Source organism: Cinclus cinclus, chromosome 10 (assembly GCF_963662255.1).
Source record: "Cinclus cinclus chromosome 10, bCinCin1.1, whole genome shotgun sequence".
In the NCBI taxonomy this organism is placed as follows: Eukaryota; Metazoa; Chordata; class Aves; order Passeriformes; family Cinclidae; genus Cinclus; species Cinclus cinclus.
In genome coordinates this window covers 25345882-25416366 of record NC_085055.1, presented here as the reverse complement: position 1 = coordinate 25416366, position 70485 = coordinate 25345882, and the positions used below count along the sequence as shown (strand labels likewise).

The window sequence follows — 70485 nt, the reverse complement described above, 5'->3', positions numbered from 1 at the left end:
CACAGATATCCTGTTGATAAATAAATTTATTACCATTGGTAGATTCTCAAGCTGAAGCTGTACTTGTAAACACAAGATGATTTTTATTTGAAATTACCTTTTTCTCTAAAAAATATTGCAGGTAAAAGCACCATTTGTGGAACTATGTTTCACTTATTTTATTTATTTTTTTAAATGTGTAAATAAATGCTGTGGGGCTTTCATTTTGTTAGCAAATACTGGAATTTTCACTCTCTTTTCTGGTTTTTGAACAGGTATTGATTTTGCAACTCGTAAGATTGCAAAACACTTGAAACAAACAAAGGAGATTGTACAAAATGGAGACAATTTTAAAACCAAAACACTCAGTACTTTGAGAAACTATGATCTGGATTACACTGTGGGAGTGGAGTTTGAAGAGCATACCAAAGGACTGGATAATCGAGTGGTGAAGGTAAAAACCTGGTACCTGATATTTGTTTATACTGCAGCCAGCTCCAGGAGCCAGCAGGTCCTGGAAAAAAATCAGCTGAACACATTAAGTGAAACCTCAATATTTTAGAGACAACAGAAGATTTTTATAAAGCACAAATAATTTGCATCCTGAGACAGTTTTCTTTCCTGCTACAAGAGTTTATTAGAAATGCAAATCAGAATGCTTGCTGAGATACATGAGGACAATCCTTAATTAGGTTTTTCCAGTGGGGGATTTTTCCAGCTTTTCCAGTACACCTTATGTATCTAGAAAGTAGCAAAATTGTATTTTTACCTGTGCATCCTCCTTAATGAAACTGTGGGTTCATCCCCTTGAATTTAGGACTGTGTCAATGTAGCTTTTCATTTTGGGATGGCTGGGTTGGCACGGATCAGTCTCAGCTGGGCAGTTTAACAGTTGGACCTGGTTAAAAATAAACCTGCACTTAGCTTTTAATGTTAGGGGAGCTTTGGGAAGGGGCAAGAATAAAGTGTGAGCCAAAGCTTGGAGCAGTTCAGGTGGCAGAGAACTGGCAGGGAAGAGGGGCAAGGAGCCCCAGCAGTGAGTTCTTGACTACCCTGGGCATAACTGCAGCAACCTGAGCTCAGACTGGCCCAGGACCTGTGGCTGTTTGTTCAGGGACACTGGTGGACAGGACCTGGATTAAGGGCTGTGTTGTAGCCCCTGCCCTACCTCCTGTGGCAGAGTCAGCTCCTGAGGGATTCAAACAAGGCTCTCTCAGAGAAGCCAGGGAGGAAAAGAACACACACAAGCACTGATTCACTTCCTGAATTCAGTTTCATGTTTCTGTATCAATACTGTCTCTGTTTTACTTTCTTCTCACCCTAAAACGCTTAAGCAACACTTTCAAATGCAGAAAGGCCAGTAGATCTTAAATTTCCATTGGCTGTCCTTGTTGGAGACTTGTAATCCAGCATCCCTGTCTTCCCTTTCATCGTGCATTAACATTCCCTTATCAGCTCTGCTCATTTCCACACCTGCATTCTGCTGCTCAGCTCGCAGTTGCCAAACTCTAAGAAGCTGAGACCAAAAATCTGTGTCCACAAGACCTGTTTGTTTTGGCAATTTCCACAGGAAAAGTGGCAGTATAAAGGATATTTTCACATTTTAACTCACGTCATCCTTCACTGGAGGGGCACAAATTTAACAGAAGACGTTTGTTCACCATGGATCACTTTTAATTCCCAAACTAACTTTGTGCAGTATAGTTCCTTCCAAATTATTTCTTTCACAGCACTGCAAACCATCAAAGAATAAGACCCCCGTTGTTTTTTTTATTTTTGGTTTTGTTTTGGTTTGGTTTTTTTACTATCCTGAACAACCCAATATCTAAATTTTCTTTCTGTCTCTTTCTCTAGTGAGCACTGAGTGGAACAAATTCCTGTGACAAAGTCTATGCTTAAAAATACTGCTCACATATCTCTTCAGATCAGCTGAAGACACTGCTGGGGATCTTTAGTTTCCTCACTCCTTAAATCAATCAATTAGCACTCACCACCACTACTAAAGCCTTGCTCTGCAAAATCTTTTTGTGGAAGGGAGGAAGGAAGGAAGGGAGGAAGGGAGGGAGGGAGGAAGGAAGGAAGGAAGGAAGGAAGGAAGGAAGGAAGGAAGGAAGGAAGGAAGGAAGGAAGGAAGGAAGGAAGGAAGGAAGAAAGGAATTGTGCATTTATAACTCTATCTGATTTAATTACTTTTCCCTAATATTCATTTCTAAAAAAATCTTGTTATTTGTTTCCAGAGAGGAGAAGGAAAAATGATCCATGTCATGCCATTATTCTCCAAATTGCTCTAAAAGTATTTTCTGGTCACTTTATTAACAAAACAATGCGTCAAACACATTAAAGTTAGATGAAGGTAATAAAATTGGTAGGCAACATTTAAATGTAAAGAGGCCATGGATAATTTAAAGAGTATGTAGCTTGAAAATTCCATAAATAAGAAAGAAATTAACTGAAATGGAATGAGTTTTGTCTCACTATTAAAGGAAAGCTCCCTCATAAGAGAAATAAATCATGCCGTGCTGAACTAGAAAATGAATTAAGCTTCCAATACGCTTGGAGCTTTATAATAACTAAGCTTTCATGGACTGTTACTGGTGTCTAATAAGGAGTTGTCTGATACATGGTTAAATACGTCCCTAAAGGACAATGGTTGAAATGCAGAACAATTCCATCAAAGTTGCTTTGAATGTACCCTGGCACATCTGTAGACAGATAATTCAGCCTGTAAAGAGAATTTTCCTTTCTGAGGATTATCCTGCTCCTGGACAAGAATCAGCATAGCCAGTACCTTGTCTGCTGCTGCTAGACTGAATCACATCAGACCAGGAGAGGGTTGAGGATGGAAGGGATCTCCTGAGAACACCAAGTCCTACCTGTCTGCTCAAGCAGGGTCAGCTACAGCACATTTTCCAACTTATGATCACATCTCTTTAAATTTCTTTGTCAAAGTACATGAAAATGTACAAACCAGTTAACTGTGTGAGATATTAACATGCTCTTCCTCTTGTTACTTTATGCAGAGCTAGAAAAAGTGTTAGCACTGCACTTTTCAGTATAAGCCCTCAAGTCTTCACTCATGAAACCCTGTAATATTTTCATTAAAGGCTTTAAACAGCAAGGAAAAAAATGCACTTTGCACATATTGCACAAGTAGTTGTAAACACTCAACAATTCACCAGTTAGTGTGAACACTTGATACTCATGTATGCGAAGAAACGCAGGGAGCAGACAACAAAGCACTGCCAAAGCTTCCCTTCACACAGTCATCCTGAATGCATTTGGGTTTTGTTTAAATGCTTTGGGGACTTTTTTATGAGGAAGACAAAGAATGATAGGAAGCAACTGCAGTTGTGTATTCACATTATTTGAACTTATTTTTATATGTTCATGAACTTCTGGTTAATGTAACTGAGTTAATTATCTGATTCATGCAGACCCTGGTGACCTGGGATGGTGACAAACTGGTCTGTGTTCAGAAAGGTGAAAAGAACAACAGGGGCTGGAAACACTGGATTGAAGGAGACATCCTGCATCTGGTAAGGACTGCTCCACAGACCCACAGCACATCACTGAGGCTGCAACATAAGCTCAGGTTTTCAATTTCAAAGGATTTGGGGTTTTTTTCTAGTTAGAAAGGTCTTTAGACAGTTCTGATCTCTGAACTCTAAGGAAATTCCCTCTCTGCTTCAACTCAGGAATGTTCAGTTTCTTCCCACCTGCTCCCAATTAAGTCACAACCCTGCAGGGTTTTTTTTGTTGTTGTTGTTGTTTTTTGGGGTTTTTTTGATCCAGTCCACTTCCCTCCAGCTCTTAACCCTTCCTGTTACATTGCACCTCTAGCATATTCTCATTCTTATATAATTACTGGTAGGGAGTAAAAGGAGAGAAAAAAACCCAACCAGACTGCTAGAAAAATGTTATTCTTTGTTCTGAGTGAAGCAATATGAAATTTTAGCACACTGTGCTGTAATATAGATCAGAAACCCCTGGATATTCAAGAGGATCCCACAAACAACCTAAACTGCAATTGTTTTTTCCTAGTTCAAGAATAAATTCAAACATCTAAAGTATCAAGCTGTAGCCCAAAGATAGATGTGGAGAGTCCAAGGGAGGCCAGAAAAGCCTGTGGAGGAAATCAGCGATCAGTGATGTGCAGAAAGATTTCAAAGCAACAGGATTGTAGAGTCACAGAATAATTAAGGCTGGAAAAGGCCTCCAAGATCACAAAGTCCCAGCTTTGACTGAACACCACCATGCCCATTAAACCATATCCCAAAGTGCCACATCTACTCATTTTTTGAACATTTCTCATAATGATAATGACTGCAGAGTTCCCTGGGAAAGCAGTCAAGAAATGGGCATGATGTAGGGTGGCACGGTAGATGGGCAGGGAGAGATTCTTGAGAAGAGCCCATTGTTCTGTCCTATGCTTTGCTCCAAGCCATCTGCTCCTTCACAAGTTTGCTTTACACGTACTTGGTGCAGGCAGTCAGAGTAGCTCTCATTGCTGTGCCTGAAAGGTCAAAGACAGGCATTCAAACCCACAATGTGGCACCCAACAAAAGTCACCTGTCCAGTGCACTTCTCCAGCTCTGAACACACCTTCAAAAGCTGACCTAAAAGGTTCTGCATGCTGGCATCAAGATTTAGGCTGAGGCTGGTGGAAACAAAGCCAAGCAGATCCCCACAGCAGTCTTCAAAACATTTCCTGCAGGTTTGGCCCATTGCTGGCCACCAAGGTAGCTTCAGTCCCTGCAAAGCCCTGTTTGGCACAGGAATGCTGCCTGAAGGCACCACCCAAACTGGCTGCACTGCCCTGTGCCAGCCTTTAAGAGATCCCTGCAGCCCTGGGCAGCAATGGTGCATTGTTCTGGCCCCTGAGAAATGGCTGGGCACACCTCTGAAGCACAACAGCTTTTCAAAGCATTCCTCTTTTTTTATCTATTTCCTTGTTTCAGTGCATCTCGTGCATTTTGAGGTAACATGAATTATGAAATATTACAGTATGTTGTTTTAATAACAGTGCATGAAAAAAGCCTTGAAGAAAAATTTTAATGCATTTTTCATGTTTATTCTTCTTAGAGTTCAATTCATGTATCAAAAGCTAATTACTGCAACATGAGGTTCATACCTGCTGTTTGGTTACATACAGTGCACTTTTCTTACCATTCTCTGTTTCATAAGCATAAGTTTTTAATGCAGTGGCTCAGCTGTAGTAATTCTGGTGGGATCTGATATATATGCAAAATAAAACTTCTACCACTGTACACTTACTAATTGTTTTAATACCGTAGGAACTGACATGTGAAGACCAGGTGTGCCATCAGACATTTAAGAAGAAGAATTAAAATGGAGCAGAACACCTCCCAGATCTTCATCACAGTTTTGTGCTGTTATCTTTTGTCTAAAAAGAAGAATGAAGCCAGATTTTTATTTCTTTGACACTTCTATGTGATTATATTATGTGCCTGTTTATGGAAAGAAACACATTTTATAGAAATAATATCAAACAGTTACAAAGCTCATGAATTCCTTTGCCTTTCAGTCTGGAGTTAAATAAAAGTACTTGTCTTTCAAATAATGTTTCCTTACATCTTTGCAAAGACTTCCAGAGGAATGTCAATTAGCAACAAGGCTGAAAATTAACAGTCACAATTATTTCAACTACACTCTATGTCTCCATAGCGCTGTATTATCCTCATGTCTTTGGATGACTGAGTAACACTGAATATTCACTTGACTGCTTCTGTTTAATTTCGTCCTGGGTCACTAAACCCACAGTTTCAGGCAACAGAGCACCTCCCTGAGCACAACACACATCCTTTCACATCAAGACTGTTCCCTTGAATTTGGTCCAGGTCTAAAGCTGCTGCTGGTTATCACCTGACAAATATTGCACAGCCTTTGGGAGGTGCTGCATCTCCTCAGTATGATCCTAACATGGATCAATGACAGCGGTGTAACTTCCAGTCAGAACTGGCAGCCTGATAACCACCCCAGTGGAGAAATCTGCTGTTTGAAGCAAACTCTGCATGAAGAGTTACTCCATGGTGTGAAAACTAAGGCACACTTAGGACTGTGAGAGGACACTGCAGAGTGTGCACAGCCTGTGTGTACCCTGTGCAGAAAGAGTACTCAGCATGATGCAATCTTCACCTTGTACCACCTTTCAGAGACTGTAAGGAGGAAAGTCTTTTCCATGCAATTCTTCTCAGTTTTTTTCAGGGCTTTTTCAAAAGAATTCATGTTCTTCGCTAAAGGCAAGTTTAAGCAAACCATGGATAATGAACACTACTTCAGTAGTTAGAAACTTCTATCATTCAATAAAACATGTGCACACCTTTCCCAGAAGAGCTTGTATGCCCAAAAGCTCATATGCTTTTTCCCAAGGACATGAATTATTCTAATAAAATACACTGTCTTTCCTACAACCTTGCCTTTCAGATATCAAAACTTGCTTACCAGCTTTAGCACTGTTAAGTTCTCTCTTGTCCATAGGCCTCCATCCTCTCTTTAGTATGGGAGGGGAGGATTGAAAATCTGCTAAACAGAACAGTGGTAGGGAAGTACAGAAAATATGTGAAAAGGCTTTGGCAGAAATGGAGGAGCATATGCTTTCTCCTCATCTCCACCTGCTCCTCAGCCCACTCACTGTCGATAGCTCAGGGTAGGAAAGGAGTGAGAGTCTCCCAGCTGACAACTAGGTTACATCTGCAAAAATCTGATTAATGTAGCACGAGTACTTCTATGGCCATGGCCATTATCCTGGTTCCAGCTGGGACTGAGCTAATTTTCATTTTAGTAGCTAGCACAGAGCTGTGTTTTGGATTTAGTATGAGAATAATGTTGATGTCACACTGATGATTTAGTTGTTGATGAGTAGTTCTCCCTCTAAGTCAAGGATTTCCTGTTCTGCCTGTGAGGAGGAGCACAAAAAGCTGGGAGGGAGCAGAACCAGGACAGCTGACCCAAACTGGCCAAAGGGATATTTCACACCATAGAACATCATGCTGAGCATGTAAATCTGCAAGAGGGAGGAGGGAAAACTTGGGTTTGGGGTGGCATTCCCCAGTAATTCCTTGGTCGTCTCAAGGAGATGTTAGACTTGATGGACCCCACTGTCCTGGACATGGCTGAACACCCACCTGGGAAGGGTGAATAAGCTCCTTGTTCTGCTTTGCTTGTGCAAAAGTAAAAAAGCTTTTTCTTCACCCATTAGACTGCCTTTGGCTCAGCCCAGGAGCTTTCACAGGGAATGGCTCTGTGGTGCATAGTTGCCAGCTGGAGTTAAATCATGATGGGCACAGAAGTGCATACGTCAGGATAATTTTTATGAATTGGACTTTGCTTCTCCTGATAAAAGTTGACTTGGTATCAAATTTCCTGTGTCCTTTGCCTGAGCAATGCTTTCACATTAGTTTGTACAGAAGAAACTGCACTTAGAGTTAGCATACTCCTTGACCTGGACTTTCCAGTAGAAATATGTTTAATTAATATTTCTAAGTCTCTGTTAGTTACAAGGATTTAAAAAGTACCACTGCTCATTAAGCTTTCAAAATATTAACAGAATGTAACCACTAGGAAACAGAACATGTATGTTTTAATCAGTGACATATCTCCTGGATGGTTCTTGCCAGGAATAACCCTGTTTGTAAATTCACATCAAATCATAAATCCAAAGAAAACCTTTCACATATATCACAAGGAGCTCTCATCAATTCACTAATGGTGAGTTTGAAGAGGGAAAGCAAACATTCTTCAACCAGTTTCTTATTATGCTCACCGGTTCTATCTAATGGTTATGGTTCAAGCACAAGTGAACTTTGATTAGGAGAAAACTGGATCTATTTTTTGCCTCTATTGGAAATTAACGTTTTAGACTTTTTAACAGGAAGTGATGAAATATGCAAGCTTTTTTACTCTCCAAAACAACATTTTGGTTTTGCACTTACTGATACACAAGAACTTGCAGCCTCCTTTAGAGCTGCACACACAGCGCTGGAGAAAGAGGAGATATTAATTCTGTTGCATTATAATTACTTCCAAAGGTATCCTTGTTTGTATCATATTTGTGGTGTTAGGCTGGTCTCTGAGCTGTTCAAAGTCCCTTATCTCCTTGTCAGCAGATTAAATACTTGTGCTGGAGGAACAGGCCTTGCTGGTAAATCTAAGAATGTTCATTCACTTTTTTTCAGCCCTCTGGCACACAGTGCTGTCTCAGCTGCTTTGAAGGATTACCATTTGCATGGATTCTTTTCCTCACAGAGAATATTGCTCAAATGCAGCCCGAGGAAAGGAATTTATCAGCAGCCTTCTGATGCAGTGTAGTGTGTTACCCTGGATGGATTCTAGGCACCCACCAAAGCCTCTCTCTCACTCCCCTCTGCAAATGCACAGGGGAGAGAAAAAACAACAAAAGGTTCATGGGCTGAGATAAGGACTGGGAGAGAGATCCCTCACCAGATACCATCACGGGCAAAACGGGCTCTAATTAGAGATGTTAATTGAGTTTATTGCTAACAAAGCACCTTCCTCCCACTCCTCCCTCCTTCTCAGCTCTACCTCCTGTCCCCAGAGGTACAAGGGGACAGGGCATGGGGTTATGGCCAGTTCCTCAACCGTGGCTTCTCCTGCTGCTCAGGGAGAGGAATCCTTCCCCTGCTGAACGAGGGGTCTCTCCCACAGGAGACAGCTCTCCATGAACTTCTCCAACAAGAGTCCATGCCATGGACTGCAGTGCTCCCAAAACTGCTCCAACACAAGTCCATGCCATGGACTGCAGTGCTCCCAAAACTGCTCCAACACGAGTCCATGCCATGGACTGCAGTGCTCCCAAAACTGCACCAACACAAGTCCATGCCATGGACTGCAGTGCTCCCAAAACTGCACCAACACGAGTCCATGCCATGGACTGCAGTGCTCCCAAAACTGCTCCAACACGAGTCCATGCCATGGACTGCAGTGCTCCCAAAACTGCTCCAACACGAGTCCATGCCATGGACTGCAGTGCTCCCAAAACTGCTCCAACACGAGTCCATGCCATGGACTGCAGTGCTCCCAAAACTGCACCAACACGAGTCCATGCCATGGACTGCAGTGCTCCCAAAACTGCTCCAACACGAGTCCATGCCATGGACTGCAGTGCTCCCAAAACTGCTCCAACACGAGTCCATGCCATGGACTGCAGTGCTCCCAAAACTGCTCCAACACGAGTCCATGCCATGGACTGCAGTGCTCCCAAAACTGCACCAACACGAGTCCATGCCATGGACTGCAGTGCTCCCAAAACTGCTCCAACACGAGTCCATGCCATGGACTGCAGTGCTCCCAAAACTGCAGTGGTGTGGGTCACTCCTTCCATGGGGTGCAGTCCTCCAAGGACAGGCTGCTCCAGCCTGGGAGCAGGGCCCCTCTCACCACAGGCCTCCCATGGGCTCACAGCTCCTCCAGGATTCCCCTGCTCTGGTGTGGGCACCTCCAGCATGGGCTGGGGGTGGATCTCTGCATCCCCCATGGATCCCCATGGGCTGGGGGTGGATCTCTGCATCCCTGTGGATCTCCATGGGCTGGGGGTGGATCTCTGCATCCCTGTGGATCTCCATGGGCTGGGGGTGGATCTCTGCATCCCTGTGGATCCCCATGGGCTGGGGGTGGATCTCTGCATCCCTGTGGATCTCCATGGGCTGGGGGTGGATCTCTGCATCCCTGTGGATCCCCATGGGCTGGGGGTGGATCTCTGCATCCCCCGTGGATCCCCATGGGCTGGGGGTGGATCTCTGCATCCCTGTGGATCTCCATGGGCTGGGGGTGGATCTCTGCATCCCTGTGGATCTCCATGGGCTGGGGGTGGATCTCTGCATCCCTGTGGATCTCCATGGGCTGGGGGTGGATCTCTGCATCCCTGTGGATCCCCATGGGCTGGGGGTGGATCTCTGCATCCCCCGTGGATCCCCATGGGCTGGGGGTGGATCTCTGCATCCCTGTGGATCCCCATGGGCTGTGAGTGGATCTCTGCATCCCTGTGGATCCCCATGGGCTGGGGGTGGATCTCTGCATCCCTGTGGATCCCCATGGGCTGGGGGTGGATCTCTGCATCCCCGTGGATCCCCATGGGCTGGGGGTGGATCTCTGCATCCCTATGGATCCCCATGGGCTGGGGGTGGATCTCTGCATCCCTGTGGATCTCCATGGGCTGGGGGTGGATCTCTGCATCCCCGTGGATCCCCATGGGCTGGGGGTGGATCTCTGCATCCCTGTGGATCTCCAAGGGCTGCAGGGGCACACTTGCCCCACCATGGGCTGCACCTTGGGCTGCAGAGGAATCCCAGCTCTGGTGCCTGGAGCATTCCTGCCCCTCTTCCTCCCTCCCTTGCGGGCTGCAGAGCTGCTCCTCTCACATGTTCTCACCCCACTCTTCTCTGGCCACAGCTGTGCAATAACTTTTTTCTCTCTCCTCAGATCTGCTCTCCCAGAGGTGCTCCCACCATTTCTGACTGACCAGCCCTGGCCAGCAGCACGTCTGTCTTTGGAGCTGCCAGGACTGGCTCTGCTGGACATGGAGGAAGCTTCCAGCAGCCTCCAGAACTCCCACCCTGCCAAAGCCTGGCCATGCAAACCCAATAAATCCAGAATAGAAAAGCCTGAACAATACAAAACCACTTCCTCATGAGTGCAGCACTGGGGAAAGAAGCAGTACCATTACCTGTCACTGGGCTCTTCAAATGACAATGACAAAGCTGTGTGGAACAAATGTTTATGGTGGAATTTCTAAAAATCTCTGCATTGAGCCAGCTGGCTCTGCATTGAGCCAATTTTTCTTCCAAAATTTATGCATTTTATTGCCAACTGCTAAAAGAAGAGAGCAAACGTGCAGGCAGAGGCTGTAGAATAATGATGTTATTGCTCCTACCAGTTGTGTTCTGTGGCAAGGCCCTACAGCGCCTTTCTCTGGAGCTCTGGAGGATCACAGGTATGCACAGAATGCCTTCCCAATTTGCCATGGATGTTATGGATGCTCTGCTGCTTGTGAAAGATACTTCACTGCCATCAGGCAAGAAGTCTGAGGTTTTTAAATCAGCATTTACTTCAAGGTCTGATGAAGACAAAATTTAACAAAAAAATTTGCTTAATAAGATTTATTTGCATTCTTTTAAGCAAGGGTATATATTTTGCTTTAGGGGGGAGAGATTGACAGTAGGAGTTTCCTTAGAAAGTTTTCTTCCACCTAGAAGACATTATTTTCTTTAATTTGTGGCTGATTTAAAGGGCAGAGGTTGCAGATACTTTAATTTCAGCTTACTGATTACACTTCTTACGCAGATTGTGAGGATTAGAAGAAATAATTTTGTGAAAATGAGATTTAAAATAATACTAATGAGACAAGCTTTTCAATAGCTGCAAAAATTTTGTCAGTTACTCTCTAAATATCACATTTTCTTTAATTATATCTCACACTGCAGTGCTTCAGCCACCATTAAATAGAAATGAGAGTGCAATAGATGACAGCAGATATTCCAGAGTTCTTCAAGGGGGAGGAATCCATGGAAAGATGAGGAGCTTTGTCTTACGTGAGAGCAAACATGACTTTGCTTGGAGAAAGGATATAAACATGGAAGGAATAGGGGCACACTCTCCTCCTTGCTCCAGGATGGGAAAAACAAGAGTGGATGGACAGGACAAGAAGGAGTAGCCTGGAACTGCAGCATGGGAACTGCAGGTGGACATCAGGCAGCGCCTCTGCTCTCCAGGGAGATGAAGGGCTGGAAGAGGCCAAGGTGGGCATGGAGAGTCTCTGTGGTCCCACCACAGAATCCACTTTCTTCCATCAGCAAACCCATCAGTGTGCCTGCAGTAACAGCTGGCAAGAAGATCCCACAGATATCATAATTCTTACAGGTTTTATGGGGGAAAAGGGTCAAATAGAGTCCCTTCGTGAGAGAAAAGCTACTAAAGTATATATACTTTAGCTTATACTAAAGTATATGTATAAAGTATAGCAAGACCCAGAAACAGGAACAATTGGAAGTTCTCTTTACTTTTCTCAGTTTTCATTGGTTTACTGCTGGGTTTGGTTCAGGGTACAGCCTTTCAAAGAAAGGCTTCCTGAAAATCTGATAAACCCTCCACAAAGGCTTTTTCTGTAAACTTATGACTTCAGAATAAAGCATGGCATGAAAGTTAAATGGGATGGCTCCCTGTGAAAGCTGCAACAGGCATCCTTTGAACAGCTTTTTAATGTGCAGTGTGCCCTTGCTGCCTTTGTCATTGCACCTGAAGTTAATAGTTTTCCTGTAACTGTAATTCCTTAACTGTCTTCCCCAGTCACCTCTATTTCATTCACTTTTGGTACACACGTGTACCATATCTATGAATATATATATTCACATCCAAGGGTAGAAGGGTTCATAGGTGCCCACAATACTTGTTTGCCCGCAACCCCAGAGCTTTTGAACCAGTTGCCCAGGGCAGATTGGCCAAGTAAAACTGACTTTAAAATATAAAGTCTCTAAATGTAATATTTCTACAATATTATGTGAAAATTAATACCCTGATAGAATGCCTCCAGTGAAAGAAAGGCTACAGGGTGAACTCATGTTTATCAAGTCCCAGAAAATCATTTAGGATAAATGCCTGTAACCACGGAAAAGCTTCAGCCGGATGCCAATGAACTCAACCGTGAGATAAAATCCCCTGGAAACCAATCTTTGGTGGTTCTGCTGCTCACAGCAGTACTTGTTTCATTGTCTGCTTTACAGTATTTAATATTTTTTCTACTTACTAAATGATCTGATTTGTCTTTTTCTGGCTGTATCTCTAGTAACCGACTTGTTTTTTTTTCCAGATTTGCTTACCTTTTCTTACACATGTGTAGGGAAAAGGAACTTAAATGATGGAAGCATATGCTTTCTCTTGGAGGTGCCGTAAAGCCAAGGATTGTTTAAATTTCCTGATGATCAGACTAAAGCAGTGCTCTCCAACAGGGCAGCAGTCCTAAAGACCAAATGAAGAGTGAGGTGTGCCTTTGCTACACAGTACCTGAAAATCCCTCCACTCCATGGTCATGCCTTCCAGCTTGAGCAGAGAAAGGTTTTGAGTTTTGGCACAAAAGTGAGTATAGTCATAATAAAAGTCAGTTGATGTAACAACATCATGATGAGACAACAGTAGCTTTTCAAAATATGTAATTTAATGTTTTCTTGATATGGTTTTTAATTAATTTTCAGCTTTTGAAATAATTATAAGTGTCAAACTAGATATTGGAGCTTGTTTTGCAAGTAGTTTTACTTAAGTCAGAGCACTTCCAGGGGGTCAGATCCTGAACAGGCCTCTACAGAAAATAAACTGTAGACTCTGAAGCTGCAGAATTTAATGCATTCAAAGTATCGGGGCCAGAAAAATGTGTATTGCTATTCACTATTGTTAATATAATAAATGAATGGAATTAAGTTCCTGAATGTTTAGAGACAGGGTTTTTAAGTTAAATATTTTTCTTTTACTTAGGTATTGAAAACAAGCAACTAAAAATAAAGGCATGTGACATATGGCACTTTTTTCAGTTATTAAAAAAATGAAAATTTACATTTATTTATATAGGCACGTATTTTTAATAATCACGTACAACTTAATTTAAATTAGAATTTCATTTTCTAAACACTTTTAAGAACCAAAAGCAGCCAAATAGTCAGGAAAAACACCTGGAAGATGAGCTTTACTGGTTAGGCGATTAAGACAGAGTTGAATTACTCCCTTTGTGAAATAACAGCCTTGGTTCTCTAAAAACACAGACTGCTGTTTGCTACTAATGGGTGCCTTGTGTAGCATTACAGCAAATTGCTTTCCTTGATGGCATAAGCTGAATCCACAGCAAACATGAGCACTTAGTTAAAATGTTAGCACATCCAGAGTCACTAAAGGAAAATAACTGTTTTCCAGAGCAAGGTTTTGGGTGATCAGAATTGAAGGATTTCTGATTTAGGGGACTAAAACAAGAAGCAGCCCCAGATTTTCTCTGGCCATGTTGATTGCACAGTGATTCTGCAGCAGGGCAAAGGGACAGAGGCTGGGACTAAGTGACAGTGGCAGGAGGAGCTGAACCCTTGGCAGGATCAGTGTGATCCCAGTGGAAGTCCAGGCAGCTCCAGCCTTTGCCTGAGCTTGGCTTTCCAGGTTTTCATAACTTTCTTCTTCACAGGATAAATCTCTAGATGCTGTTAATACAGTTTTTGTCCTCTGTTTCAATTAAGAAGGGCAATCCTTCATGAAGTCACAAAAAAAGTATTTTGTTTTCCTTACTGTATATCTCAATATAAACAAATAAAAGCAAGGACGAGCATGAAAAGGCTGTGCCTTGCATAAGCAAGGCTGGAACACCTTAACAGCTTTTCAGATCCCAGGTTTTATCATAAAGTATGTGACAGAACTCTGTAATTGTCCTGTTGCAACTAATTTAAGTAAGAAGAGACCCAAAACATATTTGGAATCTTCCACAGAAATATAGAATGTATGTTGGCACCTCAGAACAGGTTAAATGAACCCCAAATTGTTCACCTCGCCCAGCAAATTTGTTTCCTTATTGAAGTGAAGCAGATTTTTTTATTCTATTTTTTTTTCTATTTTATTTCTATTATTTATTCTTCCATAGAATAAATCAGTATCACTCTGGTAGATATAACAATAGTGCAACAATCTATCTAATAATCTGGGCCTTCAATTCATTCCAAATATATGCAGTCCTCTGCCTTGATGTCCAGCAATAAAACAACCAAGACTTCTCAGTCCATCCATTCTGGACAGAATTCTGCAGCCAAGTATGTTCACATGCCATTATCCCACAAATATTTGCGTTGAAAAGCTGCTTAACCAAAATTGAGGGAATTCACAATTTTTCATTGAAAGACTGGAGTTAAAAGGCATCAGTGAGAACTGAAATAATTTTATTTATTTCAGCACAAGACAATTAAAACTATCGTTTAGAAATATGTGACAAATACTCTTTCCCCGACAGATTTACTACAAAACCAATTTGGGGGTTTTGTGTCCAGACATCAGAGGAAAAAGAAGCGAGAAGAACAGAATCAAGGCGCCATCGAGTGGTGAATCTTGTACTCACACTGCTCTCTTCCCTCAAACTAAAAGTGGTTACTGTCATTTCATACCTCTGAGGTAAATTGAATAACATCCTTGTAATTTCTTTTCAAGAACAGAACCGTTAAGATGATTTGTGTACTCATAACCCATCACAACTTTCCAAGTACTTTTACTTTTGGGGGATGAAATTCCAACAACATACTGGCTACATGTTTTAAAACTCCACAGTTTTAACCTGGAAAGCCATATAAAAATAATCCATCTCCATTTTCGATGGAAGAATTCATAAAGGATATAAAAGTATGTGTGGGTGATGGTTATTATCACTGCTTGGATGGAGGGGGAAGCTGATTGTATTACAGAATGGCAAGAACAGCAGCATAAGAGTTGAATCAGAAACCTCTAGGATTAAAAGCCTAAACTTTTTTAGTCTAAACTGAGATTCTGTACTGATCCTCACTCACCAACAGATTTTATATTTCATCTTTGGGAATGAATTTGTCCAGAAGGTCTGAATGATGCATATCCAATGTCAGGTTCCATTTATGTAACATACTGACCAAGGATTGAAAAAGAGATATTCAAAAATGAAAGAATTCATTTTTACAGTCTACATATATATATATATATATATATATATATATATATATATATATATATATATGACTGTATCTCTGAAAAAACTAATGATTCAGGTTCTACTAGAAATGAGAAAACAAAAGAAACAGTGCTTTTATAGGAGTTGTACATATAAAGATACTGCTACATTTGCCTCTGGCAGTATGTTATTTATGTGTGATTATTGCAAAAAAGCAGGGATAAAATTTAATATAGCTTTCATCACAGCCTGTTCTCCTTCATAAACAACTTGTTACTGGGTTATTGTGAAGAAAAAGCTTTCTGAACAAAGACACCCATTCAGTGCTGCAGAAATGCCACAGAACCCTGTGTGCTGCTGGTTTGCTGGACACAATGCAAACTCAAAAACCATGTAACTATACAGCTCCAATCATAAACACAGAGGGGTTTGAGCTTTCCTAGAAAAACACCTACATATTAAACTGCTGTAAACAAATCTAAAATTAATAATAGATTTTAAGAAAATAAGTTCCAGACCTGTTGACAAAGCCACCTTTCATTTGACAGACATATCTTGAGAGAATAGTGTTGGATTATGGTCACATTTGAGGTTTCTAGAAGGTTCTTCTGTGTGAATTACCCTGCCCTGAAACCAAGACATAGCAGCAGGGTTTGTTTTTGTGTGCCTAGCCCACCACAAGGCTGAGCTGCCCGTGAGACAGGGGACATGACTGCTATAAAATGATAAAGACAAAAGACTCTGTGCCTAAGCAGTGGGATCATAGTGACAGCAGTGGCAGCTGTGCTTTCAAGGCAATCCCCCTTCCTTTGCTTGTTGATGAAATGCACAAGTGGAAGGTGTCTGGAATCATTGCACTGCCACAAAAGCAGGTCTTACATCGTTGCTGGTCCTTTGGGACAGGCAGCAGTGTGGGCTGTTGGGGTAGGACACTGAGGTGCTTGGATTCTGGATTGTTCTGGACATTCTACAGACATTGCAGTAGGAGCTGAAGCCTCACCTCTGTATCTGGAAAGCATAAAACTGCCAGACCAAGAGAAAACAACCAATTCCCTTCCTTCACAAGCCACAGTCAATTATCAAAGTCTGGCCATGAACCTTCGATGTTGACTCAGTGCCCATAGTGCTGCTCTTAAATTTTCTTTTATTACCACTTTGTATCTAGAAAAAAAAATTCGATGTCAATTTTGTCTAACTTTAATAGAAAACAAACATGGTGTTCCCAGTTTTCCAGGGTGCTGGCAACCCATGCTATTCAACAAAATTTTTTTGCAAGCTTAAGGAAAATTTGATGAAAAATCAGGATGCTGAATCATTTCCCAAGAATGCTCCAACTCCACAGTCAGCAGCAATAAGTTAATAATATATAATAGCAATTAAAAATGAAAATCATAGAGTCTCTCTGTCCTGAAATCAACAGAATTACAGAAATTTTTAAGTAGCTGCTGGACTGATACTCCTCGGATGAGGAGAAATAATTTTCTAGGTTTTCTAGTGCACGTTATCTCAAGACTATATTCAGGGCAAACTAAACTGCTCACTGAATCAGATCTTAGGAACAGTTTGGCAGGTTTGAAGATGAGCAAAGAAAATGGAATAAGCTTATCTGAAACCTCAAAACTCAGTAAAAGGACATTAGCACCAACATTTGACTATAATGGAAGGCATTATAAATCTGATCAAGAAAGAAATTACAAGCTCCAAACTTGGAATACCTGGGAGGATATAAACAGCTGCCTCTTGAACCACTTCTATGGTTTAAGGCCTGCCCTTTTGCCACCAATCTTAATGGAAATGGAATCATGCCAGAATTGGAGCTGTGGCCTCCAGGAAATAAAACAAGAAGCAAGTGTTAATAAATCAGGAGCACTAACAGGTCAATCAAGATGGTTCTTGCTAAGTGATTACATGAATGACATAAAGATAGCACTAATCTAATGAATCAAATGTGCCCAAAGAAGCTGTAGCATGAGAGGTCAAGAACTGGAGTCTTTATATTACATACAACACTTTGGTCTCTCTCACTGACAATTTTTTTCTCAGAGTTCTCTGTTTAAAGACATCTCTCTCCTTGCTATTAACATGTGGGTATCACATACTATGGTGCTACCACATTTAACACTTTAGATTTTCTCTTTCAACTAAATCCATATCAGATGCTGCTGCAAGTATTGCTGATTATCCTGTTGCTGATTTTTAAAAAGGTGGTACTTGTGCTCATATAAAACCCTTTTGAAAATTGTAAGCCTTTCTACTGAAATATAAAACCAGTCTGAAATAGGTTATCTTGTTGAGATGAAGACACCCAGTACAAAAAAAAAAAAAATCAAACCCACATGGCTGAAGTTTGGCAGAATTGTGAGTTGAAAAGGCAGGTCTGTAATGGAAGTGTCCAGCAATACTATTTTAGATGACATCAAATACAAAACTTCCAATCCCCCCTTTACCTACTGCAGTATCTTGTTCCTCTGCATCTACCACGTATGTGAGTGCATTTGAAGAAACAACCATTTTTGGAAACAATCAGTTTTATGCACCATTAGTCTGCTACTGGCAGGTTGCAGGTTAGGGAGGGGATGGGATTATGTTTTTTCTAATCTAAACTCCAACCTTTTGACAGTTCTTATTTCTTTACTGGCATTTAATTCCTCATTATTCTATTCAGGTTAATGTTTGGTATATGGGTCAGGATTGTATCCAAGGCTGGGATGTTACCAAGACTGTAAGAGACAGGCTGGGCACCTCATCCTAAAGGAGACGAAGTGCATTCCACACCACAGCTCAGGTGTCCCTGAGCCACCACGGAGTGAAATCCTAACAAGGGAGGCTTTAACTCAGATTTACAGCGGGGTTGTCTCACAGCTCTGCCACCTACATGTTAATAGCACCTTTCCTTTAAACCCACCATGTTCCATCAATCTTCACTGTCTGCCAAGTTAGGGCTGCAGCGAGTTGTGCTTCAGTTCACTGCACTGCAAGTATTAACTCAGGGCAATCAGCAGTACAGCACATTAATTCCACATGTGAAATAAACACTTTACAATACTGTAGAGCTGACCTGAAGAGGCAAGTGCCTGTTTCCCCTGAAAACAAGGACCTTAGGAGAAAAATCCAGCCCTTCAGGTTGCAGGGTAGCTCACTGAGGGAACTGGTAAACCCTCACCAGCAGCTCAGCCAAGCTCCAAGGCACGGCAGAGCTGAGCCCCAGGGGGAGTGCAGCGATCCCAGGAGGTGCCATAGAACCCCGTGAGAAGAACCAGCAGTGCCTGAAGTCTGGAGAAACAATTTGTGTCCTGGGTAGATCAATCAGGGCAAAGAAACCCTGGACCCCCAACACCGAGCTGCCTACTGCAGCAAGCAGCAGCACACATTATATTTATTTTATATAATCATTGTATGTAATATATAGAGATTGCATTCTATTTATCAATTTTCTAATCTAGTCTATTATTATATTAATAATAAATTACATTTATTATTTATTTTTAGGTATGGCTCTTCCTGACAGCACTCCAGAACTGAACGGAATTTTCAGACACACATTTCACATAGATATGACTCTTATTTCCAGACCTCTAGTCTTTACTTGAGAGAAGAGGAAAGTGGACTGGTATTTTACTGTTAAAACACCAAGTAAAATTCATTTGGTACACTAAGGATAAACTATAGGGGCTTGTGATTGATATCCCAAAATGTTTTAATATTTTTCTCTGAAATAATGATACTGTACCTTTTTTTAAGCTTAAAATACTATATCCTGCTTCAAAAAAAAAAAACCCAAGCAAAAATACCTACCTTTTTATTGCTGAATTAATTCAAAACCTGCCAATAATTTTATAGGCAAAAAGTCCTTTTTAATGCTTTGCATTGAGAACTTCCAAGAGATTTAAAAGTAGCTTTGCACCTACAGGAAATGTATCCTGCAACACCCTATTGCCAGTTCCTCTATCATACACTTGTAAACACACCTATATCCACTTAGAGAAATGCTGGCTGTGCTCCTAACAAGAAGGCAGTTTGGAATGGTCATTCACACTGCACTGAAAATGTTCTGTACAGCTTTACTCTGGTTTTTGAAGGAAGCCAGGCCTGTGGTTGCACTCTTCTCATCTGCAGCTATTTCATAATTTCCCTGCATCATCCTCTCCTCTCCCCTAGCCCTGTCTGTGATCCATCAGATATCTGGTAGCTACAGTAGACAAGCAAACACAGGTTTGTGCCCTTCCTCCAGAGTAAAGAAAATGCCAGATTTCTTCCAGGCCTGGGAGGAAAGAGCCAAATGCCCGGCCCAGGTGTGCTGCTCCAGGTAAGCTGCAGCAGGTGCAACCGCAGAGCCAAGCAGCAAGAGGTGAGAAAGGGGCACTGAGGAACTTTGGGGCAATGCCCACAAGGAACAGAGCTACCTCTCTTTCACTGCTCTGCATTAAAACACTGGGTTGGGCATTTTTTACCTGAAAAAATATCTTTCAGTAGATAAGCTTAGGAATAGCTGTTGAGTTACACAAAAAGCCTGAAGCAGAGATTTTGTTCTCATGTAATTCTGGTACTGAAAGGCTTCTTAGAGACACGCCACAGTTCCAGCTGTTTTGTGTGCAGCACTGGTGAAACAGTGGCCAGTACAGGATACACAGCAAACCACATGAAAGGCAAACCAATACATAATATATTCCCTCTGTATATCCATTAATTTCCACAATGGATCATGGTTTGGACTCAGAACTCAAACCCAGCTGGCAAACTTGCCTCTAACAGCTTGTGAGGGATATTTCTTATTTTGAATTTAATTGCTTTTTTAAATTTCTTCTTTTCTCCTGTAAGGTCAGTCTTGGTTTATACCCTGTGCCTTTTTTCTTCCCCTTAGCTTTTCTATTACTACAACTTCCCAGGACTAGCTAACAACAAAATTATTTCTTCCTTTCTCTGCTGTTATTTTCTTCACTAACAAGCTCTACACCTTCATCTTTCCCTTACCTTGCTGACGATTTTTAATTGCTCTGTAAGAGTCTCATCTCTCTCTGGACAGGACTTAATGGAGTTTTTCAAGGAAAAACACACAGTGTGTGCTGTATATCTCTCACTACCTACATTCTCCATTACAGCCACTTTCCTCTACATCTCCTCTTTCAGGGCTCCACCTCAGTCATCTAAAAATCATGAACTACATTCAAAAATCATAAATTTTACTCAAATCATTCCTTTTAGACAGAGTTATCCATATTCTGCATCCTCAGATTCTGTACTCGCATTTTAAGTGTTATTCATTATATTGTAGAATCATCACTGTAATGAATTCAAAGTGGAAAGCAAGACTTAAAGAAAGCTGAAAGTCTAAACTCATCCATAGCAGTTGACAATACTGTGCCCCTTTTTTTTTGCTTCAGGTGTTTCTCTTCTCACTTTTCATCAGACTTATGGGGTTTTTTTAAGATTTAATTATCTGTCTTTTCTCCCTTGGAGTGAAAATGACAAGAATTGCAGTAACTGTTTTGTCTCTCGCTTTTGTTTGTTTATGTCCTTCAGACTGTAAACACTCCAGGCCAGTGTAATCCTTGCAGTGTTGTGGGATAGAGGACAGAGGGCTCTTAATCCCCAGCTGAACATTTGTATTAGAAGAAGAATTTTCTTAAACTGGATCCCAATGTATATAAATATCCTCTGTGTTATTCCTCTCCTTTATACATCGAAATGTGGGGGATGCGATTTTTAGAGATGGAACATCAATCTGGCAGCAGGGGTAGGAGAAATTCCCTCAAGAGTGGTTCCTCATGTTCTGGTGCTTCCCAAACCCTCGTATTCCCCATGTTTCTATTAAATGCTGTTTGGAGCTGCAGCAATTTTAACTGGCAAAATGATTGAGAAAAGTGTCACATTGCTCGTCTCAGGGTCTGCCGGACTGACCAGGCTCATGTGCTTGTCTCAGAGAGGGATTGGCACGCCAGGCTCCCTGCCAGGTCACCCCAAAGCGCTGTCACCAGGCTTCTGTCCCCTCAGCAGTGTCACCATGGTGCACACCGAGACTGCACTGAGGGGACAGGACCAGGCACACCTGGGCACACCTGGAGATCGTCACCACATCCTCTCACTGAGGGGTCCAGGGTCACACAGGGCACTCTGTCTTGGGACACTGAGATGACACTGAGGGGTTAAGCAAGGGGACAGAGATTGGAGCACCACAGTATAAAAAAAGGACATTCAAATATTCGAGAGTGCCAAAAGGAGGGCACGAGGATGGTGAAGGAGGGGATACCGAATGAGTGGTTTAGGACACTTGGTCTGTTCATCCTGCAGGGGACTCAGGAGAGAGCTCAGAGCAATCTCCAGCATCCGCAGGAGGGGGAGCGAGGGGCCAGTACCGACCTCTGCTCTGTAGTGACAGCGATAGGACCTGAGGGACCAGCAGAGACCTGGATCAGGAGAGGCTGAGTCTGGATATCAGGAAAAGTAGTTCACATGGAAGTTGGGAAATGAACAGGCTCCACAGGTCAATGGGCACAGCACCAGGCCTGACAGGGTTCAGGAAGTGTTTGGAAACAGTCTCAGACACACGGAGCGATGCTCAAGTGTGGTGCGCACGATCAGAGCTGGGTTCGAGGGTCCCCCTGGGTTCCTTCCCAGTCCGTGACCCCCGCTCCGAGCCACCGCCCCTCCTGAGGCAGCGCGTACCGACTACAACTCCCACCCTGCCCTGCGCCGCCGACTACATATCCCGGCATCCCGCGGGGCGCCTCGCTCTCGCGAGACTGAGGAATGATGCCCCGGCGGCGCCGTCGCGAGAGCGGCGGGCCCGGAAGCTCCACGTCGGAGGTCGGACCGAGCCGGGGCGGCGGCGAGCGGAGCCGGAGCGGGGCCGGGGCACAGCGGGGCCATGGTGAGCGACAGGCGGGATCCCGGGGGTTGCCTCGCTCCCGCTGCGGGTGGGGGGACCATCCCAGCCGGCTCCAGCCAGGCAGCGCAGCCCCGCGGTCGGCGGCCCGAGGGCAGGAGGGGCCGGGGCCGCCGCGCTGCCCGAGGTGTTCCTCAGCCCCACCGAGGCTGTCCCGGGGCTCGGCGTGCGTGTCGAACTCGCCCCTCGGACCCACCGCTCCCGGCCCTCGGGAGCTGCAGAGCCCAGCGCTTCCAGGGAAAAGCGCGGAATCAAGGGGAGTTGTGCTTGACTTTCTGGTGCTTGCAGCAGGAGAAATGAACCCAAATTCACCTCCGCATCCCATGTCGTGGCTGTGGTACAGCTGCTATAGATAGGCAGGTGTTTTTTTTTCTCCTTGCAGCGTCTAACATGTAACTGCAGGTTTTATTAATACGTGCGGTGTTCTTTGATCAGCCATTTTCCATTGAGTTCTCTGAGAAAAAAGCAGTGTTAAATGATCTCAAATGAGTGTCTAAATGATTCCATAATGCCTGGAATGTATTCGGAAATCTCTTTGCTAGACTTCATGCCTTTTAAGTACTCTGGCTTTACATTGCCAGTGATGAAAGTGGAGGGTCAGAGTTTTCTTTGTAAGCAAAAGACTTAAACTTTTCCCTCCTCTCAGTTTCCACAAGACAGTGCTCCATTCTAAAATGTAATTTTGGAATTGTGAATGCAAGTAAATTTATAATGGGCAAATGCTCTTGTGCTCTATTGTGATAACTGAGTTTTCTTCCTGGTTTGTCAGATGAAGTAGCTTAATTTTGTAACATTTGAAGGTTAATTTTGTAACATTTGTTATTAGGCGCACGTTCTCTCTTTGCTTTCATGGTTCAGCGACACCAGGAAGATGCACAGTGAATCTTTTTTATTTTTTCTTTGACTCTGCTGGAGATACTTTTTGCAGTATGAAGAAGTTCTGAATTTCACAGAATTAAATTAAGCAGAGCAATTGCCATTGGTGGGGATGGGATGCTTCCTACAAAACCAAATATGCAGATGGACAGAAAACAGTAGTAACCTTAGAAGAATATTCCTTTTAATCCTGGTTTAGGACAGAATATTCCTGCTTTTCCTGGTTTAGGACTGAATATTTCTGGGACAGAATGTTCCTGTTTATCCTGATTTAGGATAGACTATTCCTAAGGCAGAATATTCCTGCCTGAACAGCAGGATTGGCTCCTTTTATTCTGAGAGTAAAGTGCAGCTTTCCTTTTCCCTTTTCCATGCCAGTTTGCTGTTAAATCACCTGGCATTGCCCATTGTTCCCCCAGCCTCTCCGACTGGACATCAAGCGGAAGCTGACGGCCCGCTCTGACCGGGTGAAGAGCGTGGACCTGCATCCCACGGAGCCATGGATGCTGGCCAGCCTCTACAATGGCAGTGTGTGTGTGTGGAACCACGAGACACAGGTGATGGCTCTAGCTGTGCCTTTCTGGGAAATGTTCATCACTGACAGATGCATATCTGGTGCTGGAAAATTGAATTTTTATGGAATCTTCAATCACTGCTGCTGACTGACTGTGCTCTCCTCTGGCTGAGTACAAGAGTCACTGTATCAGTAAACAAGCAAGTGACATATTGGACACTATAAAAAGGTAGAAAGAGCTGGTTTCAAAATCGGTGTTCTCTCCAGTGCTATAAATCTAACTGGTTTTTTTGGGGTTTTTTCAGACTCTGGTGAAGAATTTTGAAGTGTGTGACCTGCCCGTGAGAGCTGCCAAGTTCGTGGCAAGGAAGAACTGGGTTGTTACTGGAGCTGTAAGCTGTTCTCCTACTGTGCTTTCCTATGCAGCTGCACTTTCTCTGATTAATTTTCATGCCATTACTTTCTGCATCATGTAATAATCTGATCTGATATGACTTTGTAGAGGAGAAGGGAGTACTTCACTACAGAAGTCTTCTCCTTTGAGGAAATTTAGAAGCTAAAACTTTTCATTTCAAGACAGCAGCTTGCTAAGGTAACTGACACTGCAGGTAATTCCAGGTGGATGGAGTTCAGCTTTTACTGCCAGCTGGAACATACTCAGCACACAGTTCTGACTCACTATCATAGGTGCTACTTTAAGATGAAACTATTCATAGTCCTAGGTAAGATGAATTAGAAACTGCTTTTTAGTTTTGTTCTTGGTTATATTAAAAATATTTTTTTAGTTTTGCTCACCACTAGAAAAAAAAAGTCCACTTTTATTCAGTGAATCTACCTTGTGAGGAATAGTTGTATTCTGATCTTGGTAACACATTTTTCTTTATGGAGTGGATATTTTTTGGCTAAATTAAGGTAATGCCTAAATATTTTGGTCTCAACTTTCATTTCCTAGTCTTCTGCTCTGTACACAGAGTAAAAAATTATTTTCATTACCTTCTGCTACCATGACTCAGTTACTTGTAAAAATGAAAATTTGGCTGAAGTTTTTTCCATTGCATAGATTACTTGGAACAACAGTGTGTAATTTATAGCCTTCTGAATCCAAGTATAATTTGTATCCCTTAGCAAGCAAAATTCCTTTAACGTTTTGTTGTCTTCAATGGTGGAATGCTTTTTCCTAGCTCCCCTGCATTGCATAGAAGGTGCACTGCACAAGAGACTTATTTTCATGTGGCGTTTTGTCTCTTTCCCAGGATGACATGCAGATCAGAGTTTTTAATTACAACACGCTGGAAAGAGTTCACATGTTTGAGGCCCATTCTGACTACATCCGGTGCATTGCAGTGCACCCCACGCAGCCCTTCATCCTCACGAGCAGTGGTGAGAGTCCTGGGAGGTGTTCTCATGTTCTGCTGTTTCCTGGCTCCTGTTTTCTGTGCAGTGAGGGCTTGCAGATCTTCTTGGGAAGACTCAGGATTCCTTGAGCAACTAGCCGATGTTACAGTTGTCATTTTGTTGTTTCTTGGTAGATGCATTCCTGTTTTTTTAATGGAGTATCAGCTTTACTTTAAAATATAATGGCTTGTGTTCTTGTCAGGGAAGAGCAAAGAGCCTTCTCTCTTAATATCTGCCAGAGGAACCATTTGTATGTGTGTGGCAGGCATATAATTAGTGTGGCAAGCACTCAACAGCTCAGGTTGTGGTTTTTTTAAAAATTTCATCGTGGTTTGAGAAAGGTTTTTGCTGGGAGTCTGACTTGAAAGCAACAGGCAACTTTGATGTCCCTGTGGTCCTTCTGCAAGGACTGGTAATCCTATGGTTGCAAATAGATGATTAGCAGTGCCTCCTTTCCAGCCTGTAACATGAAGTTCTGGAGGATTATGCAGTTTAAGGAGGTTGTTCTCTCCCACTGAAGCTTGCTTGGTTGTTGTTTGTGGTTTTTTCCAGATGACATGCTGATCAAACTCTGGGACTGGGATAAGAAATGGTCTTGTTCTCAGGTGTTTGAAGGACACACTCACTATGTCATGCAGATTGTCATAAACCCAAAAGACAATAACCAGTTTGCCAGTGCCTCTTTGGATAGGACAATTAAGGTAGAGAAACTCTATTTGGATTTTTTAGTCTTTAAGTGATGATCAGTGTACACAAACCAATAATCTTGTATGGATGATGGATCTGTATTCTTAAAAGCAGGTGTAGTAATAGACACTAATTGACTGAACAAAGACCTCGACATTGGTCCAGGCACCTGCTAGGCAATTCAGTAAATTTACCAGATTACCTGTTGTCTCTAATCATTGGAGACTAGTGCTTTAAATTCTTTTTAAGTGCTGTGTCTCCATTTGGACTACACAGAAATATGGGAGAGGAGCAATGGTTTTAGTGTCAATGAGTGATTTGGGAGTATTGAAACTGTATAGTGGATAAAGACTTCAACCATGCATAAAAAAGAAAAAACTAAACCCTGGTAAAGGTGTCTCTCCCTTTACTTTCATGTCCTTGGCTGTCTGCACATAGAATTGTTTCCAGAGACACCTTCAGCCTTCTCATGGTCTCATTTGCTGTGCAGCTGTTACTAAATATCTGTGACTGCAGATTTGCTGCCACTTTGCAGTGACACCTCCTCATTTTTCCTGAACATTATCAGTATGCTGGCTGTAGAAAGCCTGCACTGATTTCTTACACGGCTATAGATGTTGAAATCAGGTGAGACACATAAATGCTGATTTGATGTGATAAACATGAAAAAATCACTAGTATATCTACACTTGTTTAGCTTTGTTTTGTATCCTCATTTAACATGAGATTTGATGTTCTTCAGTGTAACTGGAAAAATTTAAAAATCAGGACACAGTTGGAGAAAACTCATGACAGTTAGTTACTAGCTAGTTTTATAAACAGATATTACTTCTTAAAAGCAGTGCTTCATATGGTTTCATGTTCTTAAAAAAAGGTTTAAAACAATTTCATTGTTTCAATTTCAATTGAAATTTCATTTCAATTTCATTGTTTAGAGGCATGAGCAGAGCATGGGTGATTCTCAATGTTTTTTGTGTTTATTGGGGGCAGGACTGGTATTTTGATGAGCAGTTGTTGATGTTTTTCACCTAAGAAAACAACTGTGTCTTTGGAATTTTGTGTTATTTCTCTTTGGACTTGTGAAGTACTTCTGCAAACCTGTTATGTTTGCCAAGAGTGACCTGGACATAGAAGATTGCTGAGTACAGGTGGTTGTGTTTTGTTGGTCAGGTGTGGCAGCTTGGATCATCCTCTCCCAACTTCACCTTGGAAGGCCACGAGAAAGGAGTGAACTGCATTGACTATTACAGTGGTGGGGACAAGCCATACCTCATTTCTGGGGCCGATGACCGTCTGGTGAAGATCTGGGACTACCAGGTGTGTGCTCAGCTCTTCAGGAGCCTTTGTGCAGGCTGCCACACTTGGTATAAAGTTTGTGTTGTTAGATTTTTTTTTTTTTTCCTGTGACAAATTGATTGAGGCCTTGTAGGCCTCATGTTTGTGGATTGAGCTGTTCCTCTTCTATGTTCAAGTGTAAATATTGCTCATGTATCAACTCTTTCCATCCTTCCACCTCTCTTTTCTTTCTTCATTCTTTATAGCTTCCCCCCCTTCCCGTTTCATCCTGTGCACATTGGCACAATCCCATCTGTTGCATGTACACACATGCAGTGCTTCTACCCCCAAAGAGGGCAGGATTGAGGAGGTGCCCTGCTTGAATGCTCCTCAGGAAAGAGATCTGGTGCTGGAGTCTAGAACTCCTGACTTCTTCCTGCATACAAGTGTCTGAATGGCCGGAAGGGCAAGACGGAAGTTTTTAGGTGGTACTTTCTGGTCATTACAATTTGCTGCCCCAGAGTCAGTCCAAGCCCAGAAGTTGAAGCTGGCACTGTTAATTTTTAAGCATTCAGTTCAGTCATGAATATTACACAGCAGTGCTTGAGATTTTGCCACCATGTGCAGCTGGAGACACTTTACATGCCCCAATCTTAGTTACTGCAAGCAGAGTAGCCTTTCTTTCACAACTGTGTGAATGAACATTCTTACCAAAGATCTAAATTACATCCCTTTTCACCTGTAATGCAGTGTTTGGTTATGATTTTTTTTACAGTGAACTCGGCTTTCTATCTTGCTTTGATCCCTTGTGCTGTGCAGTTCTGAGAAAGCATGTTTTCTAGCCATAAGCACATCTGAAAATAGAGGAAAATGCCTCTGTCAAGGGAAATAAATATTTTCTTCTGGGCAGGAGGTACAACTCAACACAATCACAGTTTTTAATAGCTTAGTGCTGTTGTTTGAACACCTTGCAAATGTAAGAAATCTAGAGAATTTTTAGATCTATTTTGGATTTGGGAGAGACTTTTTTCTAAAGAAATAAGGGTTAAAATGTGGCATTGTGTTCTCTCCATTTCAGAATAAAACCTGTGTCCAGACACTGGAAGGGCACGCTCAGAATGTGTCATGTGTCAGCTTCCATCCAGAGCTGCCCATCATCATCACCGGCTCGGAAGATGGTAACTTTGGATTTTCTGGTGTAGAAAGGACAGGAAAAGAATAGTGGGGAGAGCTCTTGTGGTGGTGTGGCTGCACCCCTGCTCCCTGACAGTGAGGTGAAAAGGTCCATCCCCGTTTTTCCCCAGGCACGGTGCGGATCTGGCACTCCAGCACTTACCGCCTGGAGAGCACCCTGAACTACGGCATGGAGAGAGTGTGGTGTGTGGCCAGCCTGAGGGGCTCCAACAACGTGGCTTTGGGATATGATGAGGGCAGCATTATTGTTAAGGTACAGTTCATGGTTTGAAATGAGAAATTGTGATTCATCACTGTCCTGTGCGCACAACAACTGGTTTCTGGGATAGTATGTAAAATACTGAAATTCTGGCATTTAGGTGGTATTTTTTGATAGAGATTGGCTATTTCACTTGATATTTTTCACTGTAAAGAAAATCAACAATGTGTTTTTCCCATAGCCTAACTTCTTACTTACTTTCTAGCTTGGTCGTGAAGAACCTGCCATGTCCATGGATGCAAATGGAAAAATTATTTGGGCTAAACATTCTGAAGTCCAGCAGGCTAACTTGAAAGCGATGGGAGATGCTGAAATCAAAGATGGAGAGAGGTTGCCACTGGCTGTGAAAGATATGGGCAGCTGTGAAATCTACCCTCAGACAATCCAGCACAACCCTAATGGACGGTAACACATTCCTTTATCACTTCTCTTGAACTGGTTGGGGTTTTTTGTTAACAGGCTCAAATAAAAGGGATCCAAGGTACAAGAGCTGCTCAGTGGAGACCAGGAGGAGCATGATTCAGGAAGGAAATGGAATTCCATGACATGTTAGGCACATATAAAGTTCGTATTCTGTGTTTCAGTGATTACCCTGGGCATGGGAGCCTTTACTTTTACAGATCGTTTGCCTTCTTGCTGCTGCCTGTTGACCTGAACACAGATATCTGACAAGTGCCTCTCTGTCCTGCCCCAGGTTCGTGGTAGTGTGTGGTGATGGTGAATACATCATCTACACAGCCATGGCTCTGAGGAACAAGAGCTTTGGTTCTGCACAGGAGTTTGTGTGGGCGCATGACTCTTCAGAGTAAGTCTTGCAAGTTTTTTCCTTTGGATTACGTTTGCTATTGCTACTTTAGTTTAGTTCTCAGGCCATTTTCAGACCAAAACACGCATGTAAAATGAATTTTCAATAGTTGCCCTGCTTGAAAAGTTTGCAGTTTTAGCACTCTGCTGGTTTTAGAAGATAACTCAAAGGCAGTTGTTTCGTAGCAGCTTATGGTTTAGTAATTTACCACTATGGGAACTGAATAATTGTTTTGTTTATTTACAATTTAATATCTATTTAGATATGCAATCAGGGAGAGCAACAGTGTTGTAAAGATATTTAAGAATTTCAAAGAGAAGAAGTCGTTCAAGCCTGATTTTGGAGCAGAAGGTAAGTACTTGAAAAACAGTTATGTTGATGTGGTTTTTACACAATGGGGATACCTTCCACCTTTATTTTCTTGCAGGCATCTATGGTGGCTTTCTCTTGGGGGTCAGATCTGTCAATGGCCTGGCGTTCTATGACTGGGAGAACACAGAGCTGATTCGCAGGATTGAAATCCAGCCCAAACACGTAAGATTCTGCATGGGACTGAAGATATTTAGCTGTCTGGGCTTACCGATTTAAATTTTTTTGCTAAACTGATTTTCTTGCATGAAGCCAGGCTGTCAGTAATAAAGTAATAATTTAAATTGATCTCAGCCATGTAGCAGAAAAGGCAAAAAAAATCCTGTATGTGTTGGCTTCTCAGTCCTAAAGCCTCTAGAGCTGGTGTGTTTTACCCTTAATTCCCACATTGTCCAAAACCTGGGGTGTGTTAATGCTGTGCCACTGTTGATTCTGCTGTCACAGATTTTCTGGTCTGACTCGGGTGAGCTTGTGTGCATTGCTACAGAGGAGTCGTTCTTCATTCTCAAGTACCTGTCAGAAAAAGTGGCAGCAGCCCAAGAAACACATGAAGGTGTCACTGAAGATGGAATTGAAGATGCCTTTGAGGTACCTTCTACTTAAAAAGTGGAATAAGATTAGAGATGGTAGAAGCAAGAGCGCAGCAAACTTAGTCCTTAACATAGTCCAATTTAAATATTAGTTTCCAGACCATTTTTAGTATCACGCATTGTGCATCTGCCTGAGGAATACTTGAGCATTTTTTTGGGATTCCTGAGGAGTGTATCCCTGTCTGAATCCCAGCATAACAGATCTTGATGCCTGCATTTCTCTTCAGCTGTTCACTATTGTCAGAGAGTTACAGAGATTATTTTTAAAGCACACTTTCGGGTCATTGCCTATTTTTTTTTTCCTACAGTTTTCAAGTTTTGAAACGTTATTCAAGTTTGAAAAGTAAAAAACCCTCATGTGGTAAAATGTCAGAAATCAAATTTTCAGAGGGAAAGTTACTTTTGATTGTCTTGCTTAATGCTTAGTTTGGTGCTTGTTTCCTAGATTCATAATTGGTTTAGTTAAGAATTAGGGTAGTATGCATATAAAACTGAATTATCATTTATGTACTTCTAATCTATATCTAAACTTACATTTGCAACTTGCCCAACTATTTAAGTATGGAATATGGAATTATATTTTAAATTGCAGTAGTCTTTCTGCTACCTAGAAGCAACTTTTTATGTATCTAATTAACCAAATTTGCTTTGCAGGTCCTTGGAGAGATCCAGGAGATTGTGAAAACAGGTCTGTGGGTTGGTGACTGCTTTATTTACACCAGTTCTGTGAACAGACTCAACTACTATGTTGGAGGAGAGATTGTCACCATTGCCCACCTGGACAGGTGAGTTGCTGCTTCAGTTAGTGTTCAAGGTTCTCTCCGTGGGAGCAGGGGGTTCAGGGTGACCCCTGGCAGCTGCTGGTGTTCCCTGCTTTAGTACTAGAGATGGAAACACGGTGGGTCTTCTGAGGCAGCAGTGCAGGTCTGAGGGATAAACAGTGCTGTGTGAAAGAGTACATCCGGGAAAAGCTGAGTTTTTGATGGGCGTATTCTTGCTACCATAAGAACTACTGGAGTGGCTTTTTACAGACTGTTTGTGTGGATTTGTTGCAGCTGAGTGCTCTCTGTTTTGTTTCAGAACAATGTATCTCCTGGGGTATATCCCCAAGGACAACAGGCTGTACTTGGGCGATAAAGAGCTAAACATTGTTAGTTACTCTCTGCTGGTCTCAGTGCTCGAATATCAAACTGCTGTGATGAGGAGAGATTTCGGCATGGCTGACAAAGTTCTTCCCACAATCCCAAAAGAACAGAGAACCAGGGTCGCGCATTTTCTTGAAAAACAGGCAAGAAAGCTACTTCTTAGTTATGCAACTAAATAAATCAGTTTATTCACATTCTTGAGTTTGCTAAGCAAAAGCCAGTGATACTATCTGGGAGCATTAACTCTTGTTATTTATCCTGTTTGTTTGAGAACACTGTAACCTTCTGTTCAGAGTGCTTTTGTTAGAGTATTTAGGATTATGTTTGACCTGACAGGTCCCAGCTTCACTGTCACATTTTTATTTTAGGGCTTCAAACAACAAGCTCTTGCAGTATCTACAGATCCAGAGCATCGTTTTGAACTTGCTCTTCAACTTGGAGAATTAAAAATAGCCTATCAGCTTGCAGTGGAAGCAGAGGTAACTATACAAATTTGGGTGATTCATCCTGGATTCTGAGTACTAGCAGGAGTCCGAGGGGCCCTGTAAGAAAAGGCCGTGGTATGTGAGGATGCAATACAACTCCCTAAACATAGCTGAAATGCCTCCAGCTCCTTTGAAGTTCTTCTGCCTGTAATTCAAAGGAATCTAAGTTCTGGGATGGGGACAAAGAATGATGTCTGCTTAGAAAGCTACAGAACTCCTGGAGAATAGAAAACTTGAGCCCAGAACCAAGCCTTCATCTCCAGTACTTAACAATGAGAGGAGGAAAGAGGGGGCTAAAGCCTTCAGACCTTTGTTCCAGCCTTGGCAAAGTTAAGACTGCTGCACTAAAAAAACTGACTGGCAGTGATTTGTCCCATCATTGTTATGCAGAGAATCGATCTCATTGTTCCTGCTGTAAAATAATCAACTTCTTTAGAAGGAATGTTAACTTAGTTAGGACACAAATGCCTTTCAGCATTTGAGGGTTAACTTGGGAGCTTTAATAGTTAGGCCTGCCTCCCCCCTCCATGTTTACTGAGAAGCTGTTTGTTTTATGTAATGTTACAGCTGGGTAGGGATCTCTTAACACTTGCTGTGTCATACTGGGAAGCTGCAGTAATCACAGTACCTCAGAGGGAAGACAAACGTAGTCATGGGATACAGCACCTTCACAAGTCAACTGATATTTTTATACTGAGTCCTCTGAAAACCTTTAATGCTGTTCAGAAATGTGAGTGGTTTGGATTTTTTCATTTCTCTCCCTCTCCCCTTTTTGTACAAAATCAGTCAGAACAGAAGTGGAAGCAGCTTGCAGAGCTTGCAATCAGTAAATGCCAGTTTGGCTTAGCCCAGGAGTGTCTCCACCATGCCCAGGACTATGGAGGGCTGCTGCTCCTGGCCACAGCTTCAGGGAATGCCAGCATGGTGAACAAGTTGGCTGAAGGTGCTGAAAAGGATGGCAAGAATAATGTGGCATTTATGAGCTACTTCCTTCAGGGAAAGTAAGTAGCAAATGAGCTTCTGATTGTTCTGTTTTGCTTTCTCAAGTGCCAAGACCCTCAGCTTCTTCCAGTGGTTAACTACAGCTAACTGAAGACTTCATGGAGAAGCATGGGCATAGGTCCTTCTCAGAAAAGCTCATTCTATGATGGCTGCTAGATTTAAAATCTGAATTGAAAGCACTTCAAATTAATGGAATAGAATAAACAGCTGTCATAATACAAGAATTTGGCTTTATTAAGTTTACTGGTTAAAATCACGTTTTGAAATCTTTTAGGATTGATTCATGCTTGGAACTCCTGATCAAAACTGGGCGTCTCCCTGAAGCTGCCTTCCTTGCACGGACGTATTTGCCAAGCCAAGTTTCAAGGTAATTTCTAAGCATATGCAGAGCATGAGTTGTGTTGTCTGAATGAGCTGTCTGTAACAAATCTGGTTTGCATCCCCAGGGTTGTTAAACTCTGGCGAGAGAACCTCTCGAAAGTCAATCAAAAAGCTGCTGAGTCCCTAGCTGACCCTACAGAATATGAAAATCTTTTCCCTGGATTAAAGGAAGCTTTTGTTGCTGAAGAGTATGTTAAGCAAAGTCTTGCTGACTTGAGGCCAGCCAGGGAATACCCCCTTGTCACTGTAAGTAGAAGGCTTTACTGTCTCTGTAAGAAAAAGATTTTGGTGCTGTGTAAGATCAGCTCTGAGCAACTCAGTGCAACACTTAAATGTGTCTGGGTTTTTGTTTTTTTTAATTGTAGCCGAATGAAGAAAGAAACTTACTTGAAGAAGCAAAAGGATTTGAGCACTCTGGAATAACACCACCTCAGGTCAGTGAGTGATGAATCTAAGGGTGAACTTTGCTATCTTACAGTAACATCTACCCTAGGAATTATTTCACCAGTAACTGACAGATTGTTGCTTTCATTACCTTGACTGTAAGTGCTGCAGTTGGCTTCATGTTCTTTTGTCTCAGATTCTTCTTAATCTACATCTGTACCTACTAACAGCTTATTGACTGTGAAATGATTTGTGTGCTTCCTTACCTTGGGTGACCCTTTGTAGTGTGAGTAATTGTGGTCTTTCCATTGAACTCATCCTACAGAAAAAGAACTCCAGTTGCATTTACAAACACTGCCTCGACTGCAGTTGGTTTTCTAAAAGCTCAGTAGCTGGAAATGGAAACCCTTGCCTATTAACAGCAATGACAAATGCCCTGTGTTCTTTGCTGGTGTGCTGCATAGTTATGGAATAACACTGCTCCATAACTAACCTACCAGGAATTCTACTCAGGTCCTTGAACATAGGTTCTAATCAATATCTGAAGTAACAAATTCATTTTCTTGCCACCTCTGGTGTCCAATTCTTATGCAAAAAATAGGACAAGTCTAAGATATAAGCATACAGATTGAAACAAACACTTAAAGCCTTTCAGAGCCTTAGGAGAAGATGAGAACTTCTAATTTTGCTCAAGTCAAATACACTTCACATTTGTATGTGAAAATCATAATGTGAGGATTTCTTAAAGGCAGTGATGCTGGCACAACTTTTTGAGGCTGTAAACATCTAAAATCAAAACTGCACTGAAAACTGAAGGAGAAACAGAAAAGCTACAACTCTCCATTGTCTGTTTATCTTTCCTCATAAGGGGATGCATTACAAAACAGAGTTTTGAACATCCCTGTTACTTTCAAGCCTCTGAAGTGACTGCCTCTTGTTACTATTAAAGCAGAATCAAACTTGTCTGCACATTTGTTAAACAACATTGTCAGGGCTACCTGTGGAAGAAAATTGAAGCAAATGAGAACTTGCTTGCCATAGAAGCTGGAAACAAGACCTCAGCGTATCTTTGCATTCAGCTCATGATTGTGTAGATGCCCTAAACCCCAGTTGTCTCTTACAGCTGAGGCTGAATATAGCACATTTTGTAGGAGATAGATTAATTCAGTAATTAAATACAGTTAAATGAATAGTACCATTGCATCAATAATAGTACTGACTGATCAATTACCTTAATATAGTACTTGTGCAGCAGTGAAGCAAGAAGGTGAAGCTTTCAGCCATTACAGGATTTGGGACACAAAGTCCAGCCACTACTAAAATCTGCTGTCAGTCTCCACTAACTTGGTGTCTCCTGCTGAGGATGTTGAAAATCACTAGCAGCACTTCAGTATTCAAAATGAACTGATAATTTCTGAAGGTTCTCATTGTATCAGTGCTATCATCAACTACTTCAGCTATACTGGGGAGGGAAATAGTCTCCAGTGGAGTGAGGACTAGAATGCTTTCTGACATTGAAGATGTGGCTCAGGAATAACTGAGGGAAGCTGAAAGAGAACCACTGGGAAAGGGACATGAGAGGTCTGCTGTTGCTTACCTGCTTTTGTTGAAAGAATTTAAATTGAAAATAAACTGAAGGAATTTCTTTGCCATTAGAAAAAGGCTGAAGAACCAGTTCCTTCTCCTAAACAAGAAGTGATGAAGACAGTTGTGCAGAATTCTGATAACCTTCCAGCAAGAGATCAAAAGGTACCCAAACACTTTTATCAGGGGAAGCAAAAGCACTCAATTAATTTGACAGTTAACAACTTTAATGAGCATGATTGAACCAAGCTACAGCTAACCTGACTCTGGCAGTCCCAGAACAGTGCTCAGGCACTGCACACAGTAACAGACCTGTTCAGCAGGGGGATGGTGAGGGGCAGTTCAAACCCAGCTGCTCAGAACATGCTAAAAAGCTGCAGTGCTGGAAGAGGCAGCTGCTCTTCAGCTTCCTTTAGCACTCCTGTTCCTCACGAGGCCTTGGCTGGGGTTTCCAGGGTGCAGATCTGTCCTAGAGAGCAATCCATCCCATAAGCTGCCTCACATGTAACCGTAGTGGTATCCCCCTCATCCAGTCTTTTCTCTCCCTAGACACTGCTGGACTTGGAAGATGACTTAGATAACTTGGATCTGGAGGATATTGATACCACAGATATCAATCTGGATGAAGAGATCCTAGATGAGTGAACATCCTTTTTCAGATGACCAAATCAGAAAATAATTTGGTCAAAACCCAGAGGAATTAAGTTCTGTGGACTATGTGCTCCAAGTTACTATGATTTTTATATCACAAGTGGACCATGTACATGTAGAAGGAAGTATAGAGCCAGCAACTGTACAAAGATAATCAGCTTCCAGTATGTTGAAATTCAAGATCTAGGCCTGCTCCAGAATGTACTAAAAAATTCAATAAATCCTTTGAAACATTCTGCTCCTCAGTTCTCCATTTACTAGTAATATTTATTAAGAACAGAATTCTTAAGAATAACTCAGCTTCCATAGTGTATTTTCCAAGTATGTGCAACAGGAGCACAGTAGCTGAAAAACAGTATTTTAACCTGAATTTTCTCAGCACCTACACTGAGGCATGGGGTTGTTTTCACTTTGCTGCCATCTAGTATTGCTAACCATCAGTATCAGCTCAGTTACTCTTTCAGACACCACTTCTAGCTAAAAGCTCCAACAGAGCAGTGATACAGCTGAAGTATTAGAAGTGGTTTGTTAGAGCCTGTCCTAAATGAAGCTGTCCAGACCCTGCACTTAGCTCAGTAACTAAAATGAATTGTGGAAAATTCCTTAGATTCAAGACATAGCAATAAAAAAACTGAACTCAGAATATAGTGTTGTCAAAAACAAAAAGTCATGATGGCTGCTCTAAGTTCACTTACAGAACTTTTCAAAATAAACTGCTGTAGTGATTCACATGTACTTCAGTAAAGAAAAATACATCCTGTAGCAGTCATTTTCAAGTATTTATTGTGGAATCCTGTACAGAACATGTTTATAAACAGACTCAACATTTCTGATGAGCTGAGGTTTTACTTCATGAAGCTGAAGAAGTAGCCATTGCTTCTTCATAAGCCTGCAGGGCCAGCTGGATGTAACCTTCTCTCTGGGATTCAGTTTTCACAAATGCCTGCAGCCACGGCAGAAGAGAGAGGTTAATGTAACAGCAGGCATCAAGCCAGTGGCAGATCAGGCACCCACAACTGCAATCCTGGTGCAGCTGTACACATGTACAGTTTGACAACACCCCCAGCATGGCATGTAAAACAGTTCTGGTTAAGTATCTGCTTCCTAAGGCAAGGAGAAACTGAACTACTCAATGGGGTTCTGCCGGTTAAAAGTTGTCTTCTGCAGGTTAAGTAGTTTAAAGCTGAAAGGCTTACCTTGATCAGATCAACTCCTTGAAGTTTTCCTTCTTTAGCTTCCTTTGCTGACTGACATTCAGGGTGAAGCATATGATACAGTGTAATTAAACTTGCAGCATCCTCCACCCTAAATAAATAAAAGCTCATTTTAGCAATTCCTTTCTCTTCAGTGTACATACAGAGGGTGTACTTTGTGCTGCTTCCACTGAGTATCCATCCCTGGAATAACACAGGCAAGTATGTACATCTATCCCTCCAGCAGCTGAAGCCTGCTGGCCTGCTCAGCAATAATACAGCTGACATTCCTCTGAAAATACAATTAATTACCAATGATGAGTGTTAAGTAGAACTTTCTAACACAGACTGCAATGACCAGTATCTTTTACAGAAGTAGCATTACAAATCCTGTGACACAGATCTCTCACCTGAACTTAAAATTACTGAAGTATGTGGCAGGGAAAGGCATTCCAAACATTGCTCATTCGAATTGGAATTTTCCCTTTACCCGATTCTAAACTAGGAACGTTCCTGATTTATCCATGTGCTCAGGTTTAAAAGCAAGATCTGACCACCTGTTCCAAGTTTCTGACTGAAACAGCAAAATGCCACCATCACTGCAACATGGCTGATTGTACAAATTTCTCCCAGCTCTAGAGACATTTTGAAGTACTAAATACTGTTCACTTCAGGGAACTTTGAACAAATTTAGCACCACATTTTATGGACCCATTTGAAATGAAGTCTTACCTACATGTTCCTAAGCTACTTAGGAATTACTCTGATATACTCTGGGTTTTAATCTTATAAAGCCAAAACTGAGCTCAGTGTGGAAATGTCAGGCTTTAAGATCAGCAGTGCTCAGAGCTTGAAGTGTTCTGACAAGTACATGGGAAGCAAAAATAAAAACCCAAAAACTACAGAAGGCTAGCCTGTATATACCCTACAACTTCATGGACTGTTACTGGCGCTCCTGTACAGCTAACAGTTTCTATACAGCTAACAGAGCTGGCCTAAAACATCATGGAAATGGAAGCTTTTCTACATCTGACAGCAGTACTGTTTTTACTGTCAAACAGCGGTCCTCGTTCCACGGCTAAGCAGGATCACCGAGTGTCAGAGTGTCCTTACAGGTCTCTGCTGATCATGTCTATGAGTAAGCCATCTGCCTTCTTCCTGCTGAGCAGGTACCACACCATGCCCCCGAAGTGCCTGGTTGAGCGCAGCAGGTCGTACTTGCCGTGCGTCTCGATGTCCTCGTAGGTGCGGCGGTGAACCTGCACACACAAGGGTTTGTTTCACTCCACAGCTGCAGCCTGCTGACAGCTTTCCCCTGCACCTCCCAGACTTTTGAATCATTTCCCTAAGGTGCAGAAGTGAGCATGCTGGACCATATGCCTGTTCTAATTCAGGGTAACGCTGGGCTAGCCCAGTCCTTGGTACTTAGGCGTAGACATCCTAATGGTAAAAGGAAGCTAGATCCTGTCTCTGTCCTGAACTTTTGGGGAGGGAGGGGCATAAGCTCTGAGCCGTCACTGCACTGCTGTCAAGGCACCTTTCTTCTTTCAGGAGAAAAATGCTAAAGCAAAGAGGTGAAACTTTACTAAGGAAAAATGTTACTTGAAAAATCGCCTAATACAAGTTACAATTTCTCAAATCACTGACAATATTACAGTTTGAAGAGAAGTAAACATTTAAAAAGCAAGTGTAGGCTAATACTTACCAACACCTATAGCTACTAATTTTATTCTGCTAGAACTACATTTTTGTAGCTGGTCTTTGTCAAAAATACTTTGTGCACAGTGATGTTTCTCAAAATGCATTTTATCAGTTCCCCAGCTGGCCTGCCAGCTCCTAAAGCCATCAGCCAGTGTGACTTCAGCAGCACAACTCTGCTCAGAGCCCCTGACAAGTGTTATCATCAATTCTGCTTTGACACCAAAAGTACCTGAATAAAGACTATTTCTGCATGTGCAGTGCCTTTCCAGAAGGCTGGTAAAAATTACTTATGCAAAATCTTGTTTTACTGTTCTGCATAAAAATAAACCCCGAAACTCATCACAAGGATAATCTATATGGGATAGAGCACATATGACCAACACCTCTGCTCCCCAGGTAAGCATTCATGTTTACAAAATAAACCCTACATTTCTCCACTAGATTTTTATTTTTTTTTTTTGCTAGAAAAATAGAAAGTGAACTCACTCTGATATAGTCAGGTGAATCTGGCTCAAACTGAGCAATGCACATGTTCAGGACATCTTCATGACGGTCTTGCTGAAATACAGCCTGAAACAACAGTTCAGATTTGGGGGTAGATTATGTAATCAAACCATCCCAACTCTCCAAAATCCAAACAGCAGCCACAACACTGTTCTGGGCAAGACGTACAGTAAGTAACCCCTTAATCAAAAGACAGAATAGACACAAGTACAGTAACTGCCTTGATGACATTAATATAATGTTTCTTGATCTTTGATTCTGAAACACCAGTTCACATTACCACATTAAACATACAATTCTTTCTAGTATGACACAGTACTTACACCTACCCAGGATTTACCTGGCCCTAACCTTTGTTCCAATTATTTTAACCAAGTTACAATGAAAGGCATTTGTTCAAAACAGAATTCAAGCAGCTAAACACACCCATGCAGAATGGCTTACTCCAAGCTACTCTACCCAAAGAGCAGAATTTCATTCTCAGACTGCAATGAAGTAAAAGTGCTCCGTTTCAAAGCCAGAAGAGCTTACCCCAAGGTTCTCATCCTTGAATAACGTGGGGGGAATCACCCGACGCCCTTCCTTTGGGAAGAATATCTGGATCATCCTGTCGCGTTCCTCCCAGGTAGCTTTGCGTAACACCCCGTTTGGTTCTCTAACCACAATGAAACGTTCCTGGAAATGAGGCCAAAACCAAACACTGTCTAAAGCCTTTTCTCTTCATAGCCAGAACCATCCTAAAAAACTCCTCATGTGTCAAAGTCCTTCTACACTTAAGTCACCCTAATAACACCAGTTCCTAACTGACAGTTGCCATGTACCAGATTCATCATTTCTGCCTTGCTACCTGCTGAATAAGGGCTGCTTTTGCACCTCAGTTTGACTGTCCGACAACTTGCACGTGCCCACGCTGAAAGCTACAGCTCTGGGAAGTTTAGAGATAACATAACTCACACCCAGACTGGGAGTTAGGCTGATTTTATCATTTGATAACCCATAAAAAATTAGGAATGCAAGTGTCATGCACTTTTGTACCTTTTTTCCAGAGGTAGGTGTTAGAATCAAGTAAGGGCAAGTGCAAAGCAGAAAATACAACAAATTAAACAATATACTCAGACCTGTTCACAAGCAAAATTGCTTTAGGGTAGCAAATGGGAAAGTCTGTTTGACAGGGAAGTTTTCAACATGGTGCAGCAGGAGAATAAACAGCAGGTTCCTGGAGAAAGCTCTCAGACAGAGTAATAGAGGGAACACTGCGCAGTTCATTTCACAGGGTCATCATTATATGCATGTTTGAACCACAAAGGCTTCTTGGAATCATGACTTTAAGAATTTTTCTAGCCTCTTATTACTGGCACTTAAAGAACCGAGATGCTTCATTACACAGAGGAAACTTTATCCCTATATCCCCAATTGCATTAGCCAGCTCCTTCTTTACAGATTTCCTGGGAATTCATTCATCATTCCCACAGCTTTCCACCAGATCTTTGCAAGTGTGGAGTGGTTCCATCTTACAAAGGAATCCAATCCTACAGAAATCTTCTAGGAGCATGGAAGAACTTGGCACTCCTACCATATCACAAGCAGCTGCTTACAAAATAATAAACTACCTACTACACAGCTTCCCCCATGCCTGCTTTTGAGTAGCAGAATGTAATTTATGATTATCACTTAGAGGCAAGTATTGAGAAATATGTTTTTCTCTACTGCCTTATACCAGACTTTATTTTCAACTCCTCAGCCCTTTTGCAAACTGATCCATTGACATTTTCATTAAAGCTTATTTTGAGAACAAATTAATACTGTTGATCATGTTACTTACACGATGTGGAATGGAGTAACTTAGATCTGTAAATACGTATTTGGCAGTTTCAGTTCCTTCAAGGACTTTGTCTTCTGCTAAGACATCATCAATTGGCTCTCGTTCATTTAAAACAGGGGGCATGATTAATTTTGTTTTAGCTTCCTCAATGGCTTTTCTTGTGGCCTTGTAGAGGGGAAAAAAAGTAGTTTAATTTTACAATTAAAAATATCATCCTATTGGAAAAATAACATACAATTTAGGGACAAGTATTTTCATTTAGAGAAACTTGTTTTTTTTTCTTCTGCAGTTGAGAAAAAATGAGACACCAATTCCACCTCTAGGTAGGTGAATTCCATGTAAACAATTTACCACTACTAAAACCTGGACAAAATGCTGGAGGAAGTTATAAAACTACAATGGACAAACTACTGCAAACAGTAAATTAATTTCATACACCAAGTTTATTTCAGGTGTTTTTCCATGGTAAATTTCCCTCAAAGCACAGAACAGGACCAACAGTTTGTACATAGCTTTAATTGTGGTACAGCAGAACTGGTTTAAGTCAGGTCTCTTTGTCATCCTGAATGAAGTCAGACCAGAGGGGAGAGGAAAATATAAGTAGTCATATTATTCCCATGGCTATAACTTAGGTATCAGATTATATTTGAAGTTAGGAAGCATAACAGGTTAATAAATTATCACTCAAGGAAAAAAAAAGATCAGATTTCCTTCCATATGCCATCAGAATCGCAGAAACCTCGACAAACCAAGCTATTTCAAGTGAAGAAACACTGATTTAGCGTCATAATAATCTGTTAATAATCTGAAACAAAGAAACAAGAATGTTTTCAAACACAGCAGTAAGGAAGGCAGACACACGGGCTATCACAGGCATTTTGCTAAAACCAACACTTACTTCCGAAGGAAGCAGAGCAGCCTACCTCTTCCAGCTGGGCTTCGGTCATCAGCTTGTAGTGAGGCGGCCTGAGGCCCTTCTTCACAGGCCGGAACACCTTGCGCAGGTCGAGTCCCGTCATTTTGTAAAGCAGCGTCTGAACCGCTTCATCCGTGAAGGCGGGCCTGGGCTGGGCGGCCTTTCCCTCTGCGGGAGGGGGCAAACGCTGTTACCCTGGGGCCGAAGCTACGGCTGCAGCTCCCCGTGCCCTCGCGGTTCCTCCCGCCCCGCCGGGCCCTCCGCGGCCCCACACGCGCATCCCTCCCCACGGGTACCACGCAGCCGCCCACGGGGCGGCCGAGCCCCGAGGCCGGGGCATGCGGGAGCGCTCTAGGGGTGCCGCCGGGTCCCCTCTCGTACCGCCCGTATCCGCCGCCAGCGCCCGCCGCGCCGGGAGCGCCCACAGCGCCCGCAGCCGCGCGGGCAGCGCCGCGGCGCCCCGCGCCCCCAGCGCCGCCATCTTGGCTCCCGCCCCTTCCCTGCCCGCGGCGCGCCGGGAAATGGAGGCGCGGAGCCGCGGCGTACCCGAGGGGCAGGGACCCAGCGGGACCGGCGAGTCCGGCTCCTCCCGGCCCTGCGCGGCGGTCACACCCTGTGCCCGGAGTCCCGCCCTGTGCCTCGAAGGGTTGGCCGCATGCTTTTTTTTAACTCGGACGGGCTTGGTGCTGCGACCGGTGCCCGGCGACTCTGGGTGAAAAACCTTTTCGTGACACCCAACCTAAAGCTCCGCTGACTCAGCTTCAGGCCGTTCCCTCGGGTCCTGTCGCTGGTCGCCAAGAGCTGAGATCGGTGCCCGCCCCTCTGCTTCTCCAGATGAGGAAGCTGTAGATTGCTGAGGCCTCCCCTGAGTCTCCTCCCGGAGTCGGGGATGCACGAGGTACCCCGGCACTTCCCAAGGGGAAGGGCAAGAACGTCGTTGCTCCAAGCGCTGCCAGCGTTAGTGCCATTAAAGCGCTGCTGAGGGCCCGGTGAGGGCGCGGAGCCCATTCCGCGGTTGTGGCACAGCCCCGGCAGGACAGCAGGGGTCCCGGTTCCCTCAGCCGCCCAGGGCCCGGAGCGGGGCTGCGCGTTCCCTTCCTCGCAGGGAGTCTCCGTAGTAGGAAAAAGGGTGGCATTGAGGCACCGTGCGGGATTAAAGCGCTGTTGACCCACGGTGCCGCGAGTCTGGAGCGGTGCGGTGACAGCGGATTCCCTGCCCGCTGCGAGGGGCGGCTCCCGGCCCGGGCAGGCTGCGCCAGGGGAGGAATGCGCTGGGAATTCGCACATTAAACCTCACCTGGCTCTGTGTGTGCTACTCGTGGTGCCCGGAGGCACCTGTGCTGTGGCACTGGCCTCCTCAGCCCGGCCGTGGCCTCAACCGCCGCAGGTGGTGAGGAATTGCTGCGCTCATGTTCTGGGAGCTTTAACGCTTTTGTAAAGGAAGGAAAATAAGTAACTGCACTTAACCGTAAAACCAAAATTAGCTTTGTACTCGATGGTGACGGCATACCGGCTCTAATGTAAGTGAAGAGGGGATACTGACTTATAACTGGGACTGTTCCAGGGGGTTGAAAGTTTATTATGACTTGAAGTTTATTTATTCTACTTGGTCTGTATATCTTCTGTTGTGAATTTCGATGTCACAGACTGTGCTTAGGGGGTGTGAAACAGAATTTGTTCTTAAAGGTCTCTTCCAATCTTGATTATTCTCTGATTCTCTTATCAGCTCTGTCCAAGAGCCTGGAATGCCTCGAGTTCCAGAATGTTCAAAGCCACCCATCAGTGCAAGCTGGCTTATGCCTTCCCATTGAAACAGGAAAGATTTGGTCTCCAGGAGGGGCGACACAAGCAGTGTGCTCATATTCTGTAGATCTCCAGTTGTTTTAAACTTTAGAGGGTTGTTCATTGCTTTGTCAGATCAAAATCTAAGTTATACTACTTTTGAAAATTATGATTGAAGTCTGGGAGAAAATGAAGGCTTTTTAAACATACATCGATTTTAGTTAGAATAAAGTTAAGTATCAGATTAAAAAACATATTTGTTTCTTACAGTTGATCCTTTTATTTTTCTTGTACTGGGGAGTATTCCTGTTTTTCTCAGCCTTATATCCAAACACATGCTCTGGGTTGAATTTAATATTCAGGCTTTTCAATATCCTGGCCTTGTCAGGAAGGTTGCAGGAAGGTTGCTTCTCATATTTGCCTTGCTACAACTAAGTTGAAATTACTGGGTACTGCAGAGGGCAAATGAACCCTTAATATTATTTTAATGTAATTTTGTGCAGAATTTATTTAAATAATGCTAAGAAAATGAAAAATAATTTTGATGAAATGGAGAAGGTGTTGTTCTTCAGTTCTTGCATGGAAGATCTCTGGAGTGAGAGCTATACCCTATAAGGGAATTGGGAAGTTATTTGGCGACGTGCCTAAAAGCCACTTCAGACCTGTTCATGAGTTTGGATGGCAAGCCGACGTCCATTTTAATTCACAGAAGTGCTTAGAAAAACAACAGAATTTATTGGGCAATATCCAGGAGAGGTTAAATTCACATTCAGTCTGTACTGGAGTAGTAACAGCTGCTGTGAGGATTAACCTTTTTGGCTGGTGGGAGGAAAGGAAATATTAACTAACTATACTGTAGATGGAAGTATAGCAGGTTAACATAATTTATAAAGTAGGATAATTTATAATGAGTAAGTTTGTTGTATTTTATTGTGGTTTAAATTTGTAGTGAAGTAACAGCTTTAAGTAGGATACTTTATATTGATGTACTTAAAAATGTAACACCAGCTTGAAGAATCGGTGGTGTAAATATCAATAATGAAATAAAGAATCTCTCTGAGCTTTTGTTATTATTTTCAGTGCATCCCAAGACAGTTGCTGTTGGAAAATTATAACCATCTGATGATGGGTGGATGTCCCCAGTGAAACACGTTGGTGGTCCAAGTCTGGATTCTATTGGGAAAGTGTCGATACAAAATCACCTGCACAGTTGGCATTAATTTCCTTTACGTTGGCAGTTTCAGGAGAGCAAAAGGATCAGATGGCTGCCGAGAGTGCACCAGTTGGTTGACATCCCAGGGAAAGAGGAGACAAACGAGGAGCTTAGGAGCTCATGTTGTTGCTTTGCCTATTTAATTGATAAAATAACGGGCGGTGGTTTACTGGTCTTCCTGAGCCATAAATATGTCAAATTAGTAGTGAGATGTTGTTTGGAAGGAATAATTCTTTCTCAGAAAAAATACAGAGAAAAATGCCAAATGTCAGGTTTGGTAACTGTGCATCCAGTTGTTATGTGAAGAACACAGAGTGAACCCAGTCAGGCTGTGCATGTGTTCACAGTTGATGACATGATCTTTGTAAAATTAATAGTTGGTTCTCTTGTTCCTGATAAGAAAGAATCTGGCAATCCTGTGGAACGTTTTTCTGAAGGGCACAATGAACCGGGTTGGAAGCTCTTTTTGCTAAACCTGCATGGATTAATCTGAAGATAAATTATTTTTTCCAGAGATGGTGTAGAGTGCTGACATAAGAGAGATGATACAAACCTCATCATATCATCAATTAGTTTTTAAAGGAATGAATTCTAACACATGGCTGGTTTTGTTTCACCATATACATGGAGGGAGTGGGTATTTTTTGCTGAAATTGTCCGAGTTGTCATTTTCAATAGGATTGCCTATTTTCAGAGCTGCTCCCTGAACTTCAGGTACTGGAGCTCAGCTGCAGCATTCCCACCCTGTGTGCCAGCTGCCTTGTGCTGCTGCGAGCACCCCCAGTGAGAGGGACTGAGGAAACGTGATGCCAAAGGCTTCCCAAGCTGTTCCTTCCCTGCTGTCACTCCTGGCGAGTGCTGCATAGGTTGAAGACCAAATGCCCTTTGAGGTTTTATTTGTGCCGTGACTATTTGGCATCTGTGTTTCCAATTCGAAGGGGAAATGACAAAGCCGGAAGGACTATCCGTGCTCTTTCTTTTCAGTTTTCGATCTTGTTTCAGCCACGCTTGCCCTGAGCTCGTGTGCTGTGGTCCTGCGAGCCACGGCGGGGCAGGAGCGAGGGCTCAGAGCAAGGAAAGTGCCTGAGGAGCTGCAGCGGGGAATGTAAATGAACTGTTTTCGTTAATGACCCACATTTGCCTCTGTTTAGCGTAAAGCTGCCATAATCTCACTTTAATAATGATAAATTAGATACACGCAAAGACTGTCTCCAGTAGTTGACATTACATACATTATTTATAGTAGGGATATAAATCCCACTTCAGTTTATATTGTTTTCTTTGCTACACTATAAGGGCTTGAGCCAAAGCCCATTAAAGTCCTTCCCTAACTTCAGCGCCCTCTGAATTAGGAGTCCCTATTTTTCAATTAATTTTATTATTCCTTTCTCCTCTTGTAATACTTATCTTTTAAAAAGCAGTTATCAAGGAAAGAAATAATAGTACGTATTCCGTATTGTTCAAAGTAAGGTATGGTTTCAGTAATTGTTGTTTTTTTTCATTCTTAATAGTTTTTAACCTCCCTCTACATTCCATCACTATTTCAAGTCCTGTCCTTCTGAATCCAAGTGCTTGCCAGGGCACTGTGAACTAAATCTGGTGTGCAGCACAGACTGTTATGTGTGGGCAGGTGGGATGTGTCTGATCCCTTTGTTTCCACAGGAGAAGGACAGAGCAATGGTCCTGGAAGATTTGTTGGTTTGTTTTGTTCTCCGGGCACAGGAAAATTAGGAGAAGATGGCACTCTCCAATTCAAAGGTTAATTATAATATTTTCCTTCTCTCCTGTTGCTACCAGAAGTAGTCAATACCTTGTTCTTGTATTTATACTTTTATCTGTTTTTATTTGTTATCTGAAACCTGACACCTGAGAGAATCTTCTGAAACCAAAACTGTCCAAATTAAACCTGGATATGTGTAGTGTATAGTGCCTGGCTTGTTGTTAAAGGTTTCATAAAAATCTAAATCCCACGTGTCTACTGGTTACACTTTCTCATATTTTGTCATCCTCACAAAGAAGCCTGGAGGTCTGGTTTTCCTGCTTTTTTTTAAAATCTAAGTTTCATCTGGGCTATTGTCTCTTTATGTGTTTTTAATTTAATTATTTTACCAATAAATTTACCTGGCAAAGAAGCACATCCTCCTAGTCATAAACTGTTTTAATACCATCAAGTTTTGTTTCTTCCAGCCTGTTCTCGTTAGAGTTGATTTTATTAAAGGGAAGCAGTTTCACTCTTCAATTGCCTCAGAAGGTGAGTATATTTTTCTTCTTGTGGCTTGTAACAGTTAAATTCATTATTTTTTTCCCTCAAAACTGGTTCCATTTCTATAATTTTGTTTATTTTCTTTCCAGTTTAAAGAGCAGTTACTTCACACCAACCATCTTGTTGCTTAGTTATGCCAAGAAATCACTCTTATCTGCATGCCATTCCCTTCTCAAGTTCTTTTTCTCTCTGAGATTCATCTGTCCATGAGTCTTTTACAATTTTGCTTCTCTGTCATGCAATTATTTTTCTTTAAGTCTCCTAATTGTTCTTTATAGTACCCCTAAGCCTTCCTGTCTTCATATTACTTTGAGTTTATCTGGATTTATTAGGATTTTGTCACCTTGATCCTTCTTTTGTCTTTCCCCATTTTTTTTATTTTTGGTGGAAATAGCTCCTGGAGTTTGCTATTTAGCAGTCTGTATTTTTTTATTTACTTTGTTGTTGATAAGGGCAATGCATACCTTTGGCTTGCTATCGTACATATAAATAGCCTGCATGATAGAGCCTTTTTTAAACTATTTCATACCAATGTCACACTATTTAAAACAGAATCCCCTCTCTTTTAAAGGTGCCAGTGGAGATGTGTTTGTATGTTTGGTTTTTTCTTTCTGTTTTTTTCTTATTCTTTCCTTCGGATCCAGACTGTAATACAAATTAAATTTTCTTAGGCAAACCCACTGTGCATTTTAAAGACGGGATCCTGGGGGTCTGACAGAAAAGCTAAAACAGCTGGGCTCTCCAGGACAAACAATACATAAATCTACATTATCTTTTCTTCAGGATCAAATAAGTGAAAGAAAATCCTCAGAAAGCAAAAGATATTTTTATCTCACAGAGCAGAGCTAAAAGAATTTTACGTCAGTTAAAATCTTAGCCATTCCTGTTAGACTTGTAAAAATCCAACATTTTTTCATTTTCATTTTAAGCAGAAACATTTTTATTTGTTAACCAAACAGCTCTATTTACCTGTTAGATATGAAGGTTGTCTTTAGGTCCAAGAAAAAATGGCTATTCAGCTCTATAGTGAAGAGCCAATCTCACAAGAACACTCCCAGTTGTGTCTGTTCTAGCTGATTTGCTTAAGTAGAAAGGAAGCAAAAAAATTCTAGAAACCAAAACAGAAATATAATTTATTTGGTCAAATAGTTGCCAGATCATTTTCCCCATTTATTTCCAAGTAAACCTCTTGACATTAATTAGGTTGCTCACTGGAGCTAATAGGAAGGCTTCCATCCTTTTTTGGACAAACTGCCTGATTGGAGAATGAGATGTCACCAGATGATTTCCAGAAGAGCCACGATAAAAAGTTATTCACCTGGTGCTATCCTTGCTGTATTCGGGGCAAAATATATATCTATGTTCTTCATAAATTGTTTTAAACCTGTGCACTGAGCAAGCAATTGCATTTATGCTTCTGTGGGTTTTCAGAGATGTTTATGGGTAGAACCCTGCATTTCCATTTCTCCTGCATGCTGCCCATGGCATTCTGCAGAAGTGGAATGGGTGCTAACAGATGTCAGGGTTTGTACACTGGGGAAGAACAGGTGCTGGCATTTTGTGAAGGCACATATTTCATATCTTAACAAACAATGTAGCTGGGCAGCTAAAGGGATCTAGTAGTGGTTTTATTAAATGCTTTAAGGGAAAAAAAGCCAGCAGACAGCCCAGCATGGCAGGGGAAATATTAGTGACAGAGACATAAAACACAGGCCTGACTCTGCCCTGTGTACAGTGCAGGGTGTCCCCATTGTCAGGAGGATGTATGGGACACACAGAGCAGGGAATTCTTTCATTGTTGGGGAAGGGATAAGAAACAACCCTGCAGCAAACAAGTAGACTGAAAATAAAAGTAAAAAGTGAAAAGTGCTAGAAGTCCAAGTGTTTTTGTCTGGTTAGACATTTTATGTTTATTTAATTGTTTTACAACCTCACAGGAAAAGGGAATGTCTTGTTCTTCCCTTTTATTTACCCATTTCTGGGCAGACTCTCTCTGTTCCTCCCCTTGTACCCCCTCCTATTACACACATTATATCTTTTCATAAACAACTTCAGTATATTACCTAAGTGGAAACAATGAATCAATTTTCTTTTCGGTTATTGAACTGAGTCGAGTGACAGAAGGACCCACTGAGTTCCAGACCCTCTGAAGGAAAAAATGGAAGTAGAATCTTCCCACTTTGTTAAGTAGTAAAACTCCAGATTGTCACTGCTTTTCAGGTAATTGCAGCCTCAAGATGCAATTTTATATCTGCTGAAAACTGATCTAAGACTTTCCTATTCCCTTTGTTCAAGCCTTCCCTAAAAACTTTTTGTTCATCTTAACAGTTACTAAACTGAGACAATAATTTTCTTGTGAATTTTGATTAAAAGCACAGTAATTAGTGACAGAGAAATTCAGGATCTGACCCTGAAAGGGAGCTTAAATATTGCATGGAAAAGCAAACTGGATTCTGTTCCTTTTGAGTCTCTGCAGCAGCACAGAGCTCTCCTAAACCTTACAAGGTATTATTGAGATGCAGCCAATCCAAGGGTGTTACAGGACAGTTTGGCAGCACTGAGGTAATTTCACTTTTCCTGGGTGCTCCACTGCAGCAGAATTGCTTCCAACCAAGTACCATTCCTTTTGTAAGGAGACAGGGGAGTTTTTGATGGATGCATACAAATTTAGCAGGGTATTTCTTGGAGGGCTTTGTGTGACAGAGACCAGAATTAATTGTGCAATATTTTTATGCATATTTCTGCCTGAAGGACTGAATACTTGCTCCTAAAGCAGAGCATCATTTGAATTAGTTGTTCACTCTTTTCTCTGCTCCTTTCATCTCTGTTTCTTTCATTGTAGACCCAATAAAACTTCTTCTAAATGTTGATAGAGTACGTGCAATTTAACACATTTTCTAAATATGATTATATTTCCTACTAATGATAGTTCAACATTGCTCATGGTCGGTCATTCTTTTGCTTTCTCCTCGTAATTTCCTCAGTCCTACTAAAAAAACAAAACAAACAAACAAAAAAAAAACCCAGAAAAAAAGTCTTCCTTGTATCAGTTAGATGTGATTGTTTTATGATATAGTACTGCACTTGTGAAAAACGGAATCGCTCCGTGCTTGCTGTTGTGAATTAATTCGGGCTGTCCTTCCCGAGCGCTCGCTGTCGCTGCCGTGTGGCCTCGGGCGCTAGATGGCAATGTGGCTGTGTGACATCCAGGGAACGGCGGTAGCCAGAGTCTCAACGCGTGAGACAATCCTCGTGTTTCAAAAATATTTGTAATATTGCCTTTTTGTTATGAAAACAATTATAATGTGTAAATGCTCCGTTTTTGCAGTCTCAAAGCTTCGCAAACTTTCTTTTCCTGCATTATGACTACACGGGGAACATTTCCTAATGAGTTAGTCTGGTGAGTACGACATTTACCCCTCTTTTGGTCTGCTGTAAAGCTGTCCAATCGATTAATCTGTCAGAAGGTGGAATTTTCGGTTGCTAGCATGATCAGCGTGTTCCTTACCGTGAAAGAGGAAGGAGGAATGACAGGACGTTGCCCTGCCTCTCTCCTCAAATAAACTTTTACTTGGTGTCGTGGCAATGATGAGAAAGGACGTTTTAAAACTCAGGTAAAAGCAAAAGGTGTTAGGTGGGAATAGCAACCTTATTTAAGCTACACAGTCGTCCTGAAGACAACCAGTGCCACAGTTGTGTTTGAATGCTTTTGGGTGACTTGGGAAGAAGTGCCTTCAAAACTACTGATCTCACACAACTGACAGTTGTTGTAGGGCCTGGTCCTGCACAGCCTCTCCAGAAAAGTGTTTTGGGAATGCAGCTGAACCCCTTGTGGTGTGTTGCCACTTTTCCATGTCATATCCTAGCCCTGTCCCACTTCTTTAGGTCTCCCTCTTGACCAGCTTGTGTGGGTCACTTTTTATCAAGATAAACTGCTGCCCTATGTTTGTCAGGCTTAATAATCTCGCTTTGCAAACATGCAGGCAGAAATAGTTTCTCGAGGAATTTTGCATGGAGTGTATTATTGCTGTACAGACAAGAGGGAAATACGGGATGGTGAGGGCCCACCGAGGCTGTTAGGAGTGGCCGTTCTGCCTGAGGCACCCCAGAATGTTCTACTGCTCCTGCAGCGCTCTCTGTAGGGCAGGAAGGGTTTGTGTCTGCCTCCGGGGCAGGAGGGTGAAAAGGCTGTTTCAGCTGTGCTCAAGTGGAATTGAAAGGGCACCCATGGTCTGTGGTTCCTGTTGCACTGTAGGATGGAGGGAGCACTGTCTCATTCATTCTCTTCTCAGAGGCAATCTGCTTTCTATGCCCAAAAGGAGAGGAAGAGTCCAGAGCAGACATTTGATTTCCAGTTTCTCCCTGTTGCCTTCTCCATCCTAGTGCAGCATTCAGTGCTGTCTTGTGATAAACACCAGCAGTCATTCCATTAGGAAAGGAAGCTTGGATGGGAAAACTAAGATATTTATGGCCTTTATTAATGACCCTTCAGTGCTCCCAGTCTCTTTTTTTCTGCTGGTCTCTCTGCTCCATGTTCCCCACTGGTGCTTTATTTTGACATTTTTGACCCCTCGTGCACTTCCTTTTTTTCCACCCATTGTCTCTTTCTGTCCTCCTCTTCTTTTCCTGGTAATAGGGCGTATCCCTGTGGCATTTGGTTTTGTTTGGTTGGGACTGACACCAGTCCCCACTGAAAGCATTTTGGTTTGGGTACTCATAACTACTGTGTGTAAGTGTAAACCTCTCGTGGCTCCAGTCTTTTATTTCTCAATGAGGAACACAAACAAGGAAAGCCCTTGTTTAGTGGAAATGAGATTTGGGACTTCCTGCAGACCAGTCAAGTGTAAAATTAAAGCTGAACATTTTGGAGAGGAGTGGTAAAGTAAAACAAATACACCCAATGAATCATGAAAGAATTTTCCTGAGATTTGAACTTTTGGGGTTTTCTTTCAATGATTCAAAATAAAATCGGAATCCAAACTGGCCACAGTCCCCATCCTGTTGCAAAGCAATCAGTCTCAAAGCAAGCTAGATACATACCATGAGCACATACTAACTCCAGGTTGTGTCCCCAGCCTTTAGAAGCCAAGGGTCTCTGTGCCTTCCCTCTGCCAGGGAGGCCAGCTGTGCTGAGGGGCTGGGGCAGGGCAAGAACTGCAGCCCACGCCACTGCCAGCAGCCCCCAGAGCCTGGCTGGGCCCTCCAGGTGTGCCTTAAGGACAAGCAGGGCACAGGTATTGCTTGGGAGCAAAGCTGTCCTTTGAGGTTATCTCTGAGACCAGATTATGTCCCTTTCTTACAGAAGGAATTCTCCTCCCATCCTTCCCACTGATGACACCAGTGCAGAGGACACAAAACTGAGTGTGCTGTGTCTGGGGAGGTGTTCGTGCCTCAGGGCTCTCAGCTGGTGGGGGGAAACTCTTCAAAACACCCCTTCCAAATCAGTTTGTTTTAATAGCAGATTAAATGCCCTCATTTTCAATGTTTTCAGTGAGAAAATGGCCAAGCAATAGCTGAAGGCCCTCAAAGAAACAGGACATCCTGAGCTGTGGCAGATGGACTTCCTTTACACAGTTTTAATGAAGATTTTCAACAATAGCTCTGTGCATGTTCTTAGGGGGGTTAGCAAGTGCACATATTTATGTACGCACACACACTGTGCAATGCTTCACAAGGTTTTTAAAATAATATACTAAATACTCAGCATATTTTGCTGGAAAATTTTTGATTTGTAAATATATATATGTATACATATATTAACTGTGTTATGACATAAGGCAGGATTAGGTAGAGAGAAAATTTCAGGATATGGAGGTCTTACAGGGAGTGTTCAATAAAATATCCTTGGAACATCAAATTAAAATAAATTAAGAATAAACTTAACCACAGTATCTGTGAACATAAACAAATCTTAATCTAAACAAATAATCCAAGGAAGCCAAAGTGCAATAATTAGAAAGAGATAATTATGCTTCCTCTGCCTGCTAGAAGAGCTATGTAAGATTTTCAGTAATTTCCTAAATGAATAGTGTAAGATGTTGGCAAGGAATGGCAAACCTCTGTTAAAGTTTATGATTACAAGAATTGACTCTGGCTGAGGGCCTGTTTCATGCCAATAAAGACATAGTAAATGAAAACAAAAATTTAAATATTTTAAAGGTGCTGTCTGCCATAACATAAAAATATCTGGAAATGTAACATAGAACAAAAGAGTTACAATACTGTAATTTAGACAGGACTGTGGTAATATATCATCCAGTCATTGACTGTTGTCTTTAGCTCACACATTTTCCTCTTTTGAAGGAGATTTTTCATTTTTAGTGCTTGTGATTGTTAATTTCAGTTTATTTCTGAGGTACCAGTTTTCTAGGAAGAACAACAGATGGGCATTGTTCTGATGTCAATTATCTGGAACTGCTCTGTGGAACTCTGTTTAGATTTTGAAGGAATGCTCTGAGGTAATAAACTATTCTTATGATATTTTAACAAAATTACATTGTTGTCAAAATGCAGTAACAGCATGAGAAAATATTTATTAAAAACTCTTCTGCATTTTCTCTTATATGGTAAACAATCTGGTCTGCTAATCCCTTCTGGATGAGCTGAACCTCATACCCATGCTTAGAATGACCCAACTATAATTGCAGCATCACCTTCAGCCTCTCTTTTGTGTTTTTGTTGTCCTGTATTCTCAGAAATGTGTCAACATTAGAGGCCCAAAAACACAGTGAAAAAGATATGCCTCAAATTTGATAGTGTCATAAATGGGAGGCTTTTCTGTTGTTCCTGTTAGCACAGTGTAGGGAAGTCTTTCCAAGATGCTTTAGACAGACCAAGGCTATAAAAGAACAGCATCCAATGTCTTGTTTCAAAAGTTTGAGTCATTCGTAGAGTTGCAATAAGGTAAAGACTTTGTTTTTCTGATCTCAAATGAGGACGTGAAAAGTCTCTCTCATATTGTATTTCCAAACTGGAACCTGTTTTTGTGTTCCTGGGAAATAATGGAATGTGGGCAGGGAGTGTTTGCTCTGAAAGAGGAGCATCAGCTGGAATAGCTGAGCCCTGAAGGTGTGTGACTGTGGGAACTCCACTTGTAGGCCAAAAATAACAGCCCCAGGTAATTCATAACTGCATTTAGCACACACTCAAGAATAGGGACAAGTAGCAAAAGTCATGCTAGAAAATGTAGATATGGGTGAGCAGGGTTTATGTAGATAGATGGATGTGGATTCTGGAAAAGAGAATATAAGAACTTACACAAAATGCATCTCATACAGAGGAAATATTTCACAATCTCTGATTTTTCTACAGATTTGACTGTCTTGCATACTAAACTCCACCAGAGAAGATATTTTTACCATAAACCTAAACTTTCAACTTTCTGAGAAGATTCTTAAAGATTCTGATACAGCATCAGACAAAAAAATAATTTAAAAAATAGGTGGCAATCAGATGCATTTTACTAGGACAGATATTTGCATGGCCTGTGCTATGTCCAAGAGTCATAGAACTGAAACCTGTAGACTTTAGGAAGATGTTGGTTTTATACCTCGGATCAGAAATCTTTTCACTGTCAACCTCTTTAGAGTCGCTGATTTAAACAGAAAAATTATGTGCAGAATATTTTTGTTCTAGCATCCTTCAAACCCTTAGGAAGGGGAAAGCTCAGTGTCACTTATTTTGGGGTGGTCTAATGCTGTACCTCATTAGGATCTGTGGAATGCTTAATGTCTTGTGATGGATAATTAAGACCTTCTACTGGGAATATTCCTGTAGGGCTCTGTAGGAGCGAGTGCAGAGGAAGAGGGTTGATAAGTGGCCCTAAATCAGGAGAAGGTTCATTTGTTTGGCATGATGTTGGAGTCTCCTCAGTGACTCTGCTTCCTGCACACTGCTTGGAAGGTGGAGCTGCACATGGGGCTGAGGAGGAAGAGGATGAGTGTGAGCAGACAGACACAACCTTTTCAATGCAGGGCAAGAGTTTGTAGGGATGGGATTTGCCTCCACACCAGGAGAAGACTTACAGTGGACAAAAGCAACCTGTGGCCCTGTACCCTGAACTTTTTGTTCTGTTATAAAGCTTTGATTTCAAGGTTTGCATTTCCATCTCTAATGAAATCTGATTTCAAAGCTGAGCCTGAAGCTCAGGACACAAGCTGTTATCCTGCTTCCTATTTATTTCTAGAGTTGTGCTGCTTGTGGGATCGAATAGGATCACTTGTTTCCAGTTAGGATCTCAGTGGTTGGTTTCTCACAATTGCACAGCAATCCAGTTGAGCTGGAATATCTTTGCAAAACCAGGTGCTTTGTTTCCAGTGGTTGAATGTGATTTCAGGTCTCCTATAAATTTAATGCCACAACCATCTATAAAGACAATTTGTACCGAAAGTTGTGATTTAGGGTTACATGGATGCAGCTCTATGTTTGCCACACCTTTCTTCTTGAGCATGATTTAAGATATTGGGATGCAATATTATTTTATGACCCAAGTCCTAGTTCCAGTCCTATCTTTCTCTGAAAATGAAAGCTCAAACAAGTAATTCCTCAGTTGAAGATTTGATGCACGTATTAAAATAATTCACTACAGAAGTTTGCTATATTCTTCCTACAGATCAAATTCAAAATAAGGCTTTCCTAGACTGCATTTTCCATAAATAATCAAAAGTTGTAAATGCATTACAAGCTTGGTTAGCACACAAGCATCTATTAACCTCATGAAACAAGTAGAAGCACCTGCTGTGATTTAATAACCCTGTTGGTTAGAGGGTAAGAAATTCAATTGGATAATGCCTGGTTCCAGACCCTTGTCAACTGAACTCAAGAGCATCATTGACCTGTCTTCTAGAGGTTTTATTTCCCTTGCAGGTAGCAACACTGAGTAGAAACAAAATAGCTGAGAACACAGGAAATAAAAATGGATCATCTGGGAGCATCAGGCAAGTAACCAAAATCATAAAGTGGTTTATTGTGGATTAGTTATCTTAATTCTGGGTTAGTCCTCAGAGAATGAGGGGAACCATCTCTCCAGCCAGAAGAACCCCAAAGAGTATGAGCTCCTAACAGGAGCATGTGGGATTTATTCTGTTTTGCTCAAATCAGAGACATTAAGCTATGCAGGCCTGAGAACTAAAACTGACCCATGGAAGTTATCATACTGCTTTCTGCAACTGAAAACTCTGGGCTAACTTAGCTGAGTATGTGAAGGTGTCTTTTAGAGGAATGAATGTCTTGCTTTCGCACAGCTGGATTGCATGAGGAGAATGTACTCTGTGTGAAAACTGAGAAGGAGGCATCGTTCAAGAAATTGCAAGCCCTGTATGTCCCCCTTTAATTTTTAGGCTTGGAAGAAAGTAGGGAAATGAAGGCTTTCAGTGGAGGTAAATTACTGTTTCCTGATTCCAGCAGTGTCACAACTGCACTCTCACTGGCTGGAGTACTTGTCCTTTTTATTCCCTCCCTGACAGCTCCTGGGGAGAGGGGTGTTGCCTGCCTTGGTGGTTGGACTATTATTGCCCAGGCTGCTTGTGATCATACCATTTCACCTGCATTAGACCTGACTCTGCTGTTTCTTCTGAACAAAAGTTGCACCAGTAACGCCTCCCTTAGTGTTTATTAGCTCACACTGTAAAGGAGGGTTGAGATATGGGTACGAGCTGCTCTCAAAGGAACAGGACCCCATGGCTGAAGTTAACCCCATAGGACTTTCTTCGAGCCATGCAGGAAATCTGTGACAGATCCCAGAATAAATCCCAGATTTCCTGTCTCCTCCACTTGTGCTGTAACTACAAGGCCCAGAATTTCTTAGCTGAGGAAAATGCTGTCCAGTATTATCTTTCTTTTTCTAGTTTTCTGTTGCTCCAGTTCACTGCTCAAGTTGCTGCCATATGTTGGTGGCTGCTCCCTCCATCACTCTTTTTCTGTTGTATTTTGTGGAACATGCATGAGTGTTGTACAGTGAGCAGTGGTAATGCTGAGTACCACTACTCCAGCTTTTAAACAAGCAAAACTCATTAAAAGTGAGCATTTGCAGGTGAAGGTAATTTATTGTCTGAGACCCTCTTCAAACTAAACTGCTCATAGTTCTAATCTAAATAGCATTTATAGAAGCAGGTTTGGTATATATCAAATAATAACTGTTTGTGGTAAGATAATACACACTGATAGAGTTCAATTACTTGAGTAAGTAATTTTCCTTTGTATATATGCCACTTTATGCTTTGGAAAATTGGCACATTCTGTTGTTCTCAAGCATCAGTCCTCTTTAATGAATTAAATTAACAGATGCAGCATTATCAAGGGAAAGTAATTCATTGTGGATCTATAATTGAATGAGCTGCTTTGAAGATACTGGCTTTTACTGGGGCTTGATAAAGAGAAGTCAGAGGAATTTGGTTGTATCATAGATGTTCACGTGGATTGCTGAATGTCTCTTTTATTTTATTTTATTTTTTTATGCTTTGCCGCTAGGTTAAACTTTAATAGTCTTCATTCTGTGCTTCTCAATTTGCCGTCATATGGTTCTTCTTTAGATAACATTACTTGTACAAATTCCAGCCAAAGCAGAATCAGTAATCTTCAGCCAGTCTTGACAGCATTTCTAATGCAGTGCAGCTACAGAATTTCATTCCATCTTCTTGTTCCTAAGTGGCTGAACAGAAACAAGGGAACAAATTAGCTTTTCTGATACCCTCTTCTTAATGTATGGGATGACATTTAGATCACTTATTAAAGGTGTAATTGTTTTGAATGCAAAATGTTTGTAGACTTCAGTGGGCAATTTCATAAGCAGGATTCTGAAGGTTTGTGCTCTACAGATGTTTAAAAACAAAGCCTAACTTTCAGCCCAGCACAGAAACTGATGCGTGAGTGTGCAGGGAGCTGCTCTGAGTGGAACCCAACCAGTGCTGATCTGGGGGACACCCAAGGAGAGCTGCCTGGTGCACTCTCCCCAACATTCCAGTGCCCAAGAAGCTTTTTCCATAGGGCAGATGTGGGTCCACAAGAGGTCTGGTGCTTTGTCACAGCCCCTGGTTCCTTCTACAGCCAAGAGCAGTGAGCAGAAATCGTTTCCTCTGCAGGGATGAGTTCCCTCCCACTATCCATTATCCTGGTGGGCCTTGCCTGGCCCCGTATAGCTCTCTGTGCACCATGCATGGCTGGTAAGACACGGTGCCACCTTTACTGTCCTCGTTCCCATTTCAGCCATGGCTTTCCCTATACTGTCCATGTTCCCATTTCAGCCATGGCTTTCCCTTTACTGCCTTCATTCCCATTTCAGCCATGGCTTTCCCTTTACTCTCTTCATTCCCATTTCAGCCATGGCTTTCCCTATACTGTCCTCATTCCCATTTCATTCACGGCTTTCCCTTTACTCTCCTGGCTCCCACTTCAGTGGATAATGGACAGCTAGCTTTTACATTTTTTAAAATTTAATTTAATTTCATTAATCAGATTTTTTTTTTTTTACAATTGATTTCATTTAAGATTGTTTACTTTTTGTTGTGGGAAGAGTTACTCTTTGAGGTGGATGCTACCACTGTAACGTGTATTGATTCTGAACATACTGCCCTGCAAAATAAAACAGAAAACATCAAATTAAGGAATGCCACAGCTCAGTTGAGCCCATTACAAGGCAGAAGGATAATGAAGATGAGAATTTGGAGGATGATGGTGAGGCGGATGAGGTCTCCCTCACAGAGCTTTAATGAGCATGAGAGCGACATGGCACAGATCCAGTTACTGAACTCCAGCTCAGATCAGCGTAAAGGGGAAGGTGATTATCAAAATCTCAGACTGTAACAAAGCAGTAAGAGAGTTATCACTCAAAAGGTAAAACTTCAGTCTGAACATGCTTTTGAGAAAGAGTATGCTGTGGTTCTTAGTTCATTTTTCATTTTAAAAAAGAGCAATCTGTAGATATCATACCTGTTTTCTCCTAAACAGAGCTTTAGCCTGATCTCAGTATTTGATACTCATGTTGTAGAAAGGAGGCTGGTAGCTCACAGTGGACTTAAAATAATGTTGGTGTGAACTGGCACACAGTCTCTGAAACATTTTTCCACTTTTTCTGAGCTGGGGATGCCAGTGTGCACAAGCTACCAGTCTAAAGCTTAACGGGAATGGAAATAACAACCTTAGCGTTTCAGTTCCCCTTACCAGGGTATCTGGGAAGTCAGGCCTGAAAGGAGGCAGAGTTTACACTCTGTGTGTGTGCTTCTGCTGAGGAGCTTCCAGCCTCAGTCCTGGCTGCAGTTGGGTGAGGGATATGATAATATGATATCTGCTAACTGACTAAGAAACTGTGTGCTGAGAGGCAAAGATGCTTCCCTTGCCACTTCTAATTACTTTCCTTCATCTCTCGCCCTTGATTTATAACCATTTTTACTGTACTCTGTATAAAATAGAAAAGTATAGAACAGTCCCCAAAACAAGCTGTGTGCACATGGGAGGTTGATCTGGTTCAGACAATGAAGGATGCCCTCTCTACACTACACAAATCAGTCCTTGGACTGCAAGGCCAGTCTTGCCAGGAGCACTCTTGGAATGACAGCAGGTGTTTGACCCCCAGCTGCTGGTGCCCAGAGCCCCAGAGAGCCTGGGCAGCCCAGCCAGCAGAGCTCTGGCCTTGCACTGAGCTCCTGAGCTTTGCCTACACCCAAATTTTCATTCACTTCTCTAAATCAAGAAATTATATTCAAGGAATGGAACAGTTGCTAAATTACTGAATTCATAGGATATCACCATGAATTAACAAACAAGCTTAACAGGAGTAGAATAAGAATTAATGATACATGAATGGCAAGCACTTTTGGTCTCATAGCGCTTTGTGCATAGCTTAGACTTTGAATATGGAAATGCATTTACAAGCTGACTCTGTATATGACTGAGGACTTGGCTTTATCAAGGTTGCAGAATTAGATGCCACCAGCAAATTTTTCTCACCCATAATAGTCAATTCTGAGACTCGTGGCCTCATTTCTTACTCACAATCAGCACAGCACTACTCTTCATCACATTGCACTGCTTTGCTTTATGTATTAGTGCCAGCTCCTGCTTAGACCCTGTAATATACTCAGGAGTAACAGGGGGTAACATTTTGGTCACAGATCACCCTAAATGGATAAATAAGTTCCAGAGATACAGAGGACTTTCATTGCCAGCACAGAGCTGAACTGTTCCATGTTCATTTGATAGTTGTCTCTAGCCTCCTTTTTATCTTTGTAGTTTTTAAATACTTACGTGTCTCTGTAGCTGCACAGTTGTTCTTACTTCTGTAATGCTTTAGAAATCCAAAGTAATGTGATTAGCAATTTATATCATTATTTTGACTGCAATTAAGACAAGTTAAAGAGAATATAAACCAGCTTCAGTTAGAATATTCTATCTTTCCTGTAATGTACCCTTTATTTAATCTAGTTGCTTACAATGGTTCTGCCTGGTTAATGAGGCTACATGCAGCAGTGGTGTTAGCAGAACCCCTCAGGTCTCTTCATGCTGCTGTTTTTAGTAAGTCTGATTCCTTTGTGAAAAACAGCTGTTTTGTACTTGGACTATCTGAGTTCAAAGACATAATCAACAAACCTCATAGTTCTGCAGTCAGAAAGCTGCTTAGTTCTCTGAAACGAAGGATTGATTGCAGGATTAGAATATCCCTAATAACAGCTGGCTGCATCTGGAGAGTTCTGCAGCCATAGTTTATTTCTTCATCTCATTCCAGTCATTGGTTTCTATTGTTTCTTTCTACATTGATCTGAGATGCAAATAAATTTTAAAAATCCAGTTATATTTCCCAAATGAAACTTAAGTGAGATGCTTTCCAGGATTGAAGATAAAAAATGTTATGTTATGTTATATGGCTTTACAAATTTGAGAAAAACTCAAATTTACCTGCTTTGTATGGAGCATATGCATAAATCATTAATAATGCATATCATAAAATGGTACCAATTAAAACAATAAAAATGTAATCAGCAATGTTTAGCACAAGATTTCAATTTTATATGAGCAGTGAAGAACATCCACCTTCAATTCTTGTTTTAGGTGTCTGTGGAAGTACCAGAGCACCCGATCCCCTGAACAACTGCCACTCTCAATTAACTGCCTAAAATGGCTCTTTTTTCCTACTAATTCCTGTTTGTCCTTTGTGTGCATCAGTGCCTATTTCAGGGGTAAAGACAGACCTATTTTAATACCTTCCTGATGCACAAATCCAATTCTGCCAGGCAAGAAGCAGCCGATTAGTAACAGGTTTCCACAGTAAACACAAACCCCTTCCTGAGCAGAATGAAGTGCTCACCCCAGCAGCCGTGTACCCAAACCTCCACCACCTTTACACACCGAGCAGGGGCTGCAGAGCCACCCCCAGAAGTGCACCCCACTTTTCCAGAACAGCTTTCCCCTTGTGCAGAGGGCTCTTGGGGAGGAGCAGCAGTTCTGGGTGGGAAGGGGTGCTCGTGGCAGCAAGGGGGGCAGGAGTGAGGCACTGCAGCTGCAGGGCTCTGTCAGGAACCTTGATGTTCCACCTCTTGTTGAGCTTTCTGGTTTGTGAAGTTGCTCATATGTCAGCACTTGCAGGTTGACATTCCTCATGTTCTTAATGGCATGGACACGATGGACTTGCAGTGTTTCTTTCCCCCCAGATAATCCAGGCTGTTCTGCACCTCTGCAAAGCAATCATCCAAAGCTGGTGGGCAGGATTGCTTTTCCTCAAACGAGTGGGTTTCACTCAGTTAAAAGGTAATATGTATTAACATCCCTTAGCTGCTGATTATTTTTATTTATTTTGTGTAATAATTATTTTTAAATTTGAATTTTTAGCCATTGCACTTCATTGTATAAAGATTTATTATCAAACCACCTGTATTCAGTGCTTTAATGCAGACTGATAATCAGTTGTACAGTATTCCCTGGAAAGGAAATCACTCTCCTTCTAGAATAATCTCTTATTGTGCCACTTTGAAAACATAGTTTAATTATTTTCTCTGAAAGTGAGCAAAGATAAATTTAGAACCTGACAGTAAAAAAATAGAGTAGAACTGCTTAATTACCAGGTGTACTCCAAAATGCTTAAGACAGACAGCAGAAGATGAATTTTCTTGTAGAACTTTTTAGCTTAAGCTCTTTCTAATCTTTACAGAAGGAGCAACCCTTACGTGTATTTCCAATAGGTAAGAATAAATGTTGTGGCTTTATTTTTTTTTAAATTTACTTCTAATTTGCAGTTTTAAAAGAAATGCTGTGGTGCTTGCCTTGATGCCTTCGAATCACAAAAAGCAGTTTTAGTTTCCTTCCAGTGGATATTTTCTCTTGGCAAGGTTTGTTATTTCTAGCAGACTGATCCCATCTTAAAAATCTTCCTGAAACCTTCTCAGTCTAGAACCGAGTTCAGAATTTGTGGAGGCTTAAAAATCAGTATTCCCAGGGAATATCCATGGGAATGGCAGCTATGAGTAACAGAGAGGGTCACCCCTTAATCCTCCTGCCCCTCGGTGCTGTCATTGCTGCCTCCTCAGTGGGAAGCAGGAACTAGATCAGGAGCAATGCAAGTCAAAGCTACTAACATGTAATTTTTAAAGATGTTCTTCCCCCTGAAACCATCACTCCCCTTTACTCAAAAAGCTGCTTTCTACAGCATCCCTGTCCTCTAAGCTTCCTAAAATGATAGTGGAAAGAGCAGGGCATACCTGCTGAGTCAGCTGCTGCTTTATTAGAAAAACCAACTGGGGGGGCTCGAGAGGGGGAAGTAAAAATACCCTGGTGTAGAGAGTTCACTGCAGAGTCAGTTCAATAAAACTTGTGCTTCCCAGTCCTGGCAGTGCGTCCAGACGTTTCAAAGGGCCTGATAAACAGCAAGAGCCTCGTCTCCCACACATTAAAGCCTCATCACGACATTGTATGAGAAGAAGCAAAACCTGGCAGCACAGTAAAGCAAAGGGTAAGGTGTTCCTTGGATGGGTCAAGGTGCTCTGAGCTGCTCTCGCTCTGCTGAAATAACAGCATTGCTTTTCTGGCAGCAGAACATCTGTAACCTCTGCCTGCCTCAAAGCAGCACATCTGTTCACAGTTATGGGTCAGTACCCTACAGGAAGCTCACTCGTACCGTGCTCAGACATGCTGGGTCAGAGCTCCCAAAAAACCTTCCTAAAACTTTAATTAGTGAAGGAACACAGGATAAAATGAATGCAAATCAAAGCCATGAGAGTTAAGACCCCAAAAAACTGCTTTTAACCTGATGAACATCTAGACAAAGCTATAGGCAGCAATCATTATGTTTTATTCAGTGCTGCATTTTTAAAACCAATTTTAGTTAAATTTCCCAATTCTAAAAAGTCCCAAGGAATAAAATTTCTATTGGTAGTGCTGCAAAGGTCATAAAGAGCCTGGTGGGATGTCTGATCACGATGAATTCATAGCACAGCATATTTTCTGCAGTCATTCCTGTCCTGCCAGCCCAGAGCTGCTGCAGCGTTTCCCTCTGTCAGGCAGCTTCTTGGAAATTCTTCCATCTTTGGGGGGAATGTTGAAATATACAGCACGCACAGTTTGCAGTGACATTAAAATCAGTTTGCTAGTGCTACAGTTTCCCTGTAAAGAGCACGTTTATTTCTTTTGGTTCTCTTACCTCTGAAAATAGATTTTAAGCAGATTGAGATGCATATTTTCAGTCCTAAAATATGTAGGCCTATACACATGCAGCTTTATAATATCTGTCTTGAATCCAGTTATTCCAAGTCTTCTTTAATTGGAATACAGAAATATTTCTGAGAATAGTAGCACCAGAACCTTTTGCCCTGTGCCAGGAAAGGTAGAGCAGAAAGCAGTTTGGAAAACTAAAACTTGAAATACTTTTGTATTTCATAACATCACCCGATTAATTTGTTCAAAAGAATTAATGGGGTTCTTTGAAACATGCAAATATTAGTACGAAATAGAGTGAGCTGACATTTTTTCTGTGATTGGTTCTGCTTCTGGATAATCTTAGTTATGAGACTGATTTGGTGTCCACCTGAAACCCATTTAATGTAGTCCAGTTTTATTGCTGTGTCTTGGAATGAGCTGATAATACTGAAATTTGCCTATAGGATGCCTGACTTCACAGCTGCTGGAAAAATGGTGCTAATTTTTCACTAAAAAGGAAATTACACTTGCATTTTCCTATTTCCTTGAAGCACAAGCACTTGAGCATTTCAGTGTTTTAGCACAGTGTCTATTCTGTGAACTCTGAATTCCATCATGAAGACCCTGAAGGAGGTCACTGCTGTAGACAGCTTCTAACACACTAGAAGTTGCAATTGCTAAAACAAATTAATCTGATGACTGATCTTTTGTTCTTAATTGACAGTCATGACTTATAACAACCGTATTCATTATGGCATTGTGTGCCTTCATTTGTGTGGCAGGAAGTGCTTTGTAACCTCAAGAAATAATGTATGAAATATGACTGGGGCATAAAAATGTCTAATTTATTTACAGAAAGGCACGTAGGAGGTTTATAACGTGCTCATCTCTGGCTTAAGTCTCCTAATTGCAGTCAATAAAATGCCTCCCCATCCCAAAGTTTGAAGAGCAGTGATGTTCATGCTGGGAAAGTTGTGGCTGAACCTAGAGCTTTTGGCACTTAAGGGATACACAGGGAAGGTTCTGTCTCTGTTGCAGGAATTTCATCTGCCCACTTGCCAACCACATACTGGACACCAGAAAACCACTACATCATGTTGGACAAACTCCCCCTCTGCTGTGAAACCTTGAACTCGTGCCTAATTGATGCACTATGACATTATTATCAATAATAATATTGACATGTTATTGAATGGCACAATTCAGTCCTTTTAAGGTGCTTGAATATCAGTGCTTCTTGTGTGAAGTCCTGGATACCTTCAAAGTGCATAAATAGAAAACATTCGTGATGCCACTGAGTCATCAAATAAAACTAGACAAAAAAATTGTGAATATGTATTTTCTCTTTTACTAATAAATCTAGCAGTTCAAGATGTATAGGTGTTTGAATAATACCAGTTTAAGGTTTAAATGGATAGTAAAGCTGTAAATGTGAGGCCATGGGATGTGAGGGAAGAGCTTTTGGCATGGGTTGTGTGTTGCAAGCATTCTATCAGCTTTGTGAGCCTGATAAACAGTTTCAGTAACCTGCCTTCAGACCTCACTTTGCAAAGATCTTGGTGCACAGGTCAGCTGATCCTCTATATGCAAGTACTTCAGAAACAGAGCCTATGAAACATTACCTGCTGGGTGTAATCCAGAGGACAGCAGCCATTACAGGCATGGGTTTCAGAAAATGAGCAGAAACTCAAGCGTGACAAATGTTCTTGCAATTGCTCTTGTGGCACCTAGGTCAGAAAGGTACATGAGAGGCAATGACTACCTGGTTTTTCTGTAGAGAAGAGTTTCACTCGTTTTTTCTGTGCACAAGCTGTGGGGGGAGGAGAGCCTGTCAGTGATCATAATTAAGCATCAAGAAGCTTTGTTCAAAATTAGCAAGTATAAATGAGATTAAATTGATGAGCATCTATTTGGAGGCTGGGATTTGAGCTGAAGCAGTCACCACAGCCTATGTAGTTAGATCCAAGGCTTCCTATTGCAGTAAAAAACTTGATTTTCCTCTTAAAAAATAACTTCAGACTACGTGTGCTTGCTGGCAGGAGATACAAAGTACACTGTGGGCTGCAATGGCTGAAACAATTAGTGTAGTAAGTTGTTTCATGTACCTTTTCTTCCAAAATATTCAGATCAGGTAATTTTTTAAGCTGCTCTCTTTGGAACCTGAACTTTTGTTAGTAGTTAGTGTAAGACGTAGCAAGGTCCTTGTTAACTTCAGGTTTGCCTAATTTCCAAAGAGAACATCAGCATGGATAAAATTCTATTGAAGAAGTGTTTCAGAAATGGAATCAAAAGTTTCATCATCCCCTGGATGCCTCACATATGATTGGTTTTGCATGTTAAAATCCATTAGAGAAACCTGAAAGGATTTCTTCTGTAAACACAGTAGCACACAGACAAGAAAGCTGGCAAAAATGTTGAGAACATTAAAAGTGCAGAAGGTAATGATTTATATGGATGTTTAAGGCTAGAGAGAAGCATGTGATTGTTTTATCAAACATTAGGAGTTTTCCCAGAGAAACTTTGCTGATTTTGTTGATAAGTGCAGGGCTCACCAGTTGCTTTTCACTCTAGCAAATTATTCTGTTGATTGATAGCTCAGTTAATTTCAGAAGGAATCTTCTTGCTGCAGATGCAGCTGTGAATTCTAATCAAGGGAAGCAATTAACTGCTATCTCTGTGACTGCAGGGGAGCCAACTTGAGACCCAAATGTACTGAGAACAGTCCTCAGCAGATAATTGAGAAAAGTGAAATCCTGCCTAATATTTACTTCCTGTAACATTCCCGTAAGTACTTGAGCATTTAGTAACTGGATTTGTCTGTACTACTCGGTCAGGATTTCTATTTTCATCATTTTTAATTTTATTTAGATTTGGCAATTTAAGTTTGGCAATTGGTAAAGGGGATTAAACAAGACTTTATACTGTGATTAAGTTAAATAACTGACTCCTACATTTTCAGTCTTGGTACAATATGAGCATCGTGTGTCCCAGGTGGGCTTTTGAACATTCTCTGCCACAGATTTCAGTGACAGCAAGTTTGATGCCAGGTCATGTAAACTCAATGTCAGCATGTCAAAACTTTTTAGGATTATGTCTTTCTGGGTTCAGATACAACAGGTAAAATTCTAAAACTTCTCTAACTGCTGATATTGCCAGTCACATGGGGAAGAAGAAGAAGAAAGCAGATGTCATTTTTCAGAAGCTATTAGCTACAATATAAAAAAATAGGATCACTGAATAGAGTTGCTAACCTGGTCTATAATATTATTTCACAAACAATTTTGCACTTTAATATCAGTTGAATTCTATTCTCACTGAGTGGAAAAAAGCAGCAGTCAATTGAAAAAACAAGATGATCGGTTATTTAAGCAAATAAAGTTATAAAGAGTTTCTCTTACGAGGCTAATACAGTAAAATCCTTTCTATTTATGTTCTGTGTAAATAAAAAGAATTTTCGATAAAAAGCAATACATAAAAAGTCAGGGTTCATCAAGAGATATTGAGCATACCTCTTACAACTGCTACCCTTATGTAAAATGAAGACCCAAAATAGCCTTCTCAACTCTAGCTCTGACTCACCCTATATTTTGATTTTCATGATCTCATTTGCATGATGCATTTGCAAACTGATGAGACAAAGGAACTGTGCCCATGTTCCAAGAACTGGGGCCTGCCTGGCCTCCAGCTGTTCCTGACCTTGCAGATTGCAAGGCTGCAAGCAGGCAAATTCAGATTCAGCAGAACAGCTCAATTGTACTGGCTTAGAATTGAACTAAAAGGAATTAAGGCTTGCTGAATGCAAGCAAGAGGGAAATGGTTATTGAGTCTCCTCTTTTTAGTCATCAGGCAAAGGTTTAGGAAGTGTTTAGGTGTGCTTGAGGCAATTTAAGAATGCACACAAGTATGTTCATTGACATGCCTGTGGGTACTGCTGCTTGGGGATTCCCTAAATTTGCTTATCAAATATTTTAAAAGAATTTTTCCTTTTCCAGAGCAGGTTGAAGGTAAGGTTAATAGAGACATTTCATTTATTCCAGAAGGAAGTAGCTTGATGTGGATGGCTAACCTTGCTTTTGAAACAGAGGCGAGGGAAATTGCTGCAATTTAACCATGACTTTCTTTTGTATAAAGTGAAGCCTTTGCTTAGGCGACTGGAATGTACCTGCTCATTGAGATCAGGATTTAGGATTGCTGATTTCTGGAGGTGCTGTGAGGCTGCTGCTGGCACTGCATTATTTCCCCTCACAGGAGCTGCTCCTGCTGCTCCCTGCAGCTCCTTCTTTTGCACACAGATCTCACATCTGGCTCACCTGGCAATTAAAAGAACTTCCTAATGAGGTAGGAAGGAAGTTTGAGGTTTAAAAATCCATTCATCATGGGCAAGCAGTTTGAGCACTGAAATGAGCTAGGGACTTCTTCAGTCAGAGGATTCAGAATGCAGCAGTTGGAAACAGCCATTATTTCATTCGGAAGGGGCCAAGGAAGAGCTGTTCTCTTTTCTCTCATAGATAGAAAACTGTAAAACTTCCCCTCTAATGTGCCATAATATCTATCCAGGCTTTTGTGTGAGACACCTTGTGTGGTGTCAGTTACACAGAGGAGAGCAGGCAGGATGGGAAAAGACAAGCTTTTAAAGTCTGGCAAATTTTGTCCTCATTCATCCAAAGTTCAAATTAATTGCCTTTGGATCAGTATTGCATTAATTGTGAAGGCTGCTTCTCTGGTTTCAGCTTTTAATAATCAAGATAGCTTTCCAAGTGTTCACTCTGCATCCAGCTCTTTCATTTAGTTCTGTTTGAAAAACTGATTCTGGAAAAACTCAACATTCTAAAGCCAAGTTTGTACTGGGGCAAGTTCTGCTGATGGCAAAAGAATTCCATTAGTGCAAATTTGAGCTAAGTTTTGAACTATGCCTATATAAATAAGTTTGTGTGTGCCAGCCCACCAGTAGGTGGGTCAGAAATGGTCTGTTCACATGGTTACTTGAAAGTATAAATGCACCAATGACACACAGACACTGGTGATGTTTATGATAAATTTTGCTTCCTACTTGCTGTGACTAATGTTTACCTCGTTGGTTTTTCAAAAATAAAAAAAGCATCTCCCCTTCTATGCACTAAATCCATTACATTTTATTTACTATCCTGGCACAGAAGAACTTTCAAGATGGTAGAAATAATTTTGGGATAGCGAAATGCCACAGTGGGGTTTTTTATTCCATCCAACAAAGACAGAAATATTTTAACTGCAAAATACTTGGTCAAGATGTACTTCTGTACCCAAATAAATTCCCTGTGTTTGCCAAGAAGAAAAAAAAAAAAACAACCCAGCAGAACAAAAGAAAGTTTGGAATGAATAAAAAGTTAATAGCAGTAGATGCTATCAGAGCAGCTCCTTTACTTGAAAGGAACATGAAAAACCTTCTGTAGTGTTCCTATAAACTCTTAGAGGACACTGGCTTCTCAGAAAATCCTCCTGTCTGTCATGCATGGCCAGCCACTCCCAAGCTGAAAGAGACTGAGCACCTCACTTTTAACCTCCCACCTCTTTGGCTTTCAGCACCACTGGGGATTTCAGAGTCTGTAACAGTGGTCTGGGCACCCACTATTGTCAGTGGCAGAGGTGACATTTCTCCTACCCCCTCACCTCTGGCACTTTGCTCTGTGACACAATCACTGCTTCCTCAGTTGTGTCAAAGGGCACAGCCAGGCCTTGAGTGGTGCCACAGAGCTCTGTTTGGGAATAAACACACATTATTCAGATTTTTTGAATTACTGCTGCACCCACAGCTGACTTTAACCTCTTCTTTCTAACCAGCTGGATCTAAGCACTACCTTTATTTCTTGCAGTTGACAAACTGACAGACAAGAGGTGTGTAAAATCTGTAACTTCTGATGTTCTCAGTTGCTCCCTTTTAATAATTAAAAGCTCCTACATATTTTGAATGGAATATTGACATCTGTTTTGATAGTGTTGGCTAAGTGTTTTCATAGTAATTATTCTTGAAAAAGGAAAAGCAGTTTGAAATGCAGCTCTAGGCTGGGTTCCAACTGGGATAATTACATGCTACCTCCCTTTAATCCCCCTCCAACATTGTTTCCTCTGATGTTCCTTAGCTGCTGGCTTTAAACCATTGTTCACTGCTGCTCAGCAGAGCCCCTGCTCCTTTCAGACATGGGTACACATCTTTGCATATCATTGTGTTAGTCAAGGAGTCCTGCAGTCCCAAAATTGCTCAGTTTTGGTCCCCATACCTCGGGGCTGAGCATGGCTGCTCCGAGCAAATCCTCCTGCAGCTCTTGCCAGATGGAATCCCAGCACACCTCAGGTC

General features: G+C 41.8%; 4 protein-coding genes across 7 annotated transcripts in view; 3 read left to right on the top strand and 1 right to left on the bottom strand.

The window, feature by feature from the left end:
- RBP2 (retinol binding protein 2) overlaps positions 1-5327 on the top strand; it is an 8304-nt gene extending 2977 nt beyond the window's left edge. Inside the window, exons 2-4 of the mRNA XM_062499261.1 lie at positions 255-433; positions 3414-3515; positions 5274-5327. Coding sequence (XP_062355245.1) covers positions 255-433; positions 3414-3515; positions 5274-5327 — 335 coding nt within the window. The remainder of the gene's footprint in view (positions 1-254; positions 434-3413; positions 3516-5273) is intronic.
- Positions 5328-8705: 3378 nt separating this feature from the next.
- LOC134047556 (salivary glue protein Sgs-3-like) lies at positions 8706-10648 on the top strand. Its single transcript, XM_062498802.1, has 2 exons — positions 8706-9322; positions 10438-10648. Exons 1-2 carry the CDS (start codon positions 8706-8708, stop codon positions 10646-10648), a joined length of 828 nt encoding a protein of 275 aa, XP_062354786.1.
- Positions 10649-22446: 11798 nt separating this feature from the next.
- Positions 22447-36377, top strand: COPB2 (COPI coat complex subunit beta 2). Of its 4 annotated transcripts, XM_062499033.1 has the most exons (22): positions 22447-22532; positions 23843-23980; positions 24243-24329; positions 25191-25317; positions 25885-26033; positions 27190-27336; positions 28373-28472; positions 28599-28741; positions 28953-29152; positions 29442-29552; positions 29815-29903; positions 29980-30086; positions 30366-30509; positions 31166-31296; positions 31592-31799; positions 32025-32135; positions 32928-33142; positions 33418-33510; positions 33590-33770; positions 33890-33958; positions 35565-35657; positions 36042-36377. In XM_062499033.1, the coding sequence occupies exons 1-22, from the start codon at positions 22530-22532 to the stop codon at positions 36135-36137; spliced, it is 2742 nt and encodes a 913-aa protein (XP_062355017.1). In that variant the 5' UTR covers positions 22447-22529; the 3' UTR covers positions 36138-36377. The 4 variants fall into 4 exon arrangements, with proteins under 4 accessions (XP_062355017.1, XP_062355019.1, XP_062355018.1 ...); XM_062499035.1 differs by lacking the exons at positions 22447-22532; positions 25885-26033 and having other exon boundaries at positions 23929-23980; XM_062499034.1 differs by lacking the exons at positions 22447-22532; positions 23843-23980 and having other exon boundaries at positions 24290-24529.
- Positions 36378-36934: 557 nt separating this feature from the next.
- On the bottom strand, positions 36935-42761 carry MRPS22 (mitochondrial ribosomal protein S22). The gene is made up of 8 exons (XM_062499307.1): positions 42661-42761; positions 42287-42447; positions 41364-41528; positions 40073-40216; positions 39524-39607; positions 38450-38595; positions 37340-37448; positions 36935-37086 (listed from the first exon to the last, which is right to left on the bottom strand). Exons 1-8 carry the CDS (start codon positions 42758-42760, stop codon positions 36994-36996), a joined length of 1002 nt encoding a protein of 333 aa, XP_062355291.1. The 5' UTR covers position 42761; the 3' UTR covers positions 36935-36993.
- Between the last annotated feature and the right edge of the window lie 27724 nt (positions 42762-70485).

What these genes read in the sequence shown, in the direction of transcription:
- LOC134047556 (XM_062498802.1), top strand. Translation starts at nt 8,706, where the DNA reads ATGGACTGCAGTGCTCCCAAAACTGCTCCAACACAAGTCCATGCCATG. An exon ending in GCTCCCAAAACTGCAGTGGT is followed by an intron (nt 9,323 to 10,437) that starts GTGGGTCACTCC and finishes CTCTCTCCTCAG; the next exon opens with ATCTGCTCTCCCAGAGGTGC.
- COPB2 (XM_062499033.1), top strand. An exon ending in GCCTGATTTTGGAGCAGAAG is followed by an intron (nt 29,904 to 29,979) that starts GTAAGTACTTGA and finishes ATTTTCTTGCAG; the next exon opens with GCATCTATGGTGGCTTTCTC. An exon ending in AGCTACTTCCTTCAGGGAAA is followed by an intron (nt 33,143 to 33,417) that starts GTAAGTAGCAAA and finishes GAAATCTTTTAG; the next exon opens with GATTGATTCATGCTTGGAAC.
- MRPS22 (XM_062499307.1), bottom strand. Translation starts at nt 42,760, where the DNA reads ATGGCGGCGCTGGGGGCGCGGGGCGCCGCGGCGCTGCCCGCGCGGCTG. An exon ending in ATTCACCTGACTATATCAGA is followed by an intron (nt 38,596 to 39,523) that starts GTGAGTTCACTT and finishes TTGTGTGTGCAG; the next exon opens with GTTCACCGCCGCACCTACGA. An exon ending in GACATGATCAGCAGAGACCT is followed by an intron (nt 37,449 to 38,449) that starts GTAAGGACACTC and finishes TTATTTATTTAG; the next exon opens with GGTGGAGGATGCTGCAAGTT.